This window comes from Lichenostomus cassidix, chromosome 6 (genome assembly GCF_008360975.1).
Source record: "Lichenostomus cassidix isolate B80296 chromosome 6, HeHo_3.0, whole genome shotgun sequence".
Taxonomy (NCBI): Eukaryota; Metazoa; Chordata; class Aves; order Passeriformes; family Meliphagidae; genus Lichenostomus; species Lichenostomus cassidix.
In genome coordinates, this window is record NC_139487.1 from 6,208,435 (window position 1) to 6,279,061 (window position 70,627).

Consider the following 70,627-nt stretch of genomic DNA (forward strand, 5'->3'; position numbering starts at 1 on the left):
AGAAATAAGGTTGATTACAAACATCAACATCATCCTAAAGTTGAGGTCATGGCTTCAATCTGCAAAAAGCATTGAAAACCTCGAGGTAATTACTTTCTTTGTAAAAAAGTAAATGGTATTAACTTCAGCTGCCAATGGAGTAAAAGGTGTTCCCAGTCTGCCTTCTGAGGTCACAGACTATTTATGATATACAACACCTTTTCCAAGACCTATCAAGGAAATAACCTTGGGAATGATGTATGGCACAGCCTAATGGTCTAAGAGGAGCCTTTTGCTGACCAGCCAAGTAGTCATGCACTCAGATTCCCCACATTTTATGATGTCACAGAATACCATAATCCATAAATCTTTGGTAAATGCCTACTTATCTCTAAAGCACCTACACATATTGTTGACAACGTTTTTTGTAGAACTGTAAATTCTTACTAGTTACAGGTATTTTAACGTTTCTACAGCTCAGATATTTACTGTTCTGCCTTAGGAAGAAATATGCTCAAGGCAAAATTTTTACTTTATTGCTGTCTGTAATAGGCAGATATTTTTCTTGCAAGGGATTTCCTGCAATAAATACCATTGTCATTCTTATGACTGAAGTTGCTGGCTTGAAACACCTTGTCCTGAAATACTGCCTTTCCAAGCCATTATTATATAATTACTCCAGCTTTTGACCTAGTTACACAAAACATACAGGATGCAGTCCTTTTCTCCCCAGTATTCCAGAGGAAAGGACAAAGGGCAAATATTTATTTTTCAGGTGAAAAATCGTTAACTTAGAATTACCAGCAGACAGGTACAACCCCCACTTTGAGTTGTTTCTGGGGCTGTGTGTGTGTGTTTTATAGCCCCAGCAAACACCTGTGTTTGCAAGGGAGAACAATTGCAGAGAAACACACTAGTCATGATCCAATTACCATTAAAACAGTCAGACCCCGGGGGACAAAGGAATTGCTTCAGGGGGTATGGGGGTGTCACAGACAGGGAAATGTTTTACTACCTGTGAGCTCTGGTGGGTTGAGAGGATGAGTTCTGCAAGAGCCTTGTCTTCCACTCACAGGGTTATGTGGTGCTGAAGGGGCAGGTCTGTCCCCCAAAGTTGGATTTGTGGAAACACAGGCAAACCAGAGGAAAGGGAGGGTTCAGTGGAGGTAGTCCAGCCAAAAATAGTGGCCACATTCAGCCACTTTTGGGTATACCCTCAGCAGTCCAGTCCATCTCAGGGTGCTGAGGATAAACGATTCTGCTCCCTTTCACAGGTTTATCCAAACTCAAGTGCTTAAAATGCTTTCTGCATAGAGGACTGTGGTTGGCATCACCACAAGAGGCCTGAAATAATCTTCCCCTGTCAAACAGAGGCCTAAAGGTGAAAAACTACTTTCATATGGCCTTGGAATAATCAAATAATTTGCTGTGAAGCCAAGTGAGTGTGGCAGATGAACCTCCTTCTTTGACAAATCTGAACTGTTGTTCTCTTTCTCCATTTCATATTTGCCCCAGTACCAGTCAGACAATTCAAATAAAATTCTTAAGAATATTTTAATTTTATAATGCAAAATGCAAAAACGCTTTATTACTATCCCAGACCTTGTTGCAGTCGTGTAGCTTAATTTGCTTTCAAATAAAATTTCTTTTTTCCCTCTGAATTATGATCTTCCTTTACATGCAATGAAATGTTTGCTTTCTTGTTTGAGTGCTGCAGCTTCCTGTTTGCAAGTACCAGAACCCACGCTCTTTAAACTGCAGTTGTTATTAATAAAGGTCTCAATGACTGACAAATCCCTACTTCATGCCTCTTTATTTTACCCATGGGAGCTAGTTAAGCTGTATTGTTTGATTTGTATACATTGATGTTCTGATAGCACTGGCCACTTCTGTTTCAGTTGGAGTGGAAATACATTCCTTGTTGGCTCCTTATTAAGCATTTCTTGGGCAGCCTTTGTGTCCACTCACAATCTCTTATTTTCAAACTACTTAAACACTGCTCTATTTTTTTTTTTTTTGGTCATTTTCTAATCTCCTGTGTCTTCTGAGTGTAGGAAGAAAAATAACTCACTTATTTATGTCTGATTCTCCCTTAACTTGCCCAGCTCTAACAAAAAAGTCTCTGTATAATTACCGTGCTGTTAAACCATCGCTCCAGAATTCCTTAGAAATTTACTTCTTATCTCCCCTGGAAGTAAATCACCGTTTAATCACCTGCCAAAGCTGGTATTAAGTGTCCAATTAAAAACCAAACCTTTTGCAGCTTATCACATTATGCTGTAAGGAACAGGTGTGTTTTTAGGTGAGTCCTGGGCTGATTTCTATTGAATTATCTTGTAGGACTCCCACTGGCTCCAGGGCGTGTGGAATGAGGCAGATGGTGGAGGATTTCTTTGGAGTGAGGACCTGATGGATGTCTTCTGAGCCTGGATAACTCCCCCAAGGCTCACTGAAGGTCCAAAATTCCCAAGGATCTAACCCTTTTACATTCCTCACCCACACAGCTGTGAATTTGCACATTAAGCAGATCTGGAAAGAAGAATCATTAGGAAAAATGCAGGAATAGCTGGAGAATCACTGAGGGACACATCCTAAATGACTGTCTCAGTCACTGGGGCAGGATTCCTAGCTCTGTTTTGAGCTGGTGATCACTCACCACCCAGAGATGATGTTACTGCATTGCTTGGCTGTTAGATTTGGCAGAAAGTTTGTCCTGGTTGCACCTGTGCCATGGTTGTCCCATTATTCATGACTGTGAGCTGTCAGCACAGTTTTGTGCAAATTACACTCAGACATTGTCCCAAGAAAATATTCAGCCCGTGTTGCTGGGCATTTAGGTGGGTTTATGCTGGAGAGCTGCTGATTTATAGACGTATTTGCCTTGCCCTTACCTGCCCATGTTTAAAATGTGATCCCTACCTGCTGCAGCAGAGCTGCACCAGTTCTTTTCCTGGGAAACTCTGTATCTGGGGAGATAACCAGCTGGATTTGCTCTTTATCAACCTGCAAGTACTCCATCACCATGCACAGAGATCATTTAATTTATACTTGTTCGGTCCTTTTTGTGTGACAAATTTATGTACAAAGCTCTGTGCAGCACATGGGAAGTGTGGCACCCCCTGAACGCCTTTCCTGACCACAAACACCAGCCCAGGCAGCTTCAGCATCACATCCCAATTGTTCTTATCAGTGCTAATAACCAAGGCAGCCCCCAGAGACTCTCCTCTTTTCCTGCACATTGTATTTCCATGGTGCTGAATAATCCACTGCACACTCTCTTCTTCCCACATATCTCCATTTTTTAATCTCTTATGTGATCTTCACACATGATATATGATAAAAGGTACTTTTTCCATATCCAGAAGTGGTGTCACTCCATAAACAGGCCACTTTGTCATAAGATAGTGCAGAAGATGTTCATACTCACTTAGTAAATGCCCTAAAGGTACGTCAGAGCACAGAAAACTGTGACTGAATGGAAACTTCAATTCTTCTGATTCACTCTGCTCTTACCATGGTGCAAAGCCCTTTCCAGTGGATGTTGTTGCAAATGGAAATGTCTGGGTCAGACCTGGAAGACTCTGCCTAAAGGAACCTCCTGCTGAACTGAAGCCCTGGGTGAGAAGTGAAGTCAGAACTTCAGAGTCTGCTCAAATAAATCAGGGCTGATTATCAGTGAGTGGTGAAATTGCTGTTTTTACACAACGATATGTACACATTTGGCTGGTTGAGTTTTTTGTAGTTACATTCATTTTCAGTCAGCTTGTTAAATGAAAAACAGATGCCACCATCAAGTATTGGAGCTCACAAGGATGGATTTACACATTTCTTTTACTGAGTGTTTTTATCAATAATGCACATGAAAAAGGTCTGGGAAGTTTTATTACATTAATTTAGCCACCATAAATCAACGCAGAATACAAAACTCATTTAAGTTTCCACCTTAAGGCCAGCATAGCAATGATGAAGTTTTATGTCCTAGCCCTTAGAATAGACTGGGTGATGATCCTCTTTTTAAACATTGGTGAAGTGATTATGAGTGCAGTGATGGACTCTGTGACTCTTTCACTCTGCTCATCCACAGAAGGCAGAAAGCAAAGGCAGGTCTGGGGAAAGCAGCTCTTTGGTGATGCTGTGACACTGCACACTGCTGGGTGTTTGCTCAGCCTTACTCCTGCTTTTGCCTGGGAAAGACAGTAGTTTCCTGGGTGGGGAGTGATCCTCTGGAGGAGCCTTCACACAAAGGATTTGAGCTTCTGGGGTCAAGGCAGAGGAAAGGACACAACCCATGGGTGAGCATCCTCCCCAGCACAGAACATCTCCAGGCAGGGTGGGAGCTGCTGCAGCCCCTGCCTGCAAAAGCAGGACCTGGTTCACGCAATAATAAATAAAATTATAAACATAAATAAATGTAAATAAATATATAAATATAAATTATTATACATAAAATTAATAAAAGCTGGTGCTTTTAGGTCTCAAGCACTGACAGCCCTGGTTCTATCCCTGGCCAAGTCAGCACAGCCACAGATGCTTTCCTAATCCGACCACAGCTTGCATCCCTCATCTCAGCCCTGCTTTGCAGTAATCCCATTCAACTGCATAATTACTGCCATACTCAGACAACTGTATAATTTCCTCTTGTGAATTAATAACAGTAATAATAGTACTAGCAGTAATAATAATAATAGTAATAAACTATTGTTGGGATTTTCCCCCACTATTAATTACTTGCTCCTCTGGCCTTCCTATGGAGATGGCCAGCAATAATGCCAAGCAGGAAATTGTTTTGTTTGAATATTGTCATATGCCTCCTAGAGCTCCTGTTGAGACCACCAGTTTGTTCCAGAGAGGATGTGTTCAGTAACTATCAGATGATGATGACTAACTGGTTTGTGAAGTCAAGTTAGTGGTCTAGAAGTGAAAGGATTTATTTTCCTGTTTGCTTTTTTAGTCTCAGCATCAATCCTCAGAGCCAGAGTCGTCCCATTTTTGTCTCTCCATCAAGCTGTGGTTACACTGATTCGTCAAGATGGTTTGAAATTCTTTTCTCTTGTCCTTTGAGGCCAGAGGCTTCTTTGTTCTTCAATATTTTCCTCTCCTCAGTGTATTTTAGGATGATTCTCTAACCCTGTCTTGTTAAACCTAATTGGACAGGACCTTAATCGAGGTGACTACATCAAATGCCATGTTTTCCTCTTCTCCGACCAGGACTGCAGCCACTTCCAGGAGTTATTCTTTTGGAGAAACTGTTTCTTAGGAAGTATAAATGTTTGGAAAACAAATTAGCTCCAAATGTGACTAGCCACTCACCCATAAGTCATGATTTGCTGATTTTCCCAGGCTTTGTTTCTTGTACCAGTCAAAGGAAAGCTAAAAACAAAATAGATTAAATGTTTTCGCAACGTAGTATCAAAGGCTATAATTTTGTTCATTCTCATAATTCAAACAAGATCAGACAAAGTGAGTACTTGGAAGGCACCCATTCCAAACTCACAGGAAACCCAAGTATTTCAGGAACCAGTGGTGTCTCCGTGAGATGGGCAGCTAGTGCTGAAGTGATGCCACAGTGTGGTTTTCAGAGAAAATTGTGAAAAATTAATCAGTTTGAATAGATCCAGTCAAAATAAGGGAACATTTTGTACAGCAGATTTATGGCTTTGGTTAGAAGAAGTGAGATTCATCGAGTACAAAGTATCTTTTAAAAGCTCTTTTAAGTGGCGATGTGGTGTTTTCCAATCACTGAATGTTGTTCATGTATGGGGTTTTTTTCCACTGGCTCCTTTTTTGACTGAAATGCAAAGCTATTTTCTTGATCCCACGATACTTTTCACAGTATTAAGTACACAGCTGAAGAAATATGCACCATGAACTAATTAGACAGTGAAAACAAGGCTGTTTTCCTGCTTGTGAATTGTCTCAGCAAACACAGAACCTTACAAATCCCAACTCTTCACTCATTTACCACACCAGCAAGGAAAGACAAGAATCTTTGGATTTAAAATAAGGCTGGAGTTGAGAACATCCCCAATCCTTTTCAATGATGTTCAAAGCCCACAGTGACATTCTGTCCACCTCCTGTGCTGGGGACAGTACCAAAGGCAGCTGCTGAAGCCCAGCAGGACTTCAGAGGCCACAGGGCTGTGTTCCATTAGTGGGAGAGCAAGTCAGAGGCACAACTGCAAGCTCTCTCTGGTGTCCAACAGGCTCATCAAATCAAATATGTTACATCCGCTGCACTGCTGTCCTGGTGAGTTATTACGTCACCCAGCAGGGAAAAATATTCACATTTGGATCATCCAGACGCAAACCCAGGAGGTTATTAGGGAAACTGTGTTTGGAGGCACTGAATCACACTCAGTTATGTGTTCTTACAATTGCCCAATTGCATATCATACAACTCCAGCCTTGAGTTTCTCTGCTTAAATTCGTTTACATTGCTCATGAAAACACTTATTGCTCTGTAAAGGCTAAATAAATGCCTAATTGCACTTCAGTAATGTATTTTTTCTCCAAAACAATTTTTAAAAACGCTCGCAGATAAACCCATTGCTATTTAAACTGTGCATAAAACATGAGTTTTTATTCAGGGTGAAATCCTGGCCCCAGTGAAATCAATGGGAGTTTTGCCATTGACTTCAGTGGGGCCAAGATTTCTCCCTTGATGCACATGATATATTTTTCCTGACATTTAGAATGATGAAACAGCCCTGGTTCTGATTAGCCCAGGGTATAAATAGTATCACTCAACTGGAGCAAAATTCAAATCAAACCTCAGGCATCTTTGCTGATGCTGCTTTGTTTTGCAGTGCTGTGTGCTCGTGGAGAGACCCAAATGGGCATTTGGAGTCAAGGACTTCATCTGAACCCTCTGGATTGACACTTCAGTGTTGCATCAATGCATGGGGAGCAAAGGGTTAGTAGTCATGGAGGCATCCAGTCATATGCCTTGTGACATACATTTTTCCAGCGTGAATTCTTCATTAAAAGAACCCTTGATGTCTCACAGCTTGTTACCAAATTGGGCCTTGACTCTTAATATAACTTAGATGAGTTTAAAATACGCTTCTAAGAAAAGCTGCCTCCACATTTATAAAAATTGTATACTATAATATTAGGGAGAAATCTGTTGCTTGTTTTGACAAGTTTCATTTCTTTTAGTATCTTATGAATATATTTTTTAACCTGCTGCTTTACGTTTGAATCAGCAGTACTGCAAGAGGAGAGCAACGTAGTTGGATTTCTGAGACTAGTCAATAAATTGCTTGCACATTGCACAGTGGAAAAAAATATTTCTAACCTTCCCCTAAAATTTGGGGTCCTTTTTTAGGCAGAAGGAGTCATTGGAAAGCAGAATTAATGGAGACACAGTGGCAGGGATGAAGAGATGCTCAATGTAGAGCAAATCATTGCAATCATGTCATTTACAGAGTTAATCTGTGGTTTCCAGGGCCCAGTTGTTTAGTTTCCCAGGGCATCCTCAGAGCATCTCCTAGGTGTCTTCAGCACGGATGGGAGCTGGAGGGAGGCTCTCTGCAGAGTGGGGAGGCAGTGGCACTGCTCCTCCTGCCCCTCCCTGACTGCCTCTTATCTCCACCACTCTGTTATCTGCCTCTGCAGCACACATGGGGCTGTGATATTTCATGAGACATGATAGAGAGTAAGGACCTGCTATTCGCCTGCTATTCAGGCAAAACTCCCACTGGCATCCCCGAGCCCTTAACCAGTACAGCATGTTGCAAGTGGAATTGTTTATTGTGTTCAGTCAGAGCCGGCTACAGCCAGCCTCACTACTGACTCAACTACACGAAATCTCGCCCTCCTGTCATCCCACACTGCAGAGCTCACTGGGCCTGGTTCTGTTTCCACTTAAAGGTTGGAGAAAAAATGGAGTCAAGCTTGCTCCACCATCATCTTCTTCTGAGTCTGGGAACACTTGATCAACAGCGAGAGAGCCTGAGAGATGAAGACAGCAGGTCTGTGCTGGTGCAAAAGGCAGTGTGATTCACACAGCCCTGGCAGCAGGGGTGACCTGAGCCCAGGATGTGCTTTTGCTGTAGCTCACCCCTCTGAAAACCAGCACATCAAAACCATGGAGAAGCTCAAGGTGGGTATCGACAGCAGGATTTGATGCCTGGTGGGTCAAATAGATAAACTGTCCCCTGCTCTCCTGCTTTGTGCTCCAGCAGCATCCAAGCAGGGCTCCTTGCTGTAGATTTATCTCCAACCATCAAAAGCTGCTGGAATTAGGACCTGCAGGTATTATTGCAATTTACTTGGCTTTCTAAATTACCCGTGCAGCCTTATTCATGCACACCACCCAGGAATGCTGCATGAAGCAGGTTGTTTTCTCCTTTCAGCAGTGTTAAAATTCATCTGGTATCTCTTTCTTGCTAAGTGCAGGTAGAGACACACTCTTGAGTGAATAGGATATTCTCCACTTGTGAAGTGTAGAAGCAGGTCAATAGACAACTTTCAAAAGGAACCATTTAGGATAATTAAGCAGCACATACACACCAGCAAGAGTTTATTTTGTATTGGAAGTCATGTGGTTAGGGAAACAATAGCAGTTTTTTCCCTGGAGAATGTTAATTAAATTGAACACCGTGGAAAACTGAACTATTCTTACCACAAATCTATAAATCAAACTGTTCTGTTTGCTTAATATAATGCTTTGCTATTCTAGTCACACTGAAGTGGGCCAGCCACACAATGCCAAGATATTTCCATGATGAGCACATTAGAAACACTGATTGACTATAGATCTTATGGATGTGAGGCCAAACCCGTATCTCATTTACTCCAGAATAACCAAGATCAAAATCTGGCCCACGCTGTTCAGATTAGTACATAAATAGCATGAAAGGTTTGTGAGCTCTGTAGCAGATGCATTATGTACTTGTTATTTGTGCTGCTCAAGTCCCTGGCAACTCCAGAAACGCACCAGGACTCTGCTGTGTTAGGTGCTGTGCAAGTACAGAGCAAAAGGATTTGTCTTTCTGCTTTGCCAAAGTAGCTTGAAAATACCTGTGAGCAGATATTCACCTCCCCAGCTTATCTCAGTGGGGTGAGGAGCAGCACTCTCTGCTAGAGGTGCAGGACAGGCATTAGCAGTGTGGTCTGCTTGCTCCTGTCTTCTCACAGGCTGAAGGGACTCTTTTTGTTAAAATGTATTCTTACTCTGAATCTCAGATTCCCAGGTTTTATACCCAAAGGCCAGCCAAATATTCATCTGGCAAAAACCAAATTTCCCAAGCAGGCTGAGGCTGGCTGCTGGGGGTTCGGCCAGCTCAGCAGCAGTCCCTGAGAGCATCACCCACAGCAGGGCTCCAGTGCCCTGGTGACTTCAGCTGCCACTCAGATCTGTATCACAAGACACATCAAAATACACTCCACACATGGTGTAAACCTGGTGAAGCATTTTCATGTTTTCTGGAGAGGGCTGTGACTCAGGTTCCCATGGAAAAGCCTTGCATGCAGTTGTTTGCCTTCACACACAGTTGTTACTCATTGAAAGAAAGGTCATTTTAGCTCCAGCCTGCCAGCTTGTTATCTGCGTCTCACTCAGATGCTAAATAGAATTGCAGCAAGGGAAAGATCCAAAATTTCAGGTTCTGAGAAGAACTTTGCATGCACTGAGGAGATTAGTTTAATATCTGGCTGTGTGTTCTGCGAAAGCAGTGCAAATGAGTGAGTGTGTGTCCCTGAGCCAGGGACAAGCTTTAGGAACAGCCTTGTGCAGAGGAATGGAGGAGCCACACCAACCTCCACATGCTAAATCACTTGCTGCACCAGTCAGCAGTGGATCAGCATCTCCAGAAGTGGTTCTCCTCCAATGGAAGTGGTCCAAGAGATGCTTAATTGGGAACGGTCTTTGTGGTGTGCAGAAGATTTTCTGGGCCCTGTTTGCATCCCAGAGTTTGTATCAGGCAGTAGAGCAAAGATAAAGAGATCTGGGCTCACACAGCCATAGGAATATGGAATGCAAAGCCACACTTGTCCCCTGAGCACCTTAAACTCACCAGTGGCATGTCTGCTGTGCCCTCAGCTGAAAGGGCTCACATTGTAAGTTCACCTGCATGGCATCCCAGCACTGAAAATAAAGGCTTCTGACCTCAGTCATGACAAAAAACAGCCTCATTTATCACAATCTGCAAGTCCTGCTCATTGAAAAATCAAAAGAGGTGTCTTTTTCCACCAGTCACAGAATGGCAGCTGAAAGTTCTGCACAAATTTCTGCATTCTTTTCCAAGCAATGCTCAATCATTGTCTTTCAATGGAAGCTCGTCCCTGGGCCACAAGTGGAAAAGTTTCCAGTGTTTGACCTGATGGCTCCATTCAGAAAAGCAGTCTTATCTTGAATTAATAAGTCTGGGTGACAATAGATAGGCAGGAAGAAACAGTTATTTTGTGTCCCCCTAGAAAACTAAGAACAAGTGGCAGTGTGGAATAGGAGCTGTTAATATGTGCAGAGTTCTTTCACAATTTTCTGACCTTCACTTGTGAGATAAAATGTAAAACCTTTATTTTAAAGCACATGGAGTTACTGATCCTTAATGTATAGCCCAAATATGCTACATATACCCACTGGAGTGCTTTAGCTGCTACTGGATTGCAGTTATCACTTGTCAAAAAAAGACAATTCTTCAGCAGTAAAATAGTGTCATGACATGCAGATAGCTGGAACTTTCCAAAACATGTAATTTAGCCTTTCTAAGGGAGTTATTTTTGATTCTGTCATGTATGAATGCTTTGGGCTTTCTCACAAGAATTGCAGAAATATGTTATATTGAGGGAGAAGTCTGGTATAAATCACACTTGTACAGCCAGACTTCAGTCACATTACAGGAAAAATGAACATTTCTTTCGTTCTTGTGTCTGACCCCTCCAACACAGCATTGTCCCTGCTAATGAGCTGAACATTTTTGCTGATTTGTTACATGTAGCAAATATAGAAGCAATGAAACCCATCTGTGTAATTTATTCATTGATTTGCACTTGAATCCAAGTGTGTTCTAAGTAGCTCTTGTCTGTGTGCATGTGTGTGAGAGAGAATAGCTCATCAAAAACAAAAAAAAGTCTCAAACTTACCTGCTTGAAATATTTATGAATAATGGAAAATACCCTGGATCTCCTCCTGTGTGACCCAGCAGCCATTTCAGAAATGGTTTAGTGTTGAGTAAGGGCTGCTGGTCTCAGCCCTATATTTGCAGTAATATCAAAAGATCATTTTTTAGGTAGGTCTCCTGATAATCTTTTCCATTTTAAAAATAAACAAATAAAAATATCAGGGAAGGATGGAAGGCTGCAATAAAATAAAGCAAGCTTAAACACACTTTCTATCACCCTCCTTAATGCTGAAAATATACATTCTGATTGCAGTTCTGTGCATCCCCTATGATTTCAACTTTCTCTAAAACGTTTTAATTTGGGGGTGTAACTACCTGAGCTCTTCAAAACACTGCTGATTCCAAGTCACCAGTTAAAAATCTGTTTTCTTTCAAGCTACTCAAGGCCCTATCTCTTTTATTACAGAGACAAAGTAACGTTGTGAGGGAATGATTTTTAAACAGTTGGTTTCAGCCTATTTAAGTTTCTATTTCACATCTCCAGTCACCGTGGATATTTAGTTCAGCATCCAGGGGTTGTTTATACAGGGGTTGTTTATATAGGGGTTGTATAAAGACTTCCACTCAAACATTCCCACCTACACAACCAGGACAGCAGCTTTTTCTGTGCTTTGTTATGAATGACAGAGGAAGGTTTATGTGAGCAAAGTTTCAGGAGGGGTGAAGGTCTGCATGAACATCCCGAACTTCTGGATCACACAGCTGATTTCTGGATGGGAAATGCGAGGGCAGAGGTGCTGAACGGTGCTCCTGCTCTGCAGACACCCTCTGGTTGATAATTCCAACAGTCTGATGCCAAACCTTATGGGATCCAAATGAAGGAAGGGAAGGGAAAAAAATTAAAAGGAAGGGAGAACAGATTAAACTACGGAGGATGTATTACCCTCAGCAAAGGGAGTAACAGTCTGATTGAACACAGACAGGGCTGGCTCAGAAACCCTTTCTTTACGAGTGGAACATTAACAAGCTGACCAGGCCTGAGGTAAGTCGGACTTTTTCTCCATTCTGCAGGTTTTTTGTTTTATTTTTCCCTCCCTTTACTGGGTGCGGGTGGCAACAGATTAACAGGTCACAGGACTGGCTCTGAGAATTGCTGCCAATTACCTCGTCTCTGCTTGTTGCTCTACAGCCTAATGGCATCGTTTAACATGCACTTCTCTCCCCACTCCCCAGCTGGTGACACCCAATAAACAGTGTGATTGATAGATAGATCTGCCTGGGGACGTCGAAGGTGGAAGTGGGGCTCACCATTTCGGGGGGAAATGTCCTTTTAGCTTCTTCCCCACGCAGGCAGGGTGAGCAGCAGCCTTGCTGAGGGGCAGGGAGGTGTTGGGCCCTCCTGCCATCCGTTCTGTTCAGCCGGGAGCAGCAGGACCTCAGCCCGGCCACTGCCGCCCGCACCGCTCCGGATCCCCGGGACTGAGCCTCGTTCTTCCCCCTCGTTCAGCAATTACGGCGAGAAACATCTGAATCAACACAGCATCATTTACTTACAGAACTGACAGCCCTTCCACTCGAACTGGTTCAAATTAGTCGACGCCACATTCTTTTCCTTCTGTGTGTTTTGTTTTCTGCCTTTTTTTTTTTTTCCCCCTTTAAATAGGGATATATAATTGCAGTATTTCACCCAGCTGAATGCGAAACAGTCCGGCGGAGGACAGGGAGAAGCGGCGGGCACGGCTGGAGCGCTGAGCGAGGGAGATGCCCTCCCAGGAGATGCGCACCCGCGGGCTCTCCCCTCCATCCGCGGGATGCTGCGGAGAGCTCCGCAGGTGCGGCTCCCGGCCGGGCTGGGCAGTGTTCCTTAGCCCTGACATCCTCACGGGAACTCACCTTCGGGACATGTGCAGATGGAAAGTGGGGACATTAAAATCAAATTACAGACGTGTATAAAGACAGAGCCCTTCGCTGGCAGCGGGAATGATTAAACCGAGCGGCTCGGGAAACCTCCCGTATGAATATTTCATGTGAAATGATGCGGTGCCCCCCAAGGTACAAGAGCCCTCCTTAATTAAAGTGGTGTAAACGTTGCCTTTTACTCCTTTTTTATTCAAGTTACGGGGAGGAGCGGGGAGATTGGCCGAGTTTTACCCTCACACCCGAAAAAGAAGGAGCAGCCCCTTTCCGCGGGAGGGTGACCTGGCTGGGGCTGCAAGTTCCGCTGCTTTGGGCGCATCCGTGGGGCCGGGTGTTGGGACAGGGACCCTGGGGCGACGCGGGAGTCTCTGGCTGGGACGGGCGAAGCTTAAGGGATGGTAGAGGAGGCCAGGGACGAGCTCTGAGCCCGCAGCTGCCGGGCCCGCGTTCTGCCGCCCCTCACCTCCATCCCTTCCCCGCGGTCGCCCCAGCAAGGCGGGGACGAGAGAGGGTTGTTGGCCAGTGTCAGTGCCCCGTTTGCTGCCCCCCTGCTAAAGGCCACCCCTCCCCTGTCTTTCACCCTCGTGTCACGGCGGAAAGGAAACCAGAGCGGCTCTTCCCGGCAGGGTCACCCCCAAGACGAGCTCCTGCCCGCCGACGGACGAGGCCGGGGAAGGTCCCTTCGGGGGGCTGCTCCCCACTCCCCACAGCGGCAGGGCGGCCGGGGGGTCCCCAGCAGGTCCCTGCTGAGCCTCGGGGAAACTTTGATCCGCAGCTGCAGCGGTTTCCATGGCGATGAGCGGGGTGGCAGCGGGAAGGTGGTCCCTGCCACGCAGGACACGGCTGCCCACCGCGGGCAGCCCGCGCTCTCCCTGCCTGCCTTTCCAAGCCCAGGATGGGGCACACGGCTAGGAGAAACACCCACTGGGGAGAGGGAAAATGCCCTGGCAGAGGGGCAGCTCTGCCCGCTCTGCCCAGCCGTGTCCTCTGTGGCTGCGCTCCCCACCAGCCAGGATGCTCCGCTTTGCCGAGCGGGGCTCTTGGTTTGCCGGGGAAAACCTACAGAACACACCGACTCCATGCTCTCAGGGCTTCGCCACAATGGTGGGGAGAAAGCGGATTTCCGACAGCCATTGACTCTCCTAAAGACAAATTGACAGGAATTTCCAAGTCGGTCCGACTCTGAACTCACGACCCTTCCCGAGACTCCTGATAATGTCCCTGACACGGTTTCATTCAGTTCCACACCGTGACCTTGGCTTCTCCTTACACAGGACACTTCCTTCCTTCCTTCCTTCCTTCCTTCCTTCCTTCCTTCCTTCCTTCCTTCCTTCCTTCCTTCCTTCCTTCCTTCCTTCCTTCCTTCCTTCCTTCCTTCCTTCCTTCTCTCTCTTTTTTCTCTCTCTTCCCCTATCTCTCACACATATTTTTTCGTCTTTATTTCTTTTTCTCTCTTTTTCTTTCTGATTTTAGTTAATGCTTTAACTTCGAGCTGGCTTCCTATTATTTTACATATCCCCGGAATTAAAATAAAATAACATTGTTCTTATGAAAATACCTTTTCGTGGTTTATTTGAACAGCCTTTACTGTTCCAAATCATATCTTCCTTTTTCCTCCCTTTTCCTTGATTCTGAGCAGAGACATTTGGCAGCCCAAGAGGAAGCAGGTACGGTGTGGGCTTACAGACCTCTTCAAAAAGGCAACGTGCTTACCGGGATGAGGAGGGTGGCACAAGAGATAACTCTCTAAGACAGGTTTTAAAATCATATTTGGATCCTAAACATCCCGTCACAGCAAACGTCTCCTCTCAACACATGTATGCCAAATAAAATAGCCGTGATCGCGTGGATTATAAATGAGATCACAGAAGAGTTTATCTGGGAATATCTCATTCTCGCAACCCACAAGAATGCACTTTCTTCCCTGCCTCTGATACCCACTTGCTGATCTAAAGATAAAATAACAGCCGTGCTTGTATTCTCCGGCCTTGTAGAGAAACTCAGGACTTCGCGCTTTCTGTGAACACAGCAAAACCACAAAAAGGTTGTTCAAATACTGATAAAGCTATGAGTGTAACTCCACAAAAACACCGGAATTCAGCAGCTTCTCACGAGTCAGGCTTGGATGAGCTGCTGCTTCCAGACGTGCAGGACTTGACAGATGAGTTTCCACATCTTATCTAAGTTTATTTGGGTCCAGGTCACGAACATTCATTCAGACAACGCTTTCACTAGGGGAATTTGTTTCGAATTCTTCATGATTTTTTTTTTTTTAACTAAAAAACATTAAAAAAAAAAAAAAAGCCCGTGAAGCCGGCTCATAAGACAGAGCAGAGCATCTCTGTCTTATGGGCTGTTCCTTCCCTGCCTGGAAATCGCTGAAACTTTCCAGAGCTCCGTGTGTCAGGCGGGAGAGAGTGGAGAGGGGAAAGACCAGTTTGTCCTTTCCTTTACAGGTAGAGGGCTTTTAGAAAGGTAATTCCATGCAAGAGTCTGGGTGAGAACACTGTTCCCTGTGGGGCGGTGTTCCCTTTCTGCCCCCTTCAAGCCCCCAAGGAGTGTTTCCAGGCAATGCAGGAGGCAGGGAGATCTCCCGCTCCCACTTTATAGCCAGGCTGTAAACGCCTCGCCGAGGTTTACTCACACTCAAACGGTTAATTAAGAAAACATTAAGGGTCCGGCTTAAACCAACAAAAGCCAAGCAGCCCGAGACGGGTTCCTAATTTCCACACGAGCTCCCTCCCCACCCGGAGCCGCCGTCCCTCCATCCCCTCTGCATGAGGCTGGGACTGCCCGAGTGCCCGACCTCCGCATCCTTCTCTCCTCCTGCGGGGCTGATGCTTCTCCTCTCATTCCCTTTCAGGGGGAATGGACACCCAAAGCCTTTCCCGTCCCTTCCCTCAGCCCCGATCCGGACCAAAGGCAGCCGGGACTCGATCCTCTCGGAGCCTCCTTGCCAGAATGTGACGGAAACAGCTCTCGGGAGGGTATCCTGGTATCCGGGCGAGATCAGCCCGCAGTGGGGGAGTGGGGGACATCCCGCCTGTGCCCTGCTAGTCCTCACCACCCCGAGCAGGGGACCAGGGCTTTTCTACCTGTCCGGGAGAACAGGCCGGGTTTCTCCCCACCTCCCAGGGACGGAGCAACCTTGAGTGAGAGGACTCTGAGCTCCTTTGCTTCCCCCAGCTCCTGCTTCTGCCTGCTCCTTATTATTTAACTGTCCCAGGAAAAAAATCGGCCACTTTTTCTGTCTGTCCAGCCTTGGGGAAGGAAGCAGGATTACCACGGGGGAGGCGACGTGCGGAGCATTGGCGGAAAAGCGCGGACTTTGTTTTAAGACATCAAAAAGGAAAGACAGAAAAGGATGGACACTACCTTCCAATACACTTTAGTTGGCTGGTGACAAAAACTCCGGGCATGCTCTGAATGCGTAATTACCCCCAACTGAAAATTCCCTATCTAATTTGATATTTGGTGCTCAGCAGAAGCTAGCCTTCGTAAATAATATACAAAGTAAGAAACCTAATCCAGCAGGCTAGAATGTTTAATTCATCATTATGCGAGCTAATTGGAAGGTGATTATATGGTAATTGCTCATTAGTGGTGTATATTTATCGCTGTACCTTATGTCAAGGCCATGGGAATTGTGTAGAGTCTGTTCTCTCATTTCAAGGATCAGTTTCAGAAGCAGGAGCAAAGCGGGCGAGATCAAGTTCTTCCTGACGTCAGGTCCAGCCGTGGGCGATGGAGAGCGGCTCTATAAATGCTCTCCCGGAGCCCCCGCAGCCGCCGGGGCTCCAGCCAGGCCGTGCGGGGAGATGGGGCTCCCGGGGCAGCAGGGCCGAGCGGCCCCACGGCGGGGACAAGGAGGAGGAGGAGGATGCGAGGAGGCAGATCCTGCCTTCCCTGCTCCGGCCAGGGCAGCTACCTGCGCGGCTGGCTGAGCCCGTGCGGGAGCGCTGCCCGCAGCATCCTCCCAGCCCTGCCCCGCCGAGCTGGGGCGGCCGCAGCCCCCCGGGAAGAGGGGTCCGAGGGGCACCGGGAGGGTTCACTCACAGCCGACGGGTCGCCTTCCCCGCAACAGGCGCTAATTGCAAAAGGTCAATTAAAAGAGAGCGAGGGAAGATGATTAATGGCCCTTTCGGTTTCAAGCGTGGGCCACGGGCTGGGCTGCCCCGGCTGCGAGTGTCCCACCACGAGAGAGGCTGGCGAGGAGAGAGGTTACGGCTCGGGGTCAGGAGGTTCTCTAAACTCCCGCTTCCCCCTCGCAGCGGGACCCTTTGGAGAAGTAAATCAATGGCTGTATTAGCTCCGAGCAGTTATGAACCGCTGATGGACACGGGAGCAGGGGCTGGGAGAATCCTGCTCGTCAGGGAATCCGGCCCGAGCTGCTCTGCGTGTTTCCTACGGGCTATGCGGAGGCTGGGTGCTAATTAGGGGGGACCGCTAATTTCCGCCGAGCCCTCACAGGTAACAGCGCGATCCATCAGAGGAGGAAGGTAAATAAACAGCGTTTAAACACAACAAAGCGAGGGCTCCCAAGGCCTCCGGCCTCAGCCCGGTCCAGGGGCGAAGAGAGGGCTGCGCGGGTGAGGGTTTGCTCCCGCGTGGGGATTGCAAATCCCACCGCGGGGAAGCGACCCCGCCTGGGAGCTGGCTTTGTCCGGAGGGAAAGGGTTAAAAATCCAAGGCCAGAGGAGTCAGCTCCTGGACGCGGAGCCAGCAGAGCTGCCGAGGGTGGGGGTCCGGCCCTGGGCGGGGGGCAGCAGTGGGGAGACCCCGGTGAGAGAGCGGCAGGGGCGGCGAGGGGCGGGCTGAGCGATGGAGCAGCAAGCACGCAAAGCCGGCCGCTCCGATCTGCGGTTCCGCTCCCGGGCCGCTCGCGGGACAGCGCGGTTCGCTCCGCACCCGCGGCCGCAGGGCAGCGCTGCCAGGAGATGCCCCGGGCCGCGGGGTGCGGGGGGTCCCCGCTCCTCCTGCAGCCCCCGCTCCTCCTCCGGAGGGAGAGCCGGGCCCCGGCAGCCGTTCCCCAGCTTGCCTTCAAAAAAGCAGTAAAAATCCGCCCGAGTCTGCAATTCGCCACCCGAAATCCGTTCTCCCTCCCCCACCCCTCTCAGTTATTTAATATAAAATGTATTTTTAAACACCCGCTCGGATAGCATCTCGCCAATATTTATATTTCCACGTTGCCTGGCATCCACTGTCCCACATTAGACTCTGCCTCTCTCTCCCTCTCTCTAATCCTGCCACTTTAAATAGATGAATTAATAAAGCAAATGAGGGTCTAATAAGCTGACTGTCCTGCCTATTGAGGCAGGGGGAGAGAGACTAGAAAGTGCGCCAAATTTGTTTGCAGTGGATCAAGGCTAGCCGCCTTTGCTTCACTTTCTTTATCTTAATTCCGACTTGAAAAGATATAATTATCTAGTTTGAACAGAGCTGCTATCAAATCCTTCTCTAGGCAAGGCAGGGGAGAGCTGGAGTGGATTGCAGTGTTCTGAGCCGCTTGGTGCAGCCGGAGATAGGGAGTAATGAAGTTGTGGAGTCCTGAGATACAAAGGGCATTAACCTCATTAGCATGAAACCTTTTCTTCTAACCATTGTGGGACCCTTTCAGACTCCTAATCCCCCCTATTTTCAAAGCTGGGTTTGTAATAAAGCTTTTAGGGTTTTTTTTCAAAGCTAATGGCATTCTCTGAAGATTTTATTGCTGTTACGCTACATAGGACGCTTAATTTTTTTCCCCTTCTCCCTCTCTTCCCTCACGGTTTAAAAAAAAAAAAAAAAAAAAAAAAAAGGGGTGGGGGGAGAAGTAGTATATGGTTCCTGCAGAAATAAGCCCTTTATCAAGATGGGAAACAATTTCTAGAAAGGCCCAAGTTTGCTGTTCGGCCGCAATCCGTTTAATGTTTGCCCATTTGCCCGGGTTTGAAGTGGGGAGCAAGGCAGCTCGGGCGAGTTCAGGGGAAATGTTCGTCCTGCTTGGTTTCCAGATCTGCATCATCAGCTGTTCGAGGAGGGAAGAAACGCGACGAGAAGTTTACCTTGGGAATAGCTCTACTAAATAATTAGCCGAGGTTTAAATGGAAGGGACTGCATTGCGACATGCGTCCTAACCCTGCCTGGGCCTCTCTCATATTTGTAGCACAAGTGAATGGAAAGTCACCGTGATTGTATAAGAAGCAATGCTAAAAAAATAAAAAAATCGGATATATATATATATAAAAATTTAAATTTACATAGTACCCGATAGAGCCAACACGTGCACAGAATGTCTAATCTTAACTTTTCAAGGCAGTATGTTTAACAAAGCTCGTATTTTTGCGATGCATTGTAACTTCGCCTTATCACAGTGTAAAGGGTAGTCAGATTGTCCTAAATTATGTCCAACTAGCCCCCCTGGATCCACGGATTAAGAGATTAAAGGAGACCACTGGGCAATGCCTCCTCTTTCCCCTTCATATTCCTGGTATGATAATTGCCTAAACTGATTTGCACTTTCACAAAAGCTTCCAGGATTCTTTGTAGCTCGAACAGAGCAGACGAGGTTTCTCTATCAATGGAAATAAAACTGATTAATGCAGTCTATCAGGCTAAGGAGCAAATGAAGCATGAAAAAACAACTGTGTACCCCCAGAAAACCAGCTAGTTTCCTCAAGGACCCAGAGCAACTTTTTTTCTCTTTTTTTTTTTTTTTTTTTTCTCTGCCCCACGTCTTTAATGTCAGAGTTTTACTCGGTGCCCAGGATCGCTCCCTGAGAGCGGCAGGGAGAGCAGCAGCTGGGGCGCAGCCTCTGCTCACAGGACCTGTCTCTCACCGCACCGACCTGGCCAGGGCTTGGAAAATAAGGGGGAAAAGGCAACAAAAAAAAAAATCCTCTCTCGCTAAATAAAACACCTATTTTTGTCAAGGAAAGCCCCTCTCAGCGGAGCGCGGCTGCTGCGGACCAGTTTCACCATCACGAACCGGTCCGCGCTTCAGTTCCTAACCAGGGAAGGGGTTGGGTTTGTCCTTGGGGTTTTGGGTTGGTTGGTTGGTTCTGTTTCGGGGGGTTTTAGGTATTTATTTGCAGCAAGTGCGTCTCTGCGGCTTATTTTTAGAGGTCTATTTAGCAGCCGGCGAACGCGTTAAGAAAATGCGCCTTTGGCCGCAGGAATGCGCGGGGCGGCCGCGGGAGCGCAGCCTCCGACCGCGGGGGTTCAGCAGCTCAAAACAAGGCTTTGTGGGGGGAAACCGTCGGTTTCCGAGAAATTTGGGGGTGGAGGGGAAAAGATGTGGCTTAAAAATTTAGGGCATATTGATAAATCTTTATTGACAAAATATTGACAATGACATACTTCTTGGAAGTATATAGTGTGTTAGAATTCTAACAAATTAAACACAAAACACAAAAATATTTACATTCTGGTATAGGAGACATGAAGGAAACATTTGTCACTTTTTTTTTTTTAGTAGCTCTATGATCTCGGAATATTATAAGGTCAGTGCTTGAAAATTGACCCAATGAAAATGGCCATTAGGAAAAAAAAAAAAAATCAATCCGCGATTTTAAGTCCCTTTTCTCTGGATCCTCCCAGCCTAGAAGGTGTCCCCACCGCCAAAAGTGGTCGCTGGGTTTGCGCTTTGTTAATCTTAAAAAAAGTAATCATCATCCGGTTTTGCAACGGGGATACAGTTGGGGGGGGAGATAATTTCATTTGAATTTTTTTTTTTTTTTGCAGCAAAAGTTATGACCAACCCCAACCTCCCCCGCCCCCCCGCCTTTCCCTCCCGTCCCTCCCCTCCCCACCGTGTTTGTCCATCCGGAAGGAACACTATGCTTTGTTACTGCTACTTCATTTAGCTTTCACAAACACTTTGACGCCAGAAGTTATCATAAAATGTTTACAGACTGCACATTTCTCGTAAAATAAAATTAAAAAGCACACAGAACCTGTCTTAAAGGGAAAAAAATTACAATTCATTTCTGTCTTTAGGAACCGGAGTAATATTTTTCCGATTTTTTTTTTCTTTTTTGTTTTCCTTTTTTTTTCCCCCAGACGGCTTTACACATGCAATTCAAGTTTCTGAAACAGGTGTGGGTTTTGGCTGCTTATGGAAATTTCTCTTTCAAAGACGGAAAAAACTGTGAAGTGCAAAATGTCCTGTAAGGTGGTAATTTTTCTGGTTTGGTTGGGGGGCCTTTTTTTGCTTCTATTTTTTTTTTCTTTTTAAGATTTTTTTTGCTATATATTTTTTTAAATTTTTTTTTTGACGTTATGCTTTTAAAAGTGGACTGCGATAAACGGAATACCTGTCAATCACCTCGTCCCGGTGTTTTGGCTTTGATTGACAGATCCCCTTTGCCAGAGCGGTGCCGGCAGTGCCACAGTTCGGACCCCTCGCTGGCTGGCCCTCGCTCGCTCCCAGCTCCCTCCCAGGCGGGAATCGTGGTTTGATGAAGATCTCCGTGTCCTTCCCCGCACTGCCACGCCGGGGTGGGGGGGATGAGCCTTTAACACTTTCGGTTGCTGGGGTGCTGGCTTTGAAAAGTCCAAAAGTGCCAGTTTTTAATCGTCCGACGTGACGTCGATTTCCTCTGGACTGGCTTGTTTGGTGGCGATTCTCCACCGGTTAATGTGATGAGTCCCTTTTTTCTTCTGTTGTGAGTCCGAACCTTCCTCCTCCAACTTTTGCCGCTTGAACTTTGTCCGTCTGTTCTGAAACCATACTTTTACCTGCGGGAGGAAAGGCGCCGGGCGTTAGTCCGGTTAGTCCGCTGCTGCCCTCCCGCTGCCCTGGAGCTGCGGAGATGCTCCGTGTGCCACCCGTGCCCTGCCCGCGCTGCGCTCTGTCCACCGTGTCCCCACCGCTCTGTGCCCTGCTGTCACCGCTGGCGGGGGGCGAGCAGAGCCGAGCTGCGGCTGCCACCCAACCCCCTGCGGGAAAGGCACGGCCAGGCTGCCCCACGCCCCCCGGGCACCTCCAGAGCACCTAGGAGCCCAAAACGGGCAGCGCCGCCGGGGGGATGCGCGGTGCGCGCACCTGGAGCTCCGCGGACACGTAGCCCCGAGCAATGCCCAGGTAGCCCAAGCGGGGAACAGGCAGCGTGCAGTGCGCCCGCGGGCTGTCAGCTCGACGGCCCCTCCGCCGGGAGAGGCTCCGGTTCCCGCTCCTGGCGAGGTGTCCCACGGCCTGCAGCCCCGGGAGAGCCGTCGGGGCTGCGGCAGGGAGGTCGGGCCGGCGGCGGGGTTCCCACCTGCCCGCGCTGTCCGGCCCCGCAAAGCCAAGAGAGGGCCTCGTCCGTGCTAGCGGGGCGGCAGGATGGGGCTGGGGGAGGAGGCACGGGATTTTTTCCTCTTGGGAAAGCGAATTAAATGTACTAAAAAGCCTCGGATAGAAAAAGGTCCATGGCTGTCCGCAGCATCTCCCCGGGACGCGCCGTCCAGGAGCAATGGCAGTGCGGTGAAACCTGTAAGTGGCATCGTAAATATCCCTCTGATTTTGTTCAGCGCCGCGTACATCTGACTGAACCATCCGGCAGCTGACTTCAGTGCTTTAATTACAGATAGTATTGATCTGGGAGCTATCTCCAGGGCTGGCCACACTCCTTGTAGCGTCCAAAGGTAAACATTTTTTTTAAAAAAAAGCAGTTTAAACTCTGGTTCTGTCTGAAAGTGCCTGATAAAGGCCTCAGCAAGGGGGGGAAAGGGAACTGGAGCATTTTAATAAGCTGGTTTAACCCGCTTCGCTGCCTCTTCAGAACTGGCCGGACACACATCTCTCCTGCATTTTCATATTCTCCAAAAGTCCCCCATTAAAAAGCTGAGCGGGGAACAAGGGGTGAGTTTAATTTGCTTTTAGTTTGCTAATTGAAGGGGAGGACGGTTCATTTCTGCACGCTGATCTCCCAAAAGGGAGCTCATTTGTAGGGGACTGGGGGTTTGACATCCGGACAAAAGACCCCAACCAGCTTCGGAATCAAGCAGCACAAAGACCACCTTAAATACAGCTTTCCAGTAGAAATAAGCCTGTGACCGGTCCCTTGTTCGGGGAACCTCATAAAAGTGGCGATCCCTTTTTATTGTTTTGTTAGGGAGACATTTTAAAACAAAAGCTCCAACCTCTTTATTGCTTCCCCCACGAAAAGGAGTTAAGAAAAAAAAAAAAAGTGTTACAACTTAATCCGCCCAGAGAACGCTGTGTTTACTGGGAACTTTGAACTAGGCTGTGGCTGGGTATTTTGTCTCTTTTTTTTTTTTTTTTTTTTTTTTGTACAGTGCCACATACTGTAGCAGAGACAATCCCCATCTGGAACCCTCCCTCCACGAGTCTCCTGGAAGGGCACAAAACAAAAGCCCGACACAACAACAACAACCACAACCACCACCACCAATCCTCCAAACTCCAGCCTTTCTTCCGGCGGGGAGAAAACCGCGTGAAAAACGCCCTCGCAGCGTCCCCGCGGGCCGTGGGTCCCCAGCCGTCGGGGGGAGCCTGCGCCCTCCCCCGCCGCAGCTCTCGGCCCGTTCCGCGCCGCCCCACGAGTGCCCGGGCCCCGTACCTGCCCAGCCCCTCGGCCCGGCACCACCGGGGCGGAAACACCGCGGATCGTCCCGCCGGAGGGACCGAAACAGCCTCCGGTGCGGTTCTGGCCCGCAGCCAGCCGGCGGTGGGGGTGGAAGGGGGGGAGGGGGGATCCCTTGTTAATAATTTCTCTGCTTTTATTTTTCGTCTTTCTGCCCTGCTGAACCGGCTCCTCACATCCCCTCTGCCGGCTACAAACGAGCGAAAATTCATCCAAGAGGCTTGTTGCTCTTGCAGGGTCCAGAGCGGGGGTTCTCGCCCCTGCTCCCGCATGTGTTTTGGAGGTTTTTCCCCCCAACATGGAAATCCCTCTCGAGGGTCAGAGCAGCCCCGCAGCAGAACCACCAGACCCGCAGATCGCAGCTCTCCCCGCTCGGGCCGGGGCTGCAGCCGGGGCTGCCCGGGGGACCCCAAATCGCACCCCGAGCGCTGCGGCTTCCCACGCCCGGCCGAGCACCGCGACCCCCAGCACGAGCGGTGAAATCACCAACGGGAAAAGGATTTTACAACACTCAGGCGAGGGGAGATCCCTCTCTCCATTCCACCGGTTCGGGACTGGAGGCCTAAACACCCCTAGAATTTGCCCGTATCATTGCCCGAATCTCGGCCCGGCCGGGTGGGTTTTCCATAGGACATTCCGGTACTTTCGCTTTCCCAACTGCCCGTTCCTTGCTTCCCCCTTACCTGAGTTTCCGTGAGGCTGAGGCTGTGTGCCAGCTGTTTTCTCTCCGCTCCTACTACATAATGGTTCTTCTCAAAGGCATGTTCCAGTCTCAGTAATTGGGATGGGGAGAAAGCTGTACGGATCCGTTTGGGTTTCCTGGCCAGTGCATTGTGCAATAGGAAGCTCTCCGGGCTGGTTTCATTCCCTGGGAAACAGGGTAAAACAGATTAGCAAAACACCTTCCTCAAACGCACTCGAGCAATAATTTTTGTTTCTCACAATTACCCTCAGGATAAATCCAACTACAGGGTTTTTTTAATTTTTCAGGGCCTTTTTTGTATTGAATTTTCTTTTGATAAATAGGTGGAGTGGAAGAATAAATAAGCAGGGGGAGGAGAGGAATGGGAGAAATTAAAATGCTAAAACACAACCTGGGGAGCACTACAGAAAAGAAAGGGAAAAAAAAAAAAGATTTGGCCAGAGCCCGGCTGCGGTGTCTGCGGCTACATCTCACGGCTGCCCCCCTTCCCCTCGACCACCGGAGACTCTCGTCTTTCCCTGTTTGTTTGTTATTTCCATCTTCCCGTGTTGCCCAGCTGGGCAGCGGCTCTCGGAGCTTCCTGGCCGAGCCCCGCGAGTCTCCCTGGCCGCCCACCGGGCTCCGGGAGCCTCCCGCCTGCTCCTCCGGCCTGTCTCGGCTTCCCTCGCCCAAAACTTCGACCGTAGCCTTTCTCCCGCCGCTTCCCTCCGTTCTGCCCGTGCTGCCCGCAGCGGGGCTCCTATCGCCGCCGTTCCCGGCCCGCTGACCCTCCCCGCTGCCTCGGCGGCGGCGCGATCCGGCGTGGAAATAGAGAACCAAACTCCGGGGAGGCCACAGAGCGGCCATCCCATCCCATCCTATCCCATTCCATCCCAACCCATTCCATCCCATTCCTGCCGGCCTGCAGCGGAGCGGGGGCAGGAGCGGGGGCTGGGTGAGCCGGGGCTTTTCGGTGGGCATTTCCCTCCGGGATGCCCCTGGGCCGCTTCTCCGGGTTGGTCCTTCCAAGGTGGAAAAGGCACCGAGGGGCTCTCTCCGTAAGTGCATTAAAAATCGTTGGAGGAGGAGGGTGTGTTTGAAATCAGGCTGTGGCTCAACACCAGGACATTTCCGCCTTTCATCTACCCCTCGTTACCAATCGCCTGGTGCCTGCGACAAATAATTTGGTGAGCGAAACCTGTAATTTTATTCTGAAAGGGTAATAATCCATTTTGTGTCTCAGACCGCCTGGCTTCGGAGAGAGTGGCTCCTTTTCCAAACCGGCTGCAGCGGCCCGGCTGTGGAAGGCCGGGGAGAAGGCAACATGCAGGTGGTTTGTTTTCGTTCCGAATTAATAAATAAAAATACAAAGAAAAACAAAAAAAGGCAGATGGATCCCTGCGAGGGGAGGCTGATTTTTTTTTTGTTTGTTGGTTTGTCTGTAATGAAAGTGGCCGAAGCTGGACCCATTACGGGAGAAATCGGCTCACTCTTCGGAGAAGACGCTGCCGGTCACAAAGGGTTAACAAGGGGGATTTTATTGATTGTCCGCCATTGGATTCGGTTATTTCCCTTCAGCTGGTTATTAATCGCTTGGCATTTGGAGCCCCTCGCTGACCGCACGGTCGGGATCGCCCTCCGTGTCCCTTCCCCGGCTATCCTCCGCAGCCCCATCTCCCCGCGCTGCTCTGGCGCTGGGATTAATTCCCCACACACACTCCCCTCCTCCTTTCTCTGAGGTTCGCTTCATTCCTTCCCCTCTAACAAGGGCAGCGGCCGGACTTGGGGCGGCGGGGGCTTCCTGCAGCCCCGCAGCTCGGCCCCGGCAGGCATCGCCGCCTTCCCGGGGAAACCTCAGCCTCACCACCTCTCCACTCCCCGCTCTGCGGGGCCGCTTCCTTCGGGGGCTCCTCTCTGGCTTTCAACGCACCGGAATAAAAAATAATCCACCTTTTCGCCTGCTTTTAATGGGGGCAGAAAGCTGACGAAGTCTCAGCCGGCCTTGCCTTCCCGCTTACTCCCCTCTTCCCGGGAAACCAAAACAAACCGGGAAAAGCAGCAAAACAAAACCAAGCCCGAGCCCCTCGGCTCTGACAGCTCTTCCAAGTTTGGCGGAGGGGGAGACAAGGACAAAAGACCCCGGGCCCAGCCTAGCCGAGCCCTCGGCTCCGGGCAGAGGCCGCCCGCCCACCCGCCGTCCCCCAACATCCGCACGGCGCGGACCGGCCGGGGGCAGCCGGAGGATGCAGGGGAGGATCGGGAGTAGAAGAAAAGTTGCACGTACCTTGGAACCTGTGGCCCAGATACCGGTAGCGGTGTATTAGCCACGGGTAGAAGGTGGAGGGGTCCCTTTGCTGCGAGGCGAAGAGCGGGTGCGTGGAGTGCGAAGCAGGCAGCGGATGGGCGGCCAGGGCGTGAGGAGGGGGCACGGGATGGACCGGCACGGCCGGGTTAGGCGGGTGGGAGACGGCCTCTGCAAAGACCAAGTCCGGGTTGGAGTAGACCCCCCTGCCAGTGGAGTGGAAGCCGTTGAGAAAAGGGTTCATCGGGCTGGAATTGGCATAGCTGAGCGCCGCCGGCCGGATAGGATCCTCGGAGCGAGACGCGGGCAAGGGGCTGTCTTTGGCCACCAGCGACTCGATGGTGAAACACCGCTTGGGTGTGGGCTGAAACATGCTGCCGCGACGAGAGTCCCCGACCCAATCTCTGCCCGTCTCTCTCTGGTGCGCGGGAGACGATCCGGGGAAGTTTGCAGCAGGGAGTGACTTGAGGAGGGATAGATACACACATAAATAGACAGGGGCTGGAGGAAAAGGAGGCAGCGGCAGCCAGCGGTACCCAAAAGGGAGACACACACACGCACCACGCACACACACACACAAAAAAAAGTTGCTGGGAGAAGTTTCCCTCCTGCAAGGAAAAGGCGGTCGCGCCCCCCCCTCCCCCCCTAAGTCCAAAGACAATCCATGGATGTGATCGGCCCCTTCACAAGTTGTGCAAACGATTTGTTAGTTCATGAGCCTAATTAGTGCTGGGATCACATAAACAGCTTCCTCTGAAGCCTGGTAAATGGCTTGATGATTGGTCGCTATTACTCGCCTTGAGGTTGAAGGGGGAGACTCTTTAAAGTGCGTCAGAGGGGAGGCGAGCGCCGGGCAGCGCCATCGGGAGGGATGGAGCCGCGGATCGGAGTGCGGCGGGAGCGCGCCCGCCAGCGCGGGGGGAGCGCGGCGCCCCGCTCAGCCGCCCCCGCCCCGCCGCCGCCCCCGCGCCCGGCCCCGCTCCGCTCCGCGCCCCTCCGCAGCCGCGCTGCCTTCCCTCCCCTGCCGCCGCTCGGCGACCAAGGTAGGCGGACGGGGGCCGGGGGGAGGGGGCTCGGCGGGATGGGAGATGGGGGGCCCTGCATCTCCTCCGGTGGGGGCCAGGGGGGAGTTGGGCTGCTCCGCCAGCGCGACACCCCTCTCCCTGCCACCTCTCGGGTACTCTCAGCCCGGCGAGGTTACCTTGATCGGCCCCGGGGCGTCAGGGAGAGATGCCCCGCTCGGGAAAGATTTCGTCCCGGTGAGAGAACGGGTCGTCGTCCTCCTCCGAACTTATTTATTTCCCCTTGGCTCCTCCGCACTGCCCTCACCGCGCGGTGCGGAGCACAAAGCGCAGGGCAGCTGCATCGTGCAGAGCTGGGACACGCCGGGCTCTCGCAGACGGGACAGGGGATCAACTCTCCGGTTCCAGCCTTGTCCGTATTTTCGCGTTTACCTTTGGGTCCGGAGATGATTTTAGGGCTGAGTTCTCCTCCTCCCATTGGCTGGAGCTGCAGAATAATTATGATCACATCCTAATACTCTTGGCTGGTGCTTACTGTTTATTGGTAGTTAAGGATCTATTATCTATTCATCAGCCTCCCATTTTTGCCAATTACATTCTTCTAAAGTGAAGTACCAGCAGGTATTTTGCACATTTACAATTAATGATAAAAAAATCTGGCGTACTTTAAATCTATTACGCCGCTGTGTAATTTATCTTAAAGATGCGGAATTGCTAATGTAAATTAACGTTTCTGTTGAACCAGTGGATGGGGGGAGTCTGAAAACCAGTCTAGCGTTTCTTTCCTTCATTCTCGGACCTTGTTTTCTATTTTCTTTCCACTTTATACACTAAAAATCCGTTACTTCGCTGCATCAAAATATGCTAAAAAAAATAAATCGCTGTCTAAATGGTTGTTTCCAGTAAAGGGCGAGGTGAATTCTATTCGCCTTCCCCACTCTCTGCTAAAGGCATCTGTTCCCAGCTTGCCGATATTTTTAACACAATACCAAATCGACGGGCTCAATATAAGTGACAAAACAGTGTTGGGCACGCAGAGATGCGGCCGCTCTTGCGCCTTTGTTTGAGGCCGTGTTTCCCTTTGTGTACCCTGCGCTGTGTGCACTTAGTGGAGGGAGAAGTTCACTTTCTGTAGGAAATGTAAATCTGATCTCCAGGCGTGGGGCGGCTGCACGTATAGACATCCACAGCCACACGTGCAGGAGAGCGCAGAGCAAAGGGAGGGAGAGCTTTATACGGCACAACTCCAGTTTTCGGGCAGATTTTGCGGCGAGGTGCCATTCTGCCAGGTCTCACACGTTTAGGAAAACCTTTCCTGCCCGAAGACGCCAGAATGCAGGGCTCCGGTCCCGCTGAGCTGAGCGAGCCGAGCAAGGGAGAGAAGGATTTCCTTTCAGCTCCACTCGTGCCCCTCGTGAATCGCTAGTATCTTAACTTTCTAAGTCCCTTCACCCCTTCTCCGTGAAACTTTTCCCCCTCAACCGGCGGTCAATTACGCCTCTTCTCGAAAAGATCTGGGGTTATAAACACGAGCAAGGATGAGAAAGTGCCCTAAATACGACGGGTGTTTGATGGGCTGATTTCGACTGGGGTCTTGGTTCCAGAGCATTGAAAATGGGAAAAAAAAAAAAAAAAAAAAAAAAAGGAAAGAAAGAAAACTTCTCCTTCTCCTAGGAAGAACTGTGCTCTGCATCTGCGTATTTACACTTCTCCGGGACTGAAGAATGAGTCTGAATTGGAAAAACATCAACTCCTTTTTTTTTCCCTTTTTTTTTCCCTTTCCAGACATCCTGACATAATCACGGGGCTCCTTTGAAAACTGCATCAAGTAATTTAGCAGTTGGGGAGGGAGGAATTATATCTTTTTGAAAAGAAACCTCACATACGCAGAACCTCCAAAACGATCGATAAATTTCCCTCGACCTTCTTAACCGCTCGGGAAATATCCTCTAGTCTAAAACCCCTTTCCGAAGGGGGGTCCCGTTGTTTTGGAGCTGAACGGAGGAGGCTACGGTTGTAGCGGGGAGCTCTCCACGGCCAAGTCCGATTTTTTTCGGGAAAAGCGGGTGATCTCGGCCGCAGCACCCTGAGGTCCGAGCCCTGCTCGCTCTCTGTGCTCTGTACATCCACACACATATCTGTGCCTATGTGTGTGCGGGGATATATCCAAGCAGGGGAACCGCAAGCAGACCCTGAAGAGCACAAGCTTTCCCTGGGTTTTGTCAGAGAGAAAACAGGCCGGGGACAGTGAGAACAAAAACTAAGAGGACTCGGGATGGGATTTCCTAGAATTGTCCTCTTCTCCCTAAATTTTTGTATCATTCTCCCACTCGTCGCCTCGGCCATTTCTCGTGGGCTCCTCCCGCGCAGCCCCAGCCTCTGCTGGCCCGGCAGTGGCGCTGAGCTCCAGCCCGGCCTGCGCCGGCAACACCTCCCGAAGCCCCTCTCTTGAACTTCTCCTACCCAAGGTCTTGACAGGCTGCTCTCGCTGTCCTCTTGGCGTCTACAGGGAGAAAATCTGGCAGGGGCTCCCTTCCCAGAAATCCCCGATCTGCTCCAAGCGCACCGAGAGGCAGCCTCTCTCGGAGGGAGGGGTGCGCTACATTCGCAGTCAAATTACATGGCTGGCCTCAAAGGCAGTAGCTCCGGATTTCCAAACTAATACTCATCTTTTAAAAGACGAGCCAAGAAGAAATTGCGAGGAAGGTCTCAGACGCGGGGACCTCGGGGTAAGACGGTAGTTCATGGGCTATACCAGGCTAAACTTTCGCGGCTATGGGGGTGGCTCTGAGGGAAGTTTCAGCCTCCCCTTAACTTTCTTTTCCAGGCGGGATCCGTCTCCCTCTTTTCCCTCCTGTCCCAGAGATTCAGGCCAACATAAGGGAGGAGAGGTGACCTAGGCAGGTCGTGTATGGCGTGAGGCTGAGTGTGTTAAAGGAAAGCGTGAAATGCCTAATTTAATTCTTTTCTGGACGCTCTAAACCCTACTCAGTAAGTCTGAGCCTTCTGCGAGTCCTTTGCAAAAGGGCAGCGCTCGGCGCCAGTGACGGGCCGAGCCGAGCCGAGCCGAGCCGAGCCGAGCCGAGCCGAGCCGGGCCGAGCCGAGCTCCCAGGACCCGGGCCGGGCTGCGGGGCTCCGGGGGAGCCCGGGGTGGGGCAGCACGGCCGAGCCGAGCAGGTGGATTCCGTCCGCAGCCTGTCCTGAACACCTGGAGCCATGCGCCGACAGGGCCTCGCTCCCCACTCATCCTGGGCTCGCGGGTGGCACGGACACACGGGATGCTTCCCACGTACCTCCCCATGGAGGAGAGCAGCCCTGAAAACCTCACCCCTCTATTTCGGTTCTGCACAGCGGGCCAGCGCTGGAGCCGCCGGCATCCCGTCTCAGCGGCAGAGGACCGGGACCTGACCAGGAAAAGGCCTTGCTGCCCGAATTGCTCTCGCCACCCGGGGAACAGCCATCGGGCAGGGTGGCTATAATTTTTCTCTTTTCGACGCTAATTCAGGGCCCCGTCCCCCCTCGCTCCCAAACCAGCGCCGCTGCACAGCCCTCTCCCGCCGTGGCTCCGCGCAGCCGTTGTCGTCCCGGGCGTGTCGGACTCGCGGTTCCAGTACAATGTCAGTAACGCGGGACATTTGTAACCCCCGGCTTTACTCGCGAAACCCTAACCCGCACCCGTCCGTGCCAGATGTTTTCAACGGCGACACGTGCGGGGGAAGCGGGAGGAACTAGCCGCGGCTGCGTGCGGGCGCGGTGAGCAGCGCGGTACCGAGAGCGCGTCCGGCCGGGCCGGGCCGTTCGGTAGCGGGGAGCATCCCCGCACGCCGCTACTGCCGCTCCCCCCGCGCTGCCGTCCCGATCCCCGCCCGCTGCGCGGGGCGCGGGGCTGAGCGCGCATCCGCGGGGCTGAGCGCGCATCCGCGGGGCAGAGCGCGCATCCGCGGGGCTGAGCGCGCATCCGCGGGGCTGAGCGCGCATCCGCGGGGCGGCAGTGCCCCCTGCCGGCCACCGCGCAGCTCCCGCCGCCCGCTGGCAGCGGATCCCGGCCGCTCCCGAGCCCCCCGGTCCCGTCAAAAAGCTGCCAGGAGCCTTAAGGCCGCTTAATGTGTCTATTAATAAAAGTAATCAAGCCCTAAAGGGCTTTTTCTTTTGGTTTTTTTTTGTTTGTTTTTTGAGGGGCGCAGCGTGCACGGAGAAAGCTCCACGCGTGTATTCACACACTCACACGCGCTCCAAACTCTCCCTGGAGAGTTGGCAGAGCGCTTGATTTAAGCGCAGCGTTTGAACTGCCCGCTGAGGGACCAGTTGCATTTCTGCAGTCTGTCCCTCCGGAGCAGCCACAGGAACAGCTGGATCCAAACTCTGCATCCAGCCCTTGAACTTATTTTTGCACTTCGATCAAAATCTTGGCTTGTGCCACGCCGGGTACTGAGACTCCTCGCAGTCGTGCGTGGTGCGATATGGGCCAGAGGGGTTTGAAAAGGCGCCTGTCTTTCCTGCCCGACTGTCCGGTTGACCTGACGGCTCTGTCCCTGAGGAACGGTCCCGTGGAGACTCCCGCGGGCTAGGAAGGGCTCGCTTGTCGGCTGTGCGGTGCCGCACTCCGGGGAGTTACAGAGCGTTTCCAGCCGTAGGATGATGAATTCGCAGATGCGCGGGCTTTGCCCGGCATCAGCTACCTGGGCTTGCCCTGAAATTGTGGGTTTCTGACCCCCCGTGTCAGCCATGGGGGCTGTCTCTTAATGAAAGTTCGTCAGACTCATTAAAATAAAAACAACAAAAAAACCTAGAAGCAGAGGCAGAGTTGCAGGCCAGCCAGGGGCAGCAGGTGTCCGGGCTCCGGACATCCCACGGGAAAACGCTCGTCTAGCATGGGAACGAAAAGGTGTCCGAGTCTCCACTGATGTGGAGGTGGCGTGGGAAGAACATGGGGGAGATGCTCTTCCACCTGGTGCTTGTTTTTCTTAGTGGGATACGATGCATGCCAAAGCACAAACTCAGTGCCCACGACAGAAATCCCCGCTCTGCACCTGGGCGGGATGTTCAGTGCCCTGAGCAGGGCGGGGGGACACTGGCGGACCCCGGGAGCGCGCAGCACTCCCTGCCCTGCGCGGTGCGGCGCGGAGCTGCCTTATCTCCCCTGCTCCGGGCTTCTCGCTCCCCATCCCATCCCAGACCCCATTTAGAGCTCCCCATCAGTGCGGTGCTCTTCTCTGCAGGCGCGGGGTTGCTGTCCTGCCCGGGGGACCCGCAGGTCCCACACCGCAGCCCCAGCATCGGCCAGGAGCGGCCGAGGGGAGGCAGAGACACTTCGCGGAGGCAGAGATCCCGCCCGAGGAGGGGGCTGTAGTTACAAACTTTCCTAAACTTTCCTCTGGACTGAGCTCACCGCTGTCCGAGCGGGGATGGGGAAGAAGCAGGGAGATGCAAACTAAAACATGTCTTCAAATGCAAAAGTTTTGTTTCTAAGGGATAATAGGAAATCACATTATGATTTACCATTAGTTCTGTTCGGCACTTTTTGATACTACTGGGATACCCTTGGTTTCTCGTTCAGACATTCTATTTTGAGAATTATTCCATTTTAATTTGCTCCTAGAGAGCCCGATCCCGCGGACCCGCCTAAATTTGATTTGTATTTCAGGAAGAGTTTTTCTGGGCAACGGGAAGAGGGTCGTCGCTATTTCCCGGTGCGTCCTCACCTGGCTTGGGGCGAGCCTGGGAGGAAGTTAACTCTGCTGGGACTCAGCTCCCTCTCCTGCCTTTGCTCTGTGGTCGGGTCGGGGCATTTTTTCGCGTTGTTTTTTTGGGGTGGTTTTTTTTTTTTTTTTTGGTTTTGTGTGTGTGCGTGTGTCCACTCTCATCCTTTGGGGAAATTTGAGCTTGCGAAAGAGCAGAGGGTTTTTCGGGGTGATTCTCTCTGCACCCCCCCACGAGCCCCTCCATCCACCCGAGATATCTATCTCCTGGTGACCTGCATGAGACACAAGGAATTTGCAGTGAAAGAGACTGAACAACTCCCAGATAATTCTCCAAGCTTCTAAAATTTAGCGATTAAATATTAAAACATTGAGGTGTCATTAAAGACGCTAATTAATACGTATTTAATTTTAAAACATACTTTTTTTCCGAGGACGTCAAGCACGTAATGACTTGTAGAGGCATCCTGGACTAGGAATATGAGTATCTAGCTTTGAAACGCATAACCTCGCTGAATTCCTTCCCTTGTTAATGTATTCCCAAATATTCAAGCTCACAGGGATGTGCGCGCTCTGTAAGTCATACAGAGTGTAATAAAACAGAGCTCCTAAAGCAAAATTAGCGGTTTCTGTGGATGTTTCAGGCCTCCGAAGCCCGAGGTTGCTTTTTTACATGCATAATATATGTCAAACATAGATATGGGGGCTTTTGCTTAAACTGCGTGTGTGTGATTCCATCGGGTTGCCGCTCCGTTACCTTTCTTCCATCCAACAACTTTTTGCCCTAGATTAGTTCCGAACTAGGAGTGCTTTTACAGACTAATTTCTTTCTTTCTTTCTTTCTTCCCTGAAACGGAAACAAAATAGGAAGAAATCTTGTTTCGGAGTTTTAGAAAACTTCACCTCGGTGCAGTGCGCAGATGAGGGAATACCTGGGCAGAGATGCTGCCTTTCGCCGCGTCGCTTCTCCGGCCATTCCCCTGGGGTAACGCAGACCGTCCATCGCTTGTCCGGCTCTTTTCGCCTCAGGAACACCGGGAAAGTTGAGGCCGCTGCGGGCAGTCGCTGCTCGGCGCCCTCCTGCGCGCACCCTGCTCCGCGGGCGAGCAGCGCGCTGCGGGTGCACACTGACAGTGCTGCTCGGTCAGACCCTTCACAGCCGCCACATCTCTCCGCCAGCATCCAGGCACAGCGGTCGGGGCCCGGGTGGAATAGCCGATGCCAGAGAGAGAGGAGTACGAGCAGCGAGCGGTACCGGCAGCGCCTGGCCGGGCAGGGCTTCACCCCGAGCCGGTGCTCGCCGGGCACGGAGCGGAGCTGCGGCACGGAGAGAGCCCGGGGGAGCTGCGGCTGCCCCGGGACTGTTCCTCGCTCCTCTCTCCGGCCGTGCAGCAGCAGGGAATCGAAAGTGACCCCTCTCCCGACTCCTGCCAGATCTGCGTTGTTTGATGCTGCGATCCAACGAAAGTCTGAACTTGAGGGATAATTTTCTCCATATGGGCAAGAGAGAGCGCACAAGGCGGTTCTCTCCACAAATCACCTACCTCCAATTGGTTTTCACTTTCCACAAACAGTTACAGGGGGAATAAATAAAATAAAAATGAAAAGAAAGGGGGATAAAAAAAAAGAAAGAAGAAAAATGGTACGGTAAAGCAAGTGGGTTTTTTTGACCGCAGGTCGGAAAATGCAACCGGTGCCTCACCGCTCTCCGCGCACCGGGGAGGGGTGGGCGCACTGCCCCCGGCAGGCTCCGTCCGGGAGCCGCGGGTGTCCCGGAGAGGGAGTGCTCCCCGTAGCCAAAGGCAACGGATGGTGAAGGCAGAGCAGGAGCCTGGACCTCCCTGTGGGAAGAAGTGCGTGCGGCTGCGAGGGGTCTGCTCCGCAGGCAGTGCCGAAGCAGAGCTTCGCTGCTAAAAATCTGCTCTGCAGCTTCCCCGCGCCCCAGCGCAGCTCAGCCAAGCCAAGGGCAGCGCTGCCCTCAGCTTCCCGCAGCTTCCCGCAGCTTTCTGCAGCTTTCTGCAGCTTCCTTCAGCTTCCCGCAGCTTTCTGCAGATTCCCTCAGCTTCCCGCACAGGCAGAGAGGGCAGCGGAGGCACGGTGGCGGCAAGGGCAGGGTGGTGGCGAAGGGGGCAGCTGCAGGGAGAAAGGCCGCCTGGTCTCCGCTTTCCACCTCCCCGGGAGGTTAGCAGGGGTGGCTTGTCTCCCCTTTCGCTGTGTTTCAGAAGAAGGGAGTGGGGAAGGGAGAAGATAACCTTGCGGAGGGTTTGGGAAAGGTTGCAGCCGGGCCGAGTTTGACATTGCCGGGAGGAGCCGAGGCGCTGCAGGGAGGCAGTGCGCGACCCTCCGGGGGCAGCGGGGACCCTCGGGGTCAGTGTAATGTATTTTTAAAATATTTTTTTAAGGTTTCAGTGAAACTAGCAGATTTATTTGTAGCTCGCTCCTTCCAGCCCAACGAGCAATCGCACGCATCCAGAGGCGAGGATGCTCACGGAGGTGGCAGATGGTACCTCGCCTGCTGCCCCGCTGGCGTCACGACGGGACCGAATTGCCCCGCGAAGCGATCTTCCCACCTTAGGGCGCTTCCTTACAAACGAGCAAACCTGATGTGTGTTTTTTTGTTTGCTTATTTGATTGTTTGCCAGAGTTGCGCTGTTTTCCTGCTCGCAGTTTGACTGTCAGAGAAATCCGCTCCCGGCGATCGCCGCCGTGACGTTGAGTCAAGGAAATACTACAGGTGTTACTGCGGTGTTCGGGAATTAATTCTCCTTCCTTTCCCCCTCCTCCTTCCCCGAGTTATTTCCTAGCCTACCCAAATAGCTGGGAAAGGGTCCCACATACCCCGGAGCTGTAAATTGAGCGCTGAAATACTTGATCTCACTGATCTTTGGAGAATTAAATCTGGCCTCATTTTACAGGAGGAAGCGAAGTCAATCTCGGAGGTTTTGCGAAGAAAGGCTGTTATTTCCTAGAGGATAGGCGTTTAAGTTGTTAAATATTAGTTTTTAATTACCTATTGTTCTTTTAAAAAAATAATATTTATACGTAGGTCCGTGAAGGTATTCAATTGAATTTTCAAGCTATCAGCTAACCATTCTTTACACGCCTGATGGAAAATAGCCCATTATACCAGCGCCCGGCTCTGTTTCTTCAGCAGACGATGCTTGAAGTGTTCCCCATTGTCCCCCGAGCCCCTCAGCGAGGCCGCCGGGCAGCAGCGGCCTGGGGCTTCACACGCTGCGCGGGCGCGGGGCTGCTGTCAGCGGTGACCTCGGGGGGATCGCTGTCACAAACCTGAGCTGGGGGGCACGGCAGGTAGCAGGACAGGCTCTGGCACCGTCGGGCAAAGCCACAGAGCGAAGAAGAGCAAGAACTAGTGATAACGCATAAAAAATTCGGGATTAAACGTACTCGCGATCCCCGCGGTGACTTGCGAGCTGTCCCCACCAGGTCCCCGAGGCCAAACGCATCTCCCGCCCTGCTGGGCACCCCGCGACAGGGACCTGGTGGCAGGGTGGCTGCGGGGCTCCAGCCCTTGTAGGGCGTCGTGTGCGGCCGAGCTGGAGCCCAGCGCGGCTGCGGGGCTGGGGGTGCGGGAGCGAGGTGGGATTGACCGCACATCTGGAGCGGGGTCCCCCCGGAACAACCCCTTATCCCCAGCAGCCCCTTCCCCCTCCGCTCCCCAGCACCCCCAGCTCCATGCGGCGCACAGAGACACCACGGCCACTTATCTGTTTGCAAACACCTTCAATCGTAGGCTTTGCATCCTCTCTCCCCAGTCTCCCGCCAGCAGAAGAGGCCATTTCGCAAAACTTCTCGATCTGAGCTCCCTCTGGCCTCACCATCTCCCGGGTCCGGGCCCTGCTGCCCTCTGCAGAGCTCCAGAGCCATGGGAAGGGGGAACGCGGGGTCTCTGGCAGCAGGGCGGGGGCTCCGGCCATGCAGGTAAACACGCTTTAAAACAGCGGTGCAGGCACCACGCACCGGAGCCACCTGGTTTGGAAGTCAAGTTTGTGGTTTGGAGGGGGTGAGGGACTTGTTTCGGTGTGTAAATATTTCTGCTCTCCATAAACTTGCGGAGTGGACTAAAACGAGCACATGCGGTTCAGCATCTGTTTAGCTGGATGCGTCTCACAGAGGAATATTGACTTTTCACCTCCCGATCCTAAATGGGAAATAAAAAGAGGTTGGCGTCCTCTATTGTGTTTGCAATTGCCTATGCCAGAATTAAAGAGATCTCCCTTTTACTCGCTGTCTTTCATTTAACTGTTTGGAGACCAGAAATGGAAAATATTTGCCGAGAAGAAAAGAATAGCTGCATGGGATCATTTGCAATTCAGTGTGAAAATATTCTACCAAACCCATTTCTATCCCAGTGCAGCTGAAAAAAAATAGGGCATAGCCATCAACAGCCCATTCCACTCTGCTGGACAACACGGAAAGTTTTAGGCAACAAAATTCCTAATGGGAGACAGCAGCAAACAGCACAATCATGTCTTTGACTAAATTGTGTGGCAGCTTTAATTGCTAGAAATGCTAGTATTAGCTAAAACATCACGGCTTTGGTAAATGGGAGACTTCCCACAGATGGTGGGTGGTGTAGCCTGTATGGGACATACCCCGACAGAAGCCTGAGCTTCAGGTGGCACACTTGGAATTGCAGAATTGCACACTTGGAAGGGAGTCAGGATAAAGGCAGAGCCGTCCAACGCAGCACGCAGGGTGTGTGCTCGAGAGAAGCAAACCCAGAAACAACCGCTTTTCAAACTGACAAAGAAACGAGCATCATTTACGTTTAAATACCGTTTCATTGTCGCTGCTACCACGGGCGGGACATTTCCTATAAAACTCTGCTTTGCAAAGCATGAGCGGAACTGGCCACCCTCGAATCGCCCCCAGAGCGCTGATTTACTCGGTGCGGAGAGCTCTGCCCGGCGCCGGGAGCAGATCCCTTGTGGCCGAGCTGTCCGGCCTGCCCGTGCCTGGGCTGTCCGGCCGGGGAGCCGCAGCTGGACACTGCCCACTTGTGGCTGACCCTGCTCGGAACAGAACATGCGAAGAGTCGCCGCCGGCAAGGAAACTCTTTGAAAACGCAGTGCTTGTCTTGGCCAGAACTGGTTCGTGCTTGCTCTGGACACCCCAAAATGGAGAGGGAGGAAGAAAGAAGGGAATTATTGGCATCTGCATATCCACTCTGCGTTAAGCTGTGTATGAACATCCAGGATGCCTGAGGAGCACCAGCTCTCCTGAATCTCATCTCTGCACTGGTCACTGCAGTCAGGCACAGCTCAGTGGAACTCTGATACTTTGGCATCTAAAAGCCTCCCTGGAGGAGGGTTTGGTTATGGAATACTTATTTTCTTTGCAATAACATTTACTGTACCTTGTCAAGGACTAAGGATCAATAGTGCCAGGCTCTTCTTCAGTGCACAGATGACAATTCCTGGCACTGTAGTGTCAGTAAAAGGGCAAAGCAAGTGTCTGTGCCTTGGAAAAACCCAGAAAAAAAAAGCATCAAGACTACAGTAAATAATAGATAAGAAACAGTGAAGCTGAGGACAAAAGGACACTCCTAACTGCAGTGTGCTGATTATGAACTGTTTTCTGCTCTGGATATAGTCAGTGGTAAAATGTCTCTTCATACTAAGAGTGCAAGATTAAACCATGTCACGTGATGATACAATGATCATATTTAGTTCTCAAACAGTATTTATCTTTTATTTTTTTTTTTCTACAGCCTGAAACGTGCATTGTCACACAGCACTGGACATCATGCAGTAGAGAGGCAGAACCACCAAGGAGGTCAGAAAGCAAACCACAGGAGGAGCTGCAGAAGCAGGATGTGCTGCCACAGTGAAGGTGTCTCGTGTATGCAACTTAGGAATTACATTGCAACACTTACTCTCCAAGCTTCTGCATCACTATGGAAAATGCTTTGTTAATACTTCCTATAGAAAAACTTCTTTCATACTTAGGACAATTAAATATTTCCCAAGTCATCAAAAAATGGTCATGTGAGCTCAGAGGAGGGAGTTTACTACTAAATTCCCTTTCTGACCATGATGCTTTATAACCTGGATCTGTGGTCAAAATGAAGAAAGAAAACTGACACCTCAGAGGAAATCAGTCACATCAGATGATAAACAGATGTATTTAGATTGGTATCTTTCATGATTTTCCCAGCTTTTCCAACAGATACTGGTTCCTCATTTATTATCCTTAGGCTGGAGAGTCTCAGAGAAGGTGTGAGGAACTGCAGCTTCCTCCTTCATCTTAATCAAAACCTGCCAGTAGCCAGGGAAGATCACTAAAATGAATGGAAAGATAAAGTGCTTGCAGGGACACATCCACCCCAACCCAGCCTTCCTTTTCTGCTGTATCTGACTGGAGACTGCACCTAAACCAACCATGAGCTCCACCTTCCGTTCCAAGCACAATTCTTGCTGTCAGACATGTTTTGGAGAAGATGCAGAGTGTCATTATTTCTGAGCAAACTATTCCCTCAAGGCTTTCTGTTGGGCAACTTTTCTGAGCCATAAACATGTCCTGCAATTTTGACTAGAAACATTAGCAACTATCAAACAAATAAATACGACACACACAGGCAGTCAGAATAGGATAAATAACTGGCCAGCATATCCTCTGCTATGCAAATACTTCCACATAGGTAAAGCAGTGCTATGTTACCTTCAAAAAGTTCATTTAAAGCTTCCCTGGAGCTGTGTTTTTTACCCACAGCAGTCAGTTTTCAGGTCATTCACCATGTAACCTGCCAGGGATCCCTGGGCGCCAGCTGTATTATTTGGCATTACTGTTTGTATTACTGTTGTGCCAGGCAAGCAGACTCTGTAGCAAGAGACAGAAATGCAGAAAAAAATCGTGGTCTTTGCCCTAGAGCACTTCCAGTCTTAATCTAAGATGTGAAAAAGAGAAGAAAAAAAAATAAAAAGGAAAAGAAAACAGCAGGTGGAGACAGGGAAGGGGAAAGAAAGGATGAGACAGGACTGATTAGTGTGATACTGAGCAGCCTCAACACAACAGCTGCTATCTGGCATCAAATTCTCCACATAAGTGATGGCTGGATGGGGCCTGGAGGGAACTTGCCAGCACATTTTACCACATGAGCCATACGTTCTGTGTCACAACTGCCAAAAGCGCTTTGGGGTTGTAAGGATGGTTTGTGGTTGTGGCTTGGCAAGAAGTATAAGGAGGCAAGAGTGTGTCTTTCAACTGTACTGATATGCCAAGAATAAAGGGAAAAAAATACAGGGAGGCTCTCAAGCCTGGTCCCCGTGACACTACCATGAAAAGAAATGTTTGTTTATAACAAGCGAGCAAATTTGTGAATCACAAAACCTGACTGGCAGCTTCAAGTGATGTGTAAGAATCCGTTTGAAAGTCTTCTTCCCCCCACAATGTATTCAAGCTGCAACTGCAGGCAAAGTCACCTCGTGCTGACTAGCAGCCCACACAGTGCTTGGCAAGCCTGATTTGGGAAGGGAGGCTGGGAGAAGCATTTGGGACCTCCTGGTTCCTGCAAGGAGCTGCCAGATGTTCACAGGAGGTTGTCTCACAGTGAGGCTAGGAGCTGGACTGCCCCAGGTTTTTGGTTTGTTTTTTATTTTGCTTCCATGTATCTGGCACAATACACACCTCAATTTGGAAACCTTGACCGATATTAGGTTACACTTCTAGTTAAAAACTCGTTCATGTCAGTTTGAAAACCACATACTTCAAAATAGAATGTGCTTCAACATTCTTTTGCTCCCCCCACGCCCCATGGCCTCTAATTTAGTAGGGTTTTAAGAGCATCATGTGCTTGAACTCCGAGCTGCTCCCAGGCATCTAAAAAAGTAATTGGAGTATTTAGACTTTAAATGGATTCTCTTTTCAATCTAAATGGTATCACACATCAGAGATGTCAGTAAGAGTGGTTGAAGAGAGATTAGAAATTCTCCTAAACAGCCTGGTAATTAAATCATTTATACATCCACATATTTGTTTGAAGAAGCTCTGACTGCCCCAGGCCTCATCTCCTCTGTGCTCCCACCACCTCAGAGTGTGGGGTTTGAAAACTCATCCTGCCTGAAGGCAGAGGGTGTCAGCCCTGCTGTTGGCTGTTCACTTGGGATTTCTCAGGACTGTTCCCTGGAGGAATACTACTTTCTCAACAGAAACTCATGAGCCTGACTCCAGCCAGCAGCTGATGGAATTAGACACTAAAAAACCTTCAGGATTTATGCCTTCATCTTTTTATTCCTTTCATACAGTATCCAGTGCCTATCAGCCACTACAAAAAGGAGTATGGTAAGTAATGGCTAAATTCTGCTTCAAGTTCAGACCTGAGAGCTGTTGTTATAATTAAGCTCTATTAGTTACTTATCCTTTCAGTTCCTTTTTCTAAGTTCACAAGGTTTTATCTTCTCTGAGAAGAAGCACAAACAGCAGCAGGAAAGGTCCTGCTTCATGTGGGGTAATGGTTGGTAACATCACACAAAGTGGCTGAGGATGCACTTGGCTCTGCCCAGCCGCCAGACAGGTTACCACTGCAGGGAGATTACAGAAATTCTAGAACCACCTATTGATCTTAAAATAGAGCACACCTAAAGTAGACTTCATTGGTTATGAGTAGCCCAAATGACGCTTTTAATGTTCATATCTATCAGCTTTGTTTTCTTTCTTTAATTTGCTGACAGAGGAGCTGATGCATGTATGTTGTCACCTTCTGTTAGCATAACTAAATTTGGAGAGCTCTGTGCTGGGACAATTCTGATACAGAAACACAGATAGGCCCTTCTCCTACTCCTTTCCTTCCAAAATGTATCCAAAATATGAAGAGGCAATGCAAAAGTTTTCACATATTATCATTACACTCAGTCATGTGGAAATGGCGAGAGCAGCTTTTGCTAACTGCACCCTTCTCATTAGAGTAATTGCTACAATAACTCAGGAGTACACAGTCAAACACACGTGCCCAGCTATAACAAAGGGTAATGAGATTTTATGGTCACCAGCAGGGAATCAAATCATATCAACTAAACCTTAGCAAACATTTTATCTTAAGAACATGACAGAATTCCTCGACTTTGTCGCTGTGCTCATCCGGTGACCCTCCTAAATGTGTCAGAATAAGACACTAATCCTAAACAATAACATCTCCTGGGTGGATTTTGTATTCTGCAAGATCAGTTTCTTTATGCTGGGGAAGGAGTGACTCACAGCAGCCCAGTAACCAGAGGTAACTATGCAATATATACAGTGACTCCAGCAGGTTTCCCAAGGGCACTTGTTCCACACCCTCTTGTACAAGGCATGGAGCAGCCACGTGCTCCTGACCAGATTTCAGGTATTTTGTATAAAACACAGAGGCTCACAGTTAGTATGTCTTAGCCCCCCGGGCTTGGGGCATGCACATCGTGAAGGGAGAAAATCCCTGCACTTGAAATGCAGTCTTAAAATCATGTTAATGTTTTTTACACATTCTCTCCCTTGTGCTGAGATAATAGCACCAAAGTAGTTGAGCCCATGGATCCCAGGACTAAGTGGCAGGGCATGTCAAATCATCTGTCTTTCAAGTGCCTGCAGCCTTTACATTTACTGCTTTATTTTGTGCTTCTGAAAACGGTCTTCAATTAATTGAATAACTTGCAGTTATAAATCTAAAATAGAAAAATGCGATATTAGGCAGATCTGGCTCTCCATCCTTCAGGTAATATCCATATGCACATTCCTTCCTTTTGCAATCTCTGTTTGTTCATGATTCTGCTGGATTTTAAGCAAAAGACCTTGATATGGTAGCAGCACTCCACTGGTCACAATTCAAGGCAGCTGCAGATTTCCAAATTAAATAGAATGTGGAAGTCCTTAAAACAAACAGAGACTCTTGGACTTGCAACTACAGAAGGGCTTGAGATTCCCTAAATATACACAACAGCTCATTCTTTGTGCTTCCAAAGCTCGCTGGAGGAAGCAGGGCTTGTCATTTAGTAGAGTAATTATAATGATTCATTATTATGATTATTAATTATAATCATATAATCACAGTAATGATTAATAATTATAGTCATTACTATTTATATTAGAAGAGATCCTAGAGGCCTCAGTCAGAATAGTGGGCTCCACTGTGCTTCTGAAGGTAAGGACAGATGATTAAGGGCATCCTAAAGGCATGGGGACTGTGGTGAAGGACCCAGACCCTGCAGGTCTGAGCACTGCCTGTGCTGAGTGCAATGTGCACAGTGTGGTGGGAATGGAGATGTGCCACCCTCTCAGGAATTGTGTGTCAGAAGGCAGGGGATGCCTTGGGGAATGGCAGTGGGACAGTGACTGGGGGAACACGAAGTGACAGTCACAGCTTAGAGAAGGGACCTGAAGTGTTTGCAAAAACGCTGTCTGCTTCCATGGTGCTCTACTTTGTGACAGCCCTGTGCTTGGGTGGTATGGGCTGCTGGGATGAGCACTGCCTAATCTCAGTGGTTTCCAAATCATCAGCTCAGGCAGATGCACTTCTCTAGATGTTTTCCTGCCCTGACTTGTGAGGGACTTGCCTTACTCTCCCCTCTCTTCTCCAGCATCCTCCTCTTGTCTACACAGAATCACAGAATGGTTTGGGTTGGAAGGGACTTGAGAGTTTATCTCGTTCCACTCCCTGCCATGGGCAGGGACACCTTCCACTAGACCAGGTTTCTCCAAGTCCTGTCCAACCTGATCTGGAACACCTGCAGGAATGGGGCATCTACAACTCCTCTGGTCAACCTGTTCCAGTGTCTCAGCAACCTGAATGTAAAGAATTTCTTCCTAATATTTAATCTAAACTCACCTGCTTTCAGTTTGAAGCCATCCTCCCTTGTCCTGTCATTGCATGCCCTTGTAAATAGTCCCTCTCCAACTCTTGTAGCTCCCCATGCAACTTGGACTTAAACTTGGGGACTTTGAGATGTAAAAATACCACCCATACTTGGGTAAATGTTCATTATATCATATATTACAAAGCAGGGGCCAAAACTCTATCTTGTCTGCCTAGCACTGCCTGCAGTGAGAATTGCTGAGCCCATGACCCTCTGTAGCATATTTTGTTCACTCCTGGAGTTTGCTCTTTGCAGCAGTTAAACACAATGCATGTTAATGAAATAGTCCAATACTACATGCTCAGAAGCCTGCTGAAGCTAAGGTACTACCAAAAGTAATGGGGCTAACCATAATTCTAAAGATTAGTGTGTATAAACCTTTGAAAGATAAAGCTCTTGGCCTTTTGTTCTGTCTGTATGTAAATTGCTGCTTCCTTGCCACCTCCTTGCACATGTCTGAAGATGTAAAATAAGGAAGCTCTGCATCCAGTGCTGTGATTTCTTTGCTCTTCTCCAGGCTGCTCCTAAACTCAAATTTCTCTGTTCCTCTACTCTAGTCTCAAATTTCTTGGTTAACCAGTAAAAGCTATTTGCTTTGTTTATTTAGGGACTACAGGACCTATTCAACTACTCAGTTGTGAGCCAGGCCAACTTAAAGAGCTTTAAAGATGTCTATGCTATGTCCAGTGATAGAAGCTGGGAACAAAGTCCTTTTGTAAAATGTGTGAAAGTCCTTACAAAACTGGAGAACATGTAAAATGGTGAGGCTTAATACATCTCCCTCCAGCTCCCCCAAAGAGGAGAATGCACAGGTGATCATCTTGTTATTACCAAAGACTGAAAAGTCAATCTCTCCTTGCACAGGCAGATCTGCTGCAAACTTCATTAGCAAAGTTAAAGAAAGCATATTTGGCACATGCTCCATAGCATGATGCAGAAGAACAAACCAGGAGCAGCCCTGGAAGTATATTTGTTCTTTGAGAAAGGCAAGAAAAGGGACCAGCTGATGCTCAGGTACAGATGTCCTCCTATCTGCAGGACAGTGATCAAACTTCCAAGGGAAGGAATCTTTCATGGAGAGAAAATCTGGGGCTAAAAATGAAGCTTGGAAATGACGAAGTTTTTGTCATTTGGACTTCTTATGCTCCAGTCCCTGAATATGTGATCACATATGTGTGTCAAACAGGGAGCAGGGCGGAGCTGGATACTCCAAGTGAATGAGTTATGGTGGATCCTTGTGTGATTCACTCCAAAGGTTGGATGGTATGCACTCCATCAGACATGTGGCTGCACAGCAAACAATGAGCATAAAAATAAAAACTGAGCAGCTGCCTCATTTGCTAAGCATGTCCATCTTGAACATTGAGCAAGTCTGGGTTCCTGTGTGGAGAAAAAAAAAATCCATCTGATGGTATTAGCTATATATATACACACTGCATGTGGATACATCAATATCGGATGCTTTATAAGGCTGGGATATGTCCTGGACTCCAGACAGATATAAGAAGAAAAGACATCTTAGAGAATATTGCATTTTTGGCAACATGTGCTGGCTCAAAGGAATTGTAAAGGAAGTAAATTAAATACTACTAAGAATGTGTATATTTATAGCACTTTTCATACAAGGATCCCAAAACACCTCTCAAAAAATTAAGCTTCACAACATTGCTGTGATCTAAGTAACAAGCATCACTTTTTTCCTAATGTAAAAGTGAATCATAAAAAGACAAAGTAATTTAACCAGACCATCAAGAGCAAAAATGTCTGAATTTTAGGCTCTCATTTTACCTTTTAGACAGACTTTCTTCCATGAAAACATACAGGGAAGCTATTGATTTTCATGTTTCCTTGCTCCTCTCCAACAATACAGCACAGTGCTCAGGCATATGGTTAACTTAAGGCCATTGACTGTTGGCTTATGTTTCTGAAAAAAACCTTTTGGCATGAAGTACACACAGTTTTGAGGAAAAAAAAAAGTAGGTTTATAAGAGCATTGGTCATTTTACCAACTGTGCCTAGAATTTCCTGGACGTTATAAATGTTCAGCTGAATCCCCAGTGTCAGATTGTATTAAAAGACTGTCCTCAGAAAGGAACGTTCCAAATTTCCATGATCTTTGCCAGTTTCCAATGATTTGATGTTTATTTGAGCTATTGTACAAAGTTTTCTGTTGAGTCAGATCATTCAGGACTAGCTGCTGGGACCACAGAGTGTCAGCAGAACATAATTCATCTGCAGCTGATGGCAGCACAGTTTATTGGATAGGTAATGCTTCTTCAGGCTGAGATACCACCAGGAAATTTGGTGGGGTTTATTTCCTGTTATAACAGAAATCAAGCACTCTGTTGCCCCTTTGTTTGCTTGTTGGATCTCTTTAGGGGGCAGAGAAATATCTGTAGCATCTTTCTGGGGTGAAAGAGGGAGGCAGAAGCAATATCATGATTTTAAAGGATGCCCCCAGCACGATGTTTTCTGTACTGTCTGTGCTGCCTTGAGTCTTTTTTGGCTTTTTGTCTTTTTTTTTGCCTTTGTGCTTCCCTCATGTACACACACACCTGCTGGACCTCTGCCTTTCCAGTCCATTCCAAAGGGAATTCCCTCACACTGCACAACGTACCAAGCTCTTTTCCTTCATAATAGAAGAAATACCTACCAAGATTATGTCTCGCTTTTGTGGTATGAACTACAGTTGAATAAAACTTCCCCAGCTGCACAGTGAGACCAAGTCTTTGAGCCCACATGTGCTTTCTGTGAAAACAGCTTGCCCAGAAATGTAAAGCAAGAAATTTTTTCTTTTTTTCTTTTTTGATTTTTTTCTTTCTTTTTTTTTTTTTTTGTGAACTGGTCTCAAAAGTAGCTGTGCATGGAGCTCTAATTAGCTTTTACCTCTGTAGATGGGACATCTTGGCTTCAAGATAGAGCCTGTGTTGACTTAATTACTTAAATCTTAAGCTATGCAAGGCTCTCAGTGCATGTGCAGTACCTGGCAGTGCTGGAACTGGACCCAAGTTCCTCAGCAAGACCTCAATGCAAATAATGAATGAAGCTACATAAGAGCACTTTGAGTAACTCATTCTAAACCACGAGAAGTTTGGACTGCAAATAAAGAAAGATATGTGGGATATAATCTGCTGTTGAGCTTTAGCACAATTCCTGTTAACTCTGAGCTTGACACAGCCAGAACAATGGCAGGCTATAGATTTTGTTTCCGTCCCTGACATTTACTAAGCACTGCAAGACTAAAACATTTTGAAGGTTATATCCAATGTCTTGCAGAACGAATGACAAATGTCAACCCTTACACTCTAGCAAGATCTGAGCAGGAATAAGACAACTCTATAGACTGAGGCAAGTTTATTATTACAAATACCTTATTAAATCTAAATGGTAATGGCATTCCAATTAGCTCATTGTTAGGAATCTTTCATGTTTGACTTTCATTTAGACTGATTACGGGAATAATGCAGACCCTGTATAAGTAATTGGCACAAAATAAAAGCGTTTGAGCTGCAAAAACCCTCCTAGAGGCTGTGCTCTTTAAAAAAAAATAAATAAAAGCTTCCTATCTTTCCCAGCTCATGAGCTCTCTCTGTTCACCATAATAATGAGACAACCCATTGAGTCTCCTGTGGGCCTGGTGGTATCAGAGCTCCCTTTTTACCTACCCCTCTCTTCTCAGGAGCTGTAGGGGGGCTCCTTCTCTTTTACTCTCCACCATCCTATTCTCTGCTCCCTCTGTCACAAGCCTTGGCACTGTTTTATTGATCCTGCTCGACTGTGGATTCTTTCACACCCAGATCACAGGCTAGCCTCTGTCTCTCCCACACCCTCCTCCTCCTTCTCCTAACAGCCCTGCTGGTCTTTCCAGACGAGCAGCTGGGAACTTGCCTTTCTGTGTCCTGGCTCCCTGCTCCTTGGAGAGAAAAGGTGTTTCCTTTCTCAGCAGAGCCTCCACAAGCCAGACAGAGACTATCAGTGACTCCTCACAGCAGTTTTCTGCTTGCTTCCTTCAGAGGGCAGGATGTGAGAAAGGACTTTTTCAATAATTTGCTGCAACCTGGGGTGGAGATTTTCCTCTCTTCCCCTGATAGAAGGAGGTCTGGAGAAAGAGCATCTGCTGTGGAGTCCTTCTTGACTTGAGGAGGGCCAGAGCACAGCCCTTGTAGAGCTCAACCAGGCTGGTGGGTCCTGCAGCTCCTGCTCCAGCAGGGCAAGGGTGTACCAAGCCTGGAGAGCCTGGCTTGCAGTTTTGTGCAGGCTGAGGAGGAAACATGACATTCCAAAAGACACTGGTTTCAGGGAAAGGCACCAAAAGCCACTGCCTGGAGCCCCAGCTCGTTAGGTTAAGAGAAGGAGCAGCACGAGATACTTGGTGAAGCATCCATCTCTGCCAGACCTCCCTTCCTCCCCTGACTAATCCAGTGCCAGCCCTGGTGTGTTTCTGGGCACAGAAGCTACAGCAAAATAACCCACATAGGAAAGATTTGCTGCTCTTTGCCCTGGGTATGCACCTCCGTTTCACCCTGCTCTGCACCAGAACCAGCACACCCCAAACCTTCTGCCCCTTCCCACCTCACTGTGGGTGAGAAGAACACACAGCAGTGGGCTCTGGGGACCCCAGACACACTCCAGCCACTTCCCCAGCACTGGGATCAAGCTGGGAGCAGCGCTCTGGGTTGCAGCTTCCTGGCAGTGTAGGCCCAGCATGTGTTATCCGTATGACGGCGCGCCAGGAAAGGTCTCTGGTGTGGGAAAGGCCAGCAGTTCCCACTTAGGAGCTATTTGGCTTCTGCAGGGCTCTGCAGGGTGAGCTAGGAGTTACAAGTAAGCAGCAGCAGCAGCAGGGTTTTGGGAAAAGCTGGGGAAGTAGACGGGAACAGCAGGCAGCTGTAGAAGAGCAGGAAGCTGAAAGCTAGGCCAAAACTGAAAGCTGGGCCAAAACTGCTGCAAGCTGGGCTGAGATCTGTCTGACTGCTCCAGGGGGGAACAGGGGGGACAGTGGGGAGCCCAGACTCACTGGGCAGTGGAGCAGGACCCAAAAAGGTTATGAAATCCCATCCTAGGGGGTTTTCAAAACTCAGATGAACAAACCCTGAGCAACCAGGTCTGAATTCAGTGTTGACCCTGCTCTGAGCTGGAGCTTAGACTGCAGAGCTCCAGAGATCCTTTTTGCCAGTAATTGCAGGACTGAGTAAGGGTTGGGAACAGCTATTTTGTTCTGTCCATTTGGTGAAAGCATATGTGATTTCTGACAGTGCTGACCAAAGAATATCCTCCATTACTGAGAAACCTGCCTGTGCTGGAGGGTACAGAGATGCTCATGGTGCTCACTGCACAACCAGCCTACAAATCTGTAAATCAGTCTGGTAATTCTTTGCATTTGGTCTCCTAAAGTGTCTCTTTAGGGTTGGTGACCCTCTGCCTGCTGGTAGCATATCTTCCTTCATTCCTCTTTGGACTGGTGGGTGACTTTCCTGATGAAATGAGGGAAGATTTACATGGATTTCCATAGAAGGGTAAGGACTTTCAAGTGTCTCTGGGCAGTGATGCCAAGTGGAGTCTTCGTGTTGGCTGGATCAGGATCTGGTACAAACCCCAGCAGTGTTCTACAGCACTTGATCTACTGCAACCTGGTATCACAATCTTGTTAGGAATTAATTACCCTAAAAAACATAAAAGCAGCAAATAATGAAGCAAATGGTTCAGAAAGCTGTGAGAGGTGAAATGATAAGTAATGAGCCCATGTAATGAAAGTACATAGCTAAGCATGAGCTTATTTACTTTTCTGGACTCTATATGTGTAGTTTCTTGAACTGAAAATGAAAATTTCTCCATAGCCCAAGCATTTAAACAGACCTGTACAAGAGATCCTGTATTGTATGACTAAGAAGTACTCCCGTGGATGGCTAAGTTTTAAATTAACTCTGATTTTTATGGGACTCTTTGAACCAGAAACCACGACAGAGCTTTTAATACTAAGCTGGCAGTAATTTAAGCATTGCTGTATTGTCAGGCCTATTTATCCTGCCTTTGTATTTGTAACTGCGCTATATTTACTTGCCACATTAAAATAAAATAACCAGGAGTTCACTTTCGTGTATTTGAGCATTTCCATGAGGTACACACAGATCAGAGCCTTGTTATCTGTCTGCAGCAATAAAGATGAAAAATCTGCTGACATCCCCAACAAGCTGTAAACCAGGTTGTTTAACAAAGTTTGTTTTGATGCTCGAAATCACTATGTTGTCACTGTAAATTAGGAACTTTCACTTCAGGTGAAACCTTGGATGCGTCAAAAGTGATCTGCAACAATGATCTGGAGCTGGTAACTGGATTAATAGCTACAAAATTCTTCTCAATAACCCTACTTACACTTCTGTCTGTAAGGTTAACCTGAAAGGAAATTACGCAGAGTAAATTTTCTCTGTTTAAAACCCATAAGCCTTACAAATTATATTTACATTTAATTAAAAAGTAGACACATTAGCCTTTTTTTTTTTCTACAATTTTTTTCTTTCAGATTCTGCAGCGGTTCAGAATTTCTCTGCAAGATATTTAATGATAATCTTTTTATAAATAATAAGATAGTTAGGTAGGATTGCCTTTAACCCCAAGTCTTGATTTGAAAGTTTAATCAGTTTCCAAACATATTATTAAGAATTGTGAACACAAAAAAAAAAAAAGGAAGAAAAAAAAAGGAGACAGAACAAAGAATTGTGGTGCATTAATAATACTCAGAATTAAATCAGCTCCTTATTTCAGCTGTATATCCATACTATACTCTTTATCACAGAATATATGCTCTGTCAACATCCTAAAAGTTACAGCCAAAGCAATTAGTGATTTTGATATCTGGATTTTGAACATGAAGCTACTCAGAATGAGTCTATTTTGGGTTGTGATTTCTTTGTTTAGTCCATGTCTTCTGCTGAGAAGCATATTTAATTTGGAAAAAAAAAAAAAAAACAAACAAACCAAAACCAAAAAATTGGAGGCTTCTGGATATTAGATTCCCAAAGTTTACACAAATTTCAAGCACTGGTCAGATATCAAGACAGCTCTGTCTTCTGCTTACACCAATATGAACCCAAGAATCTCTGAGAGAACTCCAGGAAAGGACACATAAAACAAATCACAAGGAGATCTTTTAGATTATGATCAAAACCTTGTTCACAGGTGAAAGCAGCCCACCAGGACACTGCTGTCCCTAAGCCCTGCGTTGCTAAATTAGCACCATCTGAGCCAAATTAGGCTTTTTTGGGATCAAAGCAATACAGAGTAGAGGAGTGAATGTATTGCTCATAACAAGCGAGTTCAAATAAGAAAGATGAGATAATCAGGCCAGAGGGAGGTGAAAGAGGGAATTCTGACAATTATAGTTATTTGGAAATCCAGTGGAGGGAGGATCCCTATGGCTGAAAAACATTTCCACACCTAGAATTTGTGGAGGATGAGGTTTTGGTGGTGACTACTTCTTTGATGTCTTTTCTTTCCCCCGCCTTTATCTAAGCTTCACTGCAGCCTCAACCAGCAGCTTGCTCCCAGGTGAGGTTAATTCCTAGATGCTGCGAGGAGCTATCAGCTGACTTCTTAAACCACTGTTTAATTAGCAGTGATATTACATTTTCAGAGTGGAAGCATGTACACAAAGGGCTGGAGTTATGAATTACACCAACAGGGGATAATCTACAGAGAGACAACAAGAAGATGTATTAATGCAGTGCCCAGACATGCCCATGCATTGTGCTCAAAGCTGCCCCAGTGATGAGTGTGTATGTGGGATATTTGACTAAAGGCTCACGGAGCACAAAACAAAATAAAGCAAATAGAGGGAGGTGAAGAGGAAGGAAAAAATAAGACTTAATTCCCCAAGCCATTACATCACCTGCAAATTCAGCCATCAGTAGCCTTTCACTGAAGACGCAGCTGCATTGTGCAAAAATGAGACAGGAGGTTTCCCTAGGTATAGTGTGAAATAAAGAAATACAAAATGTGATTACCTCACACATCAGGAGCCTGTGCTGCTACCATGTACATACTTCACAATACACAGCTCTTAAATTAAAGTAATTTACCATAAAGTCAAATGTAATTCTCTTTTTTTCTTTTTCTTGTAGCTCCAGAGCCACTTTGGAAAAGCCTAATTGGCTGATCACTATGAAATGTATTGTTTCCTCCTGCACCAACAGAAGCCCTTTTTACATATCAGGTTTAGAGAAACACATCAAGTGATAACCCCATCTCCCTATCCCCCAGCTTCCACTTGACAAAACCAGGATAGCTCAGAGTAAAAAGCCAGTTAGAAAAACAAACCAAATCTGAACAGTTTTTGTGTATGAAAACCAGACATGAACGGTTTGAGCAGCTCCAGACCTGACACTGCAGCTCCTCTGTGGCAAAAGGAAAAGAAGGGCGTGATGGGATAATCAAATCTTTCCTTGCAGAAGTCACAGCAAGGCCAGAGATTTGTGAAAATTTGATCACTAGGTGAAACAAAGATACTTGGATAAGTTAGGATGGGTCTAGCTGTTAGTAAACTATTAGTTATGAGGAAAACCAACGTATTTGATGAGGAGTATTTTAACAAAATGGATCCTCAACAATGAAATATCCAGATGAGTATTTCTGCCCTTTTCTCAGAAGAGCAAACACTGCATTACTGTGTTTTAGAAAACACAGAATCACTGAATCAATTAGGTTGGAAAAGACCTGTGAGATCTTAGAGTCCAACCTATGGCCCAACATCAGTGTGTCAACCAGAACATGTCACCAAGTGCCACATCCAGTCTTAAACACCTCTAGGGATGGTGACTCCACAACCTTCCTGGGCAGCCCCTCCCTGTCTAATCAGCCTTTCTGTGAAGAAATCCTTCCTAATGTCCAACCTCAGCCTCCCCTTGCACAGCTTAAGACTGTCTCCCTTTGTCCTGTCACTGGCTGGCTGGGAGGAGAGGCCAACCTCCACCTGGCTACAGCCTCCTTTCAGCTTTCCAGAATGCCCTGAAAAAACTCACACAATTTCCTCTTTTCTTATTTACAACTTGGAGGTCCCTCCATGTTTTCCACAGCAAGTTATGAAACTTGCACTACAATCATCTTTTCATTTGGAAAAGGGGATTTTGTCCAAAATGTTGAAAGAGCAGTGAGCGACCTGAGTATGCTCAGGGATCCAATCCAGCTGACTCATGATGTGTTTGGCAGAGGAGCAGGTGGCAAAACACATGGACAGCTTCCCATGGGAAGTGTCAGGGCTGATGTTAGTGGTGACAAAAAATGCAATTGGATGAGTCCTAGCTTGTAAGGAAGGTCCAGATGCTCAGAGGGACAGAACTGTGCTGGGCTCTGATCCTTGGAGCAGTGCAGGTGTATCATGCTCACTCACAGCAGTCTGAAGCAACTCAGCCTGGGTGGAAGTGCAAACAACATCTTCATCCATGTGCAAACCTTGTAACACTAAAGATGTCATTTGGCACTCCAGAGCTGAGGCAGACCCCTCTTGTCAAGCCAGGCCCCACAGAATTTGCCATCACTTATAAAAACTAATGTATTATTTAATAATTATTTATTATTTTTACTATTTTATATTACTCTGAATTACAAGCAGGGGAGTTGAGGTTGTGGGCAATTAAATTTCAAGAGGAGCAAGCTTCCAGACTTCTAGAGCTCTTTCTCTTTGCTTTGCACAGAGTGTTCCTGTCTGGCTGAGTGATATGTGGAGCTAGGGTGACAGCCTGTGGCAAAACAGAAGAATTTCAATATCTTAATCCTTTTGATTTCTCCTTGCTTTTGATCTTTTCTCCACTTCCTGCTTGTCAGTCCAGACAAAGGTGGTCATGTCATGGTTGCTACCAACACCTCTGGTTTGAAGGATTGAAATTGCCATCCTCTCCCCCTCTTCTTTCTCCTTACTCTTCTTTTTTGCATAAATTAAAAAACTTTTTGACAAAATGGTGCTGCTCCTGGCTGCATAACCAGAAGGAAATAATCTTGTGTGGGTCTTTGCAAGGATCACACCAATGGGATGGGTGGTTGGCTCCGTTTGACTCCAAAATAGAGGAGCAATGGAACAGCCTCAATCTCAGTTCTGCTTTTTTCTTGTTTTGCTTCTCACCTATTCCTTCTTCAGTGATATGGAACTTAGTTAAAGCCACCTCATGTTGAGATCTTCTCGTTGCCAGGGCAAAAAACATCAAAGTCAAGAGGGAGGCAGGAGCTTCTGCACTTCTAATGACACTTTAGGCAATTTTCATTCACAAATTGTTTATTCTGGGTCAGGGTTTTCTTCCTAGAATCCTCGAATGGCCTGAGTTGGAAGGGACCTTAAAAATTACTTAGTTACAATCCCCACCACATGGACAGGGACACCTTTCACTAGACCAGGTTTCTCAGAGCTTCTTCCAGCCTGGCCTTGAACACTTCCAGGGATGGGGCAAACACTTCCAGGGATGAGGGCAAATCTGCTGCTGCTTCTTTCTCTTTAGCAGTAGAGTAAAAAAAAAAAAATCTCTTTATACTCTGCCCAAATTAATAAAATAAATTTTCTTTAAAGCGACACCAAATGAGTCACAGATGGTGTTGCCCTTTTACAGGTTGCAGAAATCACCCATTACAGTTCTTTTAATTTATCAGTGCGGGAAAATAAGACGGCCTCTTGCTCTCTTGGCAGTAATAATCAGAAACAGTCTATTTGGAGCTTAATTTATCCCAAATACGTATTGATAGTTGCAATGAAGAATATGTGACCTCTTTGGGAGTCACCAGTGGATGGAAGGTGGATAGCTTTTATAAAACCACCTTTAATAAAAAAGAGTGTTATATTGCCTATGTTTGGTGGGGTATTTAAGCATATGGTTTCCATATCAGGAGAGAAGATGGCAAACACATGCTTTACCTTCCGAAAAACCTTTCTTGGGCTCATCACTCCTTGCAAAAAGCAAGCTGGGAGGGATTGTTTCGCTTTGTTTTATTTTATTTTAATTTTACAGCTCTGATTCTATGGAAGAGCCGAGGCGATTTCACGAGGAATGTTAAACTCGCGCCTCGTTCGCTGGTTGTTTTCCTGCCGTCCGAAGAGCGGCGATGGAATTTGTCCACAGGCTTAGCGCGGTGCCGGTGGGATCCTATGGAGAGCATCATGCCGAGCAGAATTGCAGAACTGAGGATCCCCTGAGGCTCTGCGGGACCGAGCAGATCCCGGCCGGCAGCTCTGCGCTTCCCGAGGGCAGATCGCCGCGGTTTTGTCCTCCTCCTCTGCGAGTCGCAGCTGGGGACAGCATCCCTGTCCCTCCGGCCGTGCGGGGCAGGCAGCTCTACCCGGGGCAGCTCCCCGCCCTCCGGAGCGGGGCTGCTCGGTGATAAATCTCGCGGTCCCCTCGCTTTTTCGTCACTCGCCTAATCCCGTACCCCCCTTTCATGTGCGGTAATTGCGAGCAGCTGCCGCCGCGGTCCGGCCGCGGAGCGCGCAGAGACAGAACAATGGCAACAGCTGTTTCATTTCGCCTCGGGCCAGCGCTTCCTGCTCAGTCTGCATCTGCCCTTCTGGGTCCAATTTGTGCTCCCGGGTTGCTGGGTTTTGGTGTGTTTTTGGTTTTTTCCCCGTGACCCCGCTCGCCGCGGAGGAGGGGTTTGGAGGAGCACACGCTCCAGCCCTGTTCTGGCACAGGGATGCTCTGCCCGCAGCTGGGGGCGAGGGGACAGAGGGATGCCGTGCCTCTTCGAATGGAAATAATAACAAATGTCATGGGGAAAAAAACCCAGACAGCCTGAAGTAATAAAAGTGAGCAGTAAGGCTGGGCTGAGGTGCGAGGTGGGCAACTCCAGGAACATCCATTCCCTGTGGGAAGTGGGGTGACCAAGGTGCAGCTGGGCATGGCTGGTCATAGAATTAGAGAATCATGGAATTATTTGGGTTGAAGGCACCTTAAAGATCACCTGGTTCCAGCCCCTGGCCATGAGCAGGGATATCCTCCTCTATCCCAGGTTGCTCCAAGCCCTGTCCAACCTGGCCTTGGACACTTCCAGGGATGGGGCGTCTGTGGCTAGCACAGGTCTTTCTCGTGTGAACATTCTGCTGTGTTTCACAAACAAAGATAAAGTTTGGATGTTTTTCAAACAGTGTCCTGAGACTTGGACAGTTCAGGCCTGGCTAATTGGGCCTAGGGGGAGGTTTCTGGCTGACCAATCTGGGCGACCTCTGAAAAGTCTATACATATATATGGAAATCAAAATAATAAATGCCTTTTCTTGCTACACTGAGAACTGGAATCCTTTTCTCTGCTAGCGGCTCAACAGCGACAGGCGTCAACTGGATTCACTGGGCAAACTGGTCCTGTGCCTCATCACCCTCACAGTAAAGAATTTCTTCCTAATATCTAATCTCAATCTTCCCTCCTTCAGCATCAAGCCATTGCCCCTTGTCCTACCACTGCTTCCCCCTGTAAAGAGTCCCTCTCCAGCTTTCCCAGAGCTGCTTTAAGTCAGCCAGGACCAACACAAGCTTTGCAGTCCCCAGAGAGCACAGCCTGCACTAGTGGTGGCCTTTGGGGTCCCTTTAAGCCCCTGCTCAGTCTCCTAATTCTTTGATTTCCTGGTCCCCAACCATCACCTGGGCAAGGGGAGGCAAATGGTCTCAACACTTCCAGGAAGAGAGAGAGGTGATTTAGTCTGGAACTCACAACTGCTCAGGACCAGCACTGGGCCTTGTTAAACTGTGAGCTTATTTAAAGGTCTGGAGCTGCTCAGGATCTGCAAGATCAGCCTTTCAATGCTTCAGCTTTTAACATGAATCCTTCCTTCCCTCCCCTCTGTTTTTTTCCCCCTGAGAAAGTGGCTGCATTCTTTCCTGAGTTAATTGTATCTTTCTGGGTTGGATAAGGCATATCTCATTAGAGGGGGAGAGAGATTTAATGTGAACTTCAAGCTGCCTTCTCCATGCTACAGAAATCCCTAATCAGCACAGTATATATTTTGTATAATTGCTCTTTGACATTCCCTCTTCGCTTGCTAATTAAAGTGGAAGAAAATGATGACGAAATATTCCAGTGTGTTTTTCCTAGGACAAGAAAAAGTAAACTCCTCTTTTGTTTATAAATACAGGGTATTTCAAGGGCCCAGAAAATCAGTTGTTTTCATGGGCATGCTGCTGAAATTTATTATTATTTTCCTTTGGAGGCACATCTGCAGTTGAGGATCAGCTCTGCAGGGGTGTGAATGGCCATGGCTTGTTGGAGGTCACCCAGTCACACCCAGGCTGGCACAGGTGATGCTTTGTGCCTGCTGGGAAGCATGGAAAGGGTTGTCTCCTCCTGCACGGTACGAGAGCCTCAGGTCAAGACAGCTTCAGCAAAATACTCAGTTCTGTTTAGTGAAATATTTTGTTTTTCTTTCAAGAATGAAAATTTTAGGAAAAAATATGAGTAAAGTATAAACAGTAGCATAGATCTGCAGTTACTCCTGACTGTTTCTAGGGTTCTGGAGACGGTATCATTATTTTTTCTCCAGTATTGCTTAAGGAGAAAAGGGTTGTTCTCTCCTCCTTTCAGGTTTGTACATTAATTTGGTCTATTTTCCTAAAAGCATGTTCTTTTAAGGGGCATGCTAGCAGGGCATCACTATCCATTCTCTGGATGGGATCTTCTGCATCATAATGCTAATGCTTGGCATCTTCCTGGGATGTGTGAGAATGACTTTAAAAGTCTTCCATCACACAAAAAATGGAGTCAAATGCACTGGTTCAGCTAAGGAAAATGAACTGTGGTATGCATTTCATGTGAGAAATGAGTTACCCAGAGTGTTAGTCCATATCCATGTGCTCCCAGCCCATGCACTGTCAGAGCTGTGCAGCACAAGGCTGTCCCTGTGCCCTGCTGATGGTGACACCCAGCTGGCCATGTCACCCCAGAGCCCAGCACTGCCACCAGGCCATGCTGCCTTGCTCCATCACACCTTTGTTGTGATGACATCAGGCTGCATCACAGCCCTCTGGAAAAGACCCAGAAGGGCATTCAAAGCTGCTGATCACACAGGGGAGCCAGGGTAACTAGTTGCTGACAGATTTATAGGTTTTAGTCCAATTAAAATGCTGTTTATTGCCTTCAGAAGGGGCCTGTTTGTTTCTAATTTTAGAAGCCAGTTTGGGAAGTGACTACCTTGGCAGCAAGTTGTGAGTATGGGACCTGAAATTTTCCAATAGCACTACTGTTGTTATTAACTAATGACTACTATTAATAAGTATTTGGCCTTGGACATCATTCTGACGTGGCAGGGCAGGAATTCAGGACCCAGAGAACAAGAAGAAAATTCCTTTTGCTGTGAAAGTGCTCAGCTTTGCTCCTCTCATCACAAATTACATCTCCTTTGACCAGGACTGGATTTGTCTCCAGTTTTTCCAGACACAGCCTGTTGCTTTCCACCCTTCCTGCCACTCCTCTCAGCTTTATGATCAGCACGGCAGTAGCCATCAGCTCCAAAGGAGCTCTCAAAGGTGATGTGGCAGCTCAGGAGCAGCACTGGTTTGGGATGTGCAGCTGGTGTTTAAATCTGTTGCTCCTTGTTGCACAGCTTCTCTTCTGATTGCTCAAATTTATCCATTTAATTCATTCATGTTAAACAGGGGAAGCAGTTTCAAGCTAAAACAAAAAGGTACAGTGGTGTAAATGATCATGTCTATCTCTGGCCAGCAGTAATGGCAACTTTGGATAAATAAGAAGTGCAGAAATAACAAACCTTGTTTGAGAATGAAACTAGAGCTGGAATTGGGATGTATTAATTGTGTTCACAAGTTGGTGCAGTTTTAATGTGTGATTGTGGGAAAGCCACTTGGATGTCAGCTTTCCTACTATCTAGAAAACCTGGAATGAGAAATTATTCTGAAACTCAGCTATTTATTTGTGAAGCACTTTCAGAGCCTCTGGTGAAAGGTACAGAATAGCTGCACGATTCCCTGTGGTTTATTAAACACACATTGATCACAATTCACCCGAGGCAATGACATGTTTTCAGCAGGAGGAGACCCAACCAAAACACAGGATCCTCACGTTTCCAGACCTTGCAGAGGTCCGCGTGCTGAACTCAGCCCCGAAGCTGGCCTTGTTGCAGAAAGCAGAATGAAAACCACAAGTCTCCATGCAAGCCTTGAAGTCCCGAGGAGAAGACAGGGGCTTAACCCCACCTCCTGCCTGGTGGCTCTTAATCTCCTGTAGGAATGTGACATTCCAGAAAAACTCCTCTTGGGGTGAGAAAGGGTTCATTGCCAGAACCCAGTGAGATGTACCTTTCCATCCTCACTGAACCATCTGTGATAATACTTCAGCTGGGTTCTGAAAGCGTAGAAAAATGAAAAGATGAAAGGGAACTTGAATCAACACTATCTCCTGTGTTTAGGCATTTAAAAATGCCTAAAGATCTCTTTGCACACTGTTTGGACCATATGCCATCCTTTTATTACTTACCAATGTATTGGAGAGGTCACTGACGTTCTGTTGAAAATATATTTTTCTTTTGGCCAAATCCAGGGGCATTTTTACAGAAGAAAAAATCTGAAATTTTTAAATTATTTTTTCCCTCAAATGATTCCTTCCTTCCCTGAATAGAGAAAAGCAGATATTTTATGGGAAGCTTTTGAATTAACTAGAATATAAATAACTGCTGAAATATATTTCAGGTCAACTTTTAGCCTTTGGCTATATTTTTTTGTCTAACATACAGTAACTCCTTAGGAACCTCTCTTCTGTAAACAGGATTATTACTAAAAATATAGAAGAGTTTGAGAGTGCCAGAAGGGGGAAATGTAAACTCACCATTTTCTTTTATCCTAGCCAGATCACTTCATTGGGCTAATAGCCAGGAAGGTTCAAAAATGAATGGATCCTGCACGGACCACACCAGATGGAAAAGATCTGAGTTGGGCAAAAAGCTCTTTGTTGAAAGTTGTACTTTTGGGTGAAACAATTTCAGAAAGGTAAAGCATCAGGCAAAGGAGCATCTCCATCCTCTGGACACAGTTTTGTGCTACTTCAAAGGAAAAGTTGTGAATTCTTGCTTGTGTTGTCATTGATGTAGATTCCTTCTAGCTCTCTCAAAAGCTTCCTTCTCCATGAGGTTGGGTCTGCTAACAGGGGAAATGCTTTCAGGTCACACAGGGATGTCTGTCCCTGCTCTCCCTGCAGGCTGTGGGATGATTTCAGACCAGGTCTGTAGGGATTTGGCACTGCTGCCACATTCAGATGGGCAGGAGGAAGGGGAAGGCAGCAGTGGGAAAGAAATGCAGTGAATCTCTTGCTTTCAAGTACCTCTAACCCCTGATGAGTTATTGCTTTTGCAAAAAAATTAAGATGATCCATGACATCAGGTTTCTTTGGGATTTCAGTGCAAGAGTCCTGTAGACTTTTAACTGGAGCCCAATGGAAAAAAAAGTTCCTATGCATGAGGAAGAATAACTCATGGGCAAGTGAATAGGCACACTATTTTATCCTATTTGCTGTCCTGCTCTGTTGTGCTGTCCCTGAGAGGCCTCAGTGCAGGAGAAATCAATACCAAGAGGTGAAGCAACAATGCCCCGTTTTCCAGGGGCAGAGGAAATTCTGTTCCAGCAGCAGGAATTCACAGTCCAACAGGAATGTGGCTGATAGGTTTGGTAGGTAATGGAGCACATTTTTGGAATAGCTGATGCCAACAGCCTATTGCCAGTGGTGTTTTGGGGAGAATCCACTATTTGGGCATGGCATCAATGCAAAAAGCTTGTGCCATGCTCAAGGTGAAACAGGATGAATTCTGTTTCCCAGACACACCCCTGACATGGGCTGAGGTCCCAAACTGAATCCTTTTGTAATACCCAGTGGACTAAAGTGATCCCAGAGGCTGCTTACACACTGAGCCTCTGCAGTAAAGACCTTTTAAGTAAAACCCAGAGTCCTTTTCCTGCTTAAAAATGGTGTTACTGAAAATACAAAAGAGTTACAACTCATTGAAGTCATTTAAATCTGCAGCTGATGCTTCTGAGCCTTGCTGGGCATACTCTTAATATGACACAAATCCTGCTGACAGGTAACTGTGGGCACAGAGCTGTCCCTGTCAAAACCAAATCTGGATTAGATACTAGTCCTTGTATTAAATACTTGTGAGCATTGCTTATCCAAGTCTCTCTACAGCCCTCGGGAAGCAAAAAAGCAAACTTGTTTCTGTGTCTTATCAAAGGGACTCCTGGACAGACAGTCAGTGTTTTCCTTGGAGCTGAGCCCCAGGGCCAGCTGGAGATGCCCAGAGCAGCTCTGCAGCCTTGTCACCCAGGCAGGAGTCTGGCTGTGTGCACTGGGCTGCACTGGGTACAGCAGGGGTGTTCAAAGGGCACAGGTGTGCATTTGGGATGCCCAGATTTCTTACAGGGTATGGCCAGGATCCAGTTTGTCCATGGCCAGGGGAGCTGCTGGGGGAGGCTGGGATTCAAGAGGTGGGAGCATCTCTCAGTGGGGTGATCAAGCAGTGTCCCCTGCCTGGGAAATGAGGTTTACAAACTCCTGAGCTCTTGTGTTAAATGAAATACCTGACTCAGCTGGGCTTTCCTGGCTGACCAAGGCATCTGTGTCAATTTGTTTCAAATATCAAGCATCAAACAATGCTAATATGCAGAAAGGTTCAGCTTACATTCATGCTGTGTTGTCCACTGAGCTGGAAATGTGGGAAGGTTTCCAAGTGAGGTAGAAACTGAAATTCTTTTCTACATGGGAAAAACTCATCTTTTGCAGACAAGACTGAGATCTGACCAACTGGGATGTGTGCTGTCTTTAGCCAGGTTCAGCAGAAATTAATGAAAGCTGGTTCAAAAGGCTCAAAAATACAATGTGATTCTATCCCTTTCCTTTTCACCCAGATGCTGTGCACCTTCTGTTGAGATGATGATGTTCAACTGCCCTCCCTTTCCTATAAAAGAGAGAAATGTGGCTCCATGTATCCCAGCCTGTTGGATGTCTCAGGCACTGCTGACTGAAATGAAAGCCTTATTGTTTCTCTCCTTTTTTTTTTTTCTCTCAGTTTGAATATTAAATGCCAGGGAGATTGGTAAAGATTTCAGAAAAACAAATTGACATTTGGCCTAATAAAACATTGTACACAGTTTTTCCTTTCTGCTTTGACTTGGCAGAAGAGTGCATGAAAACTCAGAGAAGAAATATTCCATTTCTCCTGGAGGGAGGCAGGAATCCATTAACATACAGTGCTGGAGCACAATATCCTGATACGCCCTTAGAAACTGAGACACAAAAGTGTGAGATCTGTACATTAAAATTAAATTCAGAAATCACAAATGTTGTGGTGGTAGCAGCTTTTCTAAAAAAGAGTTATTGTCAGCTCTCACAGTTTTTCATGTCATATACAACACTTCCCTTTAAAGCTCTATCTGAAGGAAGCATGCAATCAAGAGAAAGTCTAAGGTTTTTGTTTTTATAAAGAATTCTTTTTGAGAAAAGTATCTTTCAAATATGGTAAAACTGCACCCTTCAGAAAGTGAATTAAGGCACAGCCACAAATGAAATGCTCTTATTATTAAGCTAATCACATGTATTTGAGGACTTCACTCTTTTCTCTTCAAAACATTTTGGTACTGGCAGTCTCAAAAAATTGCCTCTCAGCTTTTTGATTTGGAGCCATGTGGTGGATTGACAAGTTCCCCCACCCCTCTGCACCCTGGTTTCTCCACCCCAAGGGCTGAGTTGTCCCCCAGGCCAGTTTTCAGCTCTCCTCTCTCCCAGCTGGCAGCTCAGAGCTCCTCAGGGCTCTGGTGTGATGTCCCTGAGCTCACAGTGCCCTCTGCTCCTGCCCAGTCCCTCAGCATGACCCACTGGGTGATGCCACCATTCCCCACCTACTGAGCAGTGGGATGAGCTAACTCAGCATTCCCTTGGTGCATTTCAAAACAGGATGTCTGGGTCTGCCTGCAAGCAGTCCTTCCCTGCTGTTAAAAAGGCTGGGCTTCTGCAGGAGGTGTAAACTGACATTTTATCAACCTAATAACTCACAGGGTCAAAACCTCCCATGATGGCTCTCAGCAAATTTCTGTGGCAAACTGGGGGGGAAAGATAATAAAATTAATTTTACTATTGAAATAAATGACAGAAGACATTGTGGTTTTATTCACTAAAATCATCCCTTTCTCAGCTTACTGGGAGCTGCCAGTTCACCATGAAGCAGATGGCTGCCATTTTGCAGGGCTTTGGCTCTGTAAGTTGATTATAATTTTTTTTTGTTTGTTTTACAGGCTTCAGACACAGCATTAGCCAGGGCAGAGCCCTGGAAGATGATAAAAGACTTAAAGTAAAAAAATGTTGATCATTTTAACCTGCATAACTGGAAATGCACCAGTGCCATGGCTTTGGGAAGATCTGTGGCTCTTTAATTTGGGAGCAGGAGTAGAAATTACAGCAGCAGCAAGTAAGAGGAACAGTGAATGTAAAGGAACTGAGCTATTCTTCCTGGAAAATAAAATTAAAAGGTAATGATTGAGAAAATGAAGGTCCCTCCTCTCAGCCTGGATGAGCAAAGCCAAGGAGTGCAGGATTGCAGTGAGAGATGGAGGTTTGCTTCCATCAATTCCCAAAGGACAGGGGGAAGAGACCCTGAATGCAGCCCTTGAGAGAGGAATACAAGGCAGCACTGATGAGCAGCTCCAGCTGCATTCCAGGGCTGTGAAAGCCAATCCTGCCCAGCTGAAGTGCCCAGTCAATAGAGGACACCATGCTGGAGCATCTGCCTTGCTTGTTTGGTTTTACATTAAAAATAGGGCACAGACAGGAGTGTCAGAAGAAAAACTGCTTTTACTACTGTCTGCACTGAGCGAGCGGATAAACAGCTACTGGAACCCAGCAGAGGAAGGCTGTCAGCCTGGCAGAAGCTCGTCAGATTTTTCAGCTGATGTAAATCAGGAGGACTCCGTTATTAGCACTGAACTGGCTCACAACAGCTGAGGCTCTAGCTGAGCCACTGAAGTGGTAAAGAGTGCTGACAGCAAGTTGTGGCTTCAACAACCTTAAATGAACTCCATTAAGTGCTCGTTTCTGAAGAGAATGTTGTTGAAACCTGGAAATAAGTCTTTCAAAGGTTTGACATATTTGTCTGTTGTGGAGGGTTTTATTTTGAAACCAGATGCACTGAGCAGCTCAGCATTGCTCCACATGGCAGGAGAGGCAGCATGCTAGGGATGGATCCTGCTCTCTCCTTCCTGCTGAAATTGGAAGTAACCTCTGCAGAGTCAATGTCATCACATTAGTGTCAGCGGGACCAGAGGTAGGGCAAGTGTGAGTAATTCCTTCCAGTGAGATGGAGATGATGACAGCCTAAAACCTATCTGAATAATTGAAAAATGTTGGTGATGCTGCATTCTTGGAAATAAAACTGGCACACGTTCCGCAGAAAGCTCAAAGCGGCTGAAACAATTGATCATGACAGGGTGGAGTGAAGAAACGAAGCAGACTCTGTGGGTTTGAGCGACTCACAGGCAGTTTTAGTAGAAGACAGAGTGGGCAGGGGCAGAATCAGGCAGCAAAAATCTGGAGAAAGCAACTTAGGCTGAAGTTTGCCTCACGAATCAGGCAGGGGAGAGCTCAGGAGGTGGGGCTGGCCAGGCCAGGAGTGGGAATGGGGCTTCATGCAAGAGATCATCCAAAGGGACTAATTCACAGCAAGAGATCATCAAAGGGACTAATTCAAAGCCACCCAATTCACAGCAGCAAAAGTAAGCACTGACCTCAGGTTAGAGCTAGCAAAGGGCTTTCACTGCCTTGATTTTTCATCTGCTTGGTTAAGACATGCCTGCATTACATATTTAAAAAAAATGTGACGCAGGTACATTTTAAAGACATGCCTTCATCACACTGTAATGCTTTTGCTGCATTTTCTACACTGCAGCACCCAAGTGCCTGAGCTGTGCTGCAGGAAGAGTGGTGCTGGTGATCCTAACCCTGGCAACTGGGGTTCCCAGTGCTGCTCAGGGAGCAGGGGAGAGATTTTGGGTTAAGCAGCCACTGTCTGGAGCAGCCAGATGAGAGCAGCCTGGTGGGAACAGAGCGAACACATCCACTTCCAGGTGAGGCTCAACCTCCTCCCCAAAACCAGCAGCTCCAGGGGCCAGGAGATGGTTTAGGGGATGCAGTGGCAGTGCTGGGTGGATGGTTGGACTCTGGATGATCTTGAAGGTCCCTTCCAACCTTGATTATTCTAAGGTTCTATTAAAATATTTTCACAAGTCAGGTAACAGAAGATGAATTGGCTTTGGGTGCCCTGCTTGACTCCAGTGCTGGTTCATTCAAGTGCCACAGCCTTTAAGAGAGACATTGGAAAAGGAGCTGGCTGCCTGGAATCACAATAGAGTGGATGGACATGTTCCACCACGGCATTAATGCTCCTCACCAGCCCACATTCAATTCCTTGGCCAGATCCAGCAAAGGACAGAGGCATCTCCAAGAAGAATTTCAATAGAATTCCAGAGAATTACAATGGAATTACACAACAGCACAGAAAATATAATTTATTGGTTATTATGGCTTGTGTTTTTGTGGACTCCAAAAAAACTCAGCAGAGTGTAAATATTCCAAAAGCCATTGGAGTCCATTTCACCCCCTCTGAGAAAAAAAAACAAAAAACAACCCAAAACTAAAACCCAAAACCCCCAAAAACCCAAAACCCCCAAAACCCCCAAAACCCAAACAGGCACATATAAAGCTCTACTCAGTGTATTGTTGTTTATTCATTCAACAGCCCTTTAAAAGCCAGAGATACCCAGACATGTCAGCAACAATTCATTCTTACCTCAGAGAGGTTTCACTGAAGAGTCAAGCCAGAACAAAACCTCACAAACCATCACCTAGAGGAAAGAACAGGTGACAGAGGAGGTTTCCCTTGGACTGCAGGATCTGGGGGATGCTGGTTTTGCTCTCTTTCTGCCATTCCCAGCACAATTGTGGCCCTCGGCTCTCAGGCTTGACTGCAGCAGAAACTATAAACACCAACCACACAATAAGGTCTAAGATATTTTAAGGTTGGTTGTCTGGAGGAAGCCATTAGGCATCCATCATGTGGCAGTGTGAACACAAGCTCTGTATGCCTCAGAATGGGAGGTTTTTTGGTGAGCTCTCAAAACTGTTTTCAACCAAAATATGCAGTTAAATTGGCATGTCAGTTATCTTTGTGTATATTGATGTTGTTTTTCAAACTACAGGCAGATTTATTGCTGGGGAATCCTAAATATATTTCATTTTTTTATGCTGCTTTATACTGCAGAAGGACAGAAACATTTCTTTGATTATGAAAGCCTGGTTTGGTTTTGTTTTGTTCCCCCCTCCCCGATTTCTTGTTGACATGAATAGTCTTTGTCTTTTCTTTTCCCACGTTGCTGGAGGATGGTAGCAAAACCATTAATGGATTTGGACCAGCAACACCACTTGAAGACTCTGAGAGGAGAAAGAAAGTCTCATTCTTCACTACTGGAGCCTGATACTAATTCACCAGTTCAGCCATGGCACCAGCTTTGCTGCCAAGAGATGCAGAGACTCCAGATGCAAAAGAGCCACTAGAGGGTAAAAAGTCTTCAAGCTGATCAAATGAGAACAAAAGAGAAATCATCTCATGCAGATTCCCAAATCAGATCCCAGCAAAGATCTCTGCCTAACTGCCATGTAACAAAGACCATCATGTGAGGATGCATTGCACAGAAAAATATCTTTATCTCACTGTAGGCAAGTACTACAGTTAAATGATTTTTAGTAACTTTCAGTGAATAAGAGATGAGAAAAAAAGAGATCATGGCAATTAAATAAAAAGTTGTAGGTATGTAGACTCCAAATGCCAGAGGTCCAGCATCCTCTTAAAACTGTGAAACAAAATAATAATTATATCAGTTACAAGCTGCTTGGGTAATCAATACTGAAATGTGAAGCCTTTTAATCAGGGGATATTTTTAAAAACCTTGGGAAAAAACAAAAAGGAAAGCAAGAAAAAAGAAGAGTGTTTAATTGCAAGAGCAATATTTGGTGTTTGGCAAGTTGAATCCATTTTTTAAATCAATCTTCCCAAAAGAAAGTATGTCAGAGTTAGGCTGCTGTAAAGCAACAGTTTGTAGCACTTAGATTACCACTGAGATACAGGACCTGTTTATTTAAGTGAATTCATGTGGTTTAGTGCACTTTCTAAGCCCAAAATGCAGCAAGGAGAATGAGGTGCCCTACCTAGAGAATTCCCTTCAGGCCCAAGGCACAGCACCTGCAAACAGAACCTTCCTGACCACAATCTCTCAACAAAACCCACAGACACCCTAAAGCTATTCCAGCACAGAGGCAGCTATTTCCCCAAATCTGAACAGTGCTAAAGAAGATGAAAACATCTGAGCAAACTGTTACTTTGCATTAAATTTCCCTTAGCCAATGTGCATTATTGCCATACTAGAATACATTTGATTGTTTGTTTGTTTGTTTTTTAAACCAGTTTTACACAACTCTGAATCTCCTTCCACACAGGGTGATGGGTTGGGCTGGAGCTCTTGTTCCCCTGCCTGCTTCTTGGGTGTTGCTTCTGCATTTTTGTGGCCCCAGGTGACATCTCTCTCTCATGGGATTTCCTCTAACTTGATTTGTTGGATCTGAATTCCAGCTGTAAGTTCCTTGGAGCACAGACAGCCAGAGCTCCTTCCCACTGCTTCCAGCTGAGGGGAAGAGATGCAGGGCAGGGACTGCTGTAGGAAAATCTTCAGCTAAACCATCATCTTCCATATACGATTGCCTAGGCTTAGCCTATTCAAGGAAGTATTTGGGAAAATACCTAAGAGGATTTTTCCTTTCAGATTAAGTGATTTCTAGATGATTCTACCCATAGCAAATCAGCAGGGGGTGAGTTTAGCTGCATTTTGCCTACTCCAGAGGAAGAGAGGCTCACTCTTCTGAAAATCATCCAGTAAATTAATGAAGACGTGAATCTACATTAGGCTGAACCTATTTTGCTTATTAAAGCCTCTCTCAGATCATTTCCCTCTGTGTGTGTCTCCACATCACAGGCTCTTCTGTTTGCAATTTCCAACATTTAAAAAAAAAACCCCGAGATTTTATCTTTTTTTAGGGGCTACCCTCAGCTTTCAGCAGTCAGAAACTACATGTACAGTAGTCAGCCTAAAATCCCATAGCAAGATTAAAGACCATGCTGTATGCAGTTATTACAATAATGACGACTTTTACTGTTCTCATCAAGCATAATCTGAGGTGTGCCACTGTTAGCAAGGAAGGAAGAACCTAAATGTGATGCCAATTTATGTTCTGCAGTGTTGGACTTATTACTGGAATCTTTGTTTTATAAAATTTTGGCTAGAATCATTCTTACTCTCCTGAGGGAAATAAAATCTTCTGTCAATGCCAGTTTCTTTGACTCCCATTGTTTTCACTCTCTTTGGGAACAGATCCTTATTTTTTCTTTATTTTTTAATTCTCTTTTACATCCTCCTATCTAGTGAATAGTCTGATGCAAGAAATCAGCAAAGAAGGGAAACTGAACTGATGGAAAATAAGGAAGTTATAAAAAAATTACCAGAGGCCATTTCAGGAGAAAGCAGAACAATTTTCTGTACAATGAAGATGCACATTCTTACCCCTAAAGACACTCAGAATTTTTCTGCTGTTATTGGGCTGAGATTCCCAGTACCTCCTGCACAGATTTTGTGCTGTTGAAGTAGGAAAAAAGGAAAAAGATCCACATAAATGACACACATCCTGGTCTGTGGTTCAGTTGTGTAGCCTCTCACACCTCTCTCCCCCTAAAAGAGGACACAGTGGACATATCTAAGAAGATCCACAAGGAAACCAGACCCTTTACCAGCCAGAAGGAGGACTTCAGCATTGCAATTAACTCCAATTAACCACTTACTCACAAAGTAGATGTTTTGAATTAACACTGTCAGCAAATCAGGCTCCTTCTAGAAATTTCTGGATGAAAAAAGCATAACATTCTTTTGCATTCAGGCAGCACCTGGCGTTCATTGGTTGGACAGAATTAGAAAAATGAGCCATCATAAATTCTCCAGCCCTGTAAATCACAGTGGGTGGAGAGTGGCTTTTAGCCAGCAGTCCAGCAACTAGTGGCAGTGGTGGAGATGCTCTAGCCCTGGAGAGTTGCCCATCTCACCCCAAAGAGGGATGGGGTGTCCCTAATCCTGCTCCTGCAGTGACTCCTGTGGGGTTTTAGTGCAGAGCACAAACCCACAGCTGCTGAGGAAGGTCCTTGGCTGCTCTCTTCCACAGCATTTCGTGTCTAGTGACCTTGCTTTGATAGCTTTTTACTTGGTTTTCCTTTGCTATTTTTTAAAAGCTTTTCCCCCAGCTACACTTCTGTCAAATCTCAGCTTCTACATGAAGTTTTGCAGCAAACTGAGTGAAAGCACTCGGATAATCTATTTGTAATAAAATACTTTTCCCTCACTTTAGTAAACTTAGTGCTTCCCTGTGAAAACAAGCTCTTTAGTTATTCAGGTGTGACTAGCCACCATATTAAATCACCATATTACCTCTTCAGTGTAATAATACATTTATTTAAAATTGCATTTTAGAATAACTCTTTTGCTGACATTTAATTTTGCACAGGAGTAACACTATCATAAAAGAACACAGGTGTAAAAATATTACATTTTTAGTAATTATGTACTGTCCATTACTACTAAAAACTAGTAAAACTATCAATATTTCTCAAAATTGCCTGGAATTACTAAGTTTAAACATTCAAGAGGAATCATTATGTTGCAGCATAAGTGTGTGCCAGCTACACTCGAGCAATTGATGAGGTATTTTTTAAAGTCAAATCAAAACTTTTGCACAGGTAACCAGCATATTTTAACACTTTAACATTAACATTGCTAAGATACAGGTCAGTTCAAGGCAGGAGAGCATCAGGAAGAGGAGAGACAAAGATGAGTGGCAGGTTTGGTGAATGCCATTTTGACAGGTTTAGGTCTTTGGCTTTCAGATGTTCTTTTGGCCTCCCAAATGAAGCTCAGGTTCTTCCAACAGGGACAATTATCACCTTTCAGTTCTTGTGGTTGGGGTATTTCCTTCATTTTGATAACAATTCTAGCCTGGACTGAGAAATCTTTCCCAGTTGCTGTTAGAACCAACATGGTTCCCCAACCTTGACCAAAAGAAAAAGCTTTTAATTTGGAGAAGCAGCCATACTGACATTCCTCCAAATAAAAGGGCTTAACTGTTTTTTTCCGAGGAAATTCTACTTCCAAATGCACATGCCCTGGTAGGGTCTGACCCAAACAAAGTCCTCTGGGTGGCTCTAATTGAGCATGAGCCATGTGCAAGCTGGATGTGTAAAGCTAACCAAATGCTGAGGTTGCTGTTCTGGTCCATGGAGCAAGAGAGGAGCAACCATGCACCCTGACCCGCCTGCTGTAGGTATCTGCTTCAGGTGCCATGAATCATCCTCTGAAGCTGCTCACAGTCTCACTCACTGCAGACTCTATTTCTCCATTAATGAAAAAGCCAATTACCTGTTGTTGAATCACACTGCCAAAGCTCATGGAGA

The 70,627-nt window shown here is 47.4% G+C and overlaps 2 protein-coding genes across 3 annotated transcripts; one reads left to right on the forward strand and one right to left on the reverse strand.

The window, feature by feature from the left end:
• Positions 1-20,780: 20,780 nt before the first annotated feature.
• EMX2 (empty spiracles homeobox 2) lies at positions 20,781-27,974 on the reverse strand. 2 transcript variants are annotated; one of them, XM_085064734.1, is made up of 4 exons: positions 27,716-27,974; positions 26,497-26,977; positions 24,214-24,398; positions 20,781-21,680 (listed from the first exon to the last, which is right to left on the reverse strand). In XM_085064734.1, the coding sequence occupies exons 2-4, from the start codon at positions 26,885-26,887 to the stop codon at positions 21,513-21,515; spliced, it is 744 nt and encodes a 247-aa protein (XP_084920860.1). In that variant the 5' UTR covers positions 26,888-26,977; positions 27,716-27,974; the 3' UTR covers positions 20,781-21,512. The 2 variants fall into 2 exon arrangements, with proteins under 2 accessions (XP_084920860.1, XP_084920859.1); XM_085064733.1 differs by lacking the exon at positions 27,716-27,974 and having other exon boundaries at positions 26,497-27,353.
• LOC146435120 (uncharacterized) lies at positions 27,179-35,251 on the forward strand. Its single transcript, XM_085064510.1, has 3 exons — positions 27,179-27,219; positions 27,342-27,557; positions 34,104-35,251. The coding sequence occupies exons 1-3, from the start codon at positions 27,179-27,181 to the stop codon at positions 34,720-34,722; spliced, it is 876 nt and encodes a 291-aa protein (XP_084920636.1). The 3' UTR covers positions 34,723-35,251.
• Positions 35,252-70,627: the final 35,376 nt, after the last annotated feature.

Coding starts and splice junctions, on each gene's coding strand:
- EMX2 (XM_085064734.1), bottom strand. CDS start 26,887: ATGTTTCAGCCCACACCCAAGCGGTGTTTCACCATCGAGTCGCTGGTG. Junction 24,399..26,496: donor TCTGGGCCACAGGTTCCAAG/GTACGTGCAACT, acceptor CCTGTTTCCCAG/GGAATGAAACCAGCCCGGAG. Junction 21,681..24,213: donor TCAGCCTCACGGAAACTCAG/GTAAGGGGGAAG, acceptor TTCCTCCCGCAG/GTAAAAGTATGGTTTCAGAA.
- LOC146435120 (XM_085064510.1), top strand. CDS start 27,179: ATGGATGTGATCGGCCCCTTCACAAGTTGTGCAAACGATTT. Junction 27,220..27,341: donor ACAAGTTGTGCAAACGATTT/GTTAGTTCATGA, acceptor GACTCTTTAAAG/TGCGTCAGAGGGGAGGCGAG. Junction 27,558..34,103: donor GCCGCCGCTCGGCGACCAAG/GTAGGCGGACGG, acceptor GAAACAAAATAG/GAAGAAATCTTGTTTCGGAG.